Source organism: Pelobates fuscus, chromosome 6 (genome assembly GCF_036172605.1).
Source record: "Pelobates fuscus isolate aPelFus1 chromosome 6, aPelFus1.pri, whole genome shotgun sequence".
Classification (NCBI taxonomy): Eukaryota; Metazoa; Chordata; class Amphibia; order Anura; family Pelobatidae; genus Pelobates; species Pelobates fuscus.
In genome coordinates this window covers 13,036,840-13,108,928 of record NC_086322.1, presented here as the reverse complement: position 1 = coordinate 13,108,928, position 72,089 = coordinate 13,036,840, and the positions used below count along the sequence as shown (strand labels likewise).

General features: G+C 43.5%; 1 protein-coding gene across 5 annotated transcripts; it reads left to right on the top strand.

The window, feature by feature from the left end:
* Positions 1-13,637: 13,637 nt before the first annotated feature.
* Positions 13,638-56,585, top strand: LOC134614098 (PC-esterase domain-containing protein 1A-like). 5 transcript variants are annotated; one of them, XM_063457527.1, is made up of 12 exons: positions 13,638-13,702; positions 19,435-19,512; positions 24,025-24,120; positions 30,576-30,655; positions 30,930-31,162; positions 31,304-31,451; positions 32,491-32,731; positions 33,148-33,231; positions 33,470-33,544; positions 33,921-33,992; positions 34,916-35,002; positions 55,604-56,585. In XM_063457527.1, exons 3-12 carry the CDS (start codon positions 24,048-24,050, stop codon positions 55,828-55,830), a joined length of 1,320 nt encoding a protein of 439 aa, XP_063313597.1. In that variant the 5' UTR covers positions 13,638-13,702; positions 19,435-19,512; positions 24,025-24,047; the 3' UTR covers positions 55,831-56,585. The 5 variants fall into 5 exon arrangements, with proteins under 5 accessions (XP_063313597.1, XP_063313600.1, XP_063313598.1 ...); XM_063457528.1 differs by having other exon boundaries at positions 13,639-13,702; positions 31,304-31,445; XM_063457530.1 differs by lacking the exon at positions 34,916-35,002.
* The last annotated feature ends 15,504 nt before the right edge of the window (positions 56,586-72,089 follow it).

Here is a 72,089-nt window from a genome sequence, read left to right as displayed (position 1 = left end):
TGGGTGCAGGAGGGTAGGGGCTGGAGTGGGTGCAGGAGGGTAGGGGCTGGAGTGGGTGCCAGGGGGTAAGGGCTTTAATGGGTGCTAAGGGTAGGGGCTGTAGAGGGTGCAGGGGGTACAGGCTGTAGTGGATGCAGGGGTTTTAGTGGGTGCCAGGGGGTAAGGGTGTGCAGGGGGTACAGGCTGTAGTGAATGCAGGGGCTTTAGTGGGTGCAGGGGGTATAGGGGCTCTAGAAGGGGTCTGGGGGGGTAGAGGATGTAGTGGTTGCAGGGGGTAATATGGGTTATAGTGGTTGCAGGGGCTGTGGGTGCAGGGGGTACAGGCTGTTGTGCGTGCAGGGGCTGTAGTGGGTGCAGGGGGTATAGGGGCTCTAGAGGGTGTCTGGGGGTAGGGGTTGTAGTGGGTGTCTGGGGGTAAAAGGAGTTGTATTAAGAGCAGAGGTATAGGGAGTGTAGTGAGTTATAGGGGCTTTAGTTGTTAAAGGGGTTGGAGAGATAGGAGCTGTGAAAGGGCAGTATGGGTCTTACCTTTGGCCAGGGAGAGGGGGATTCTTATCCTTGGGATGTATGCTGGACATGCTGCCTGTAACACAGATCAGGGCTGCTCCGCAACATGATGTTACTTCCTGCAGAACCAGCCACACAGAGCTGCCCTGATCAGTGCTACAGGTAGTGCTACAGTGCTACATCTGCTGGCAGAGGCTCTGCTCCTTTCAGCCACACAGACAGGTACACTGAGCGGCAGCCTAGTGGTGTCTTTGGGAAGGCCCCTTAGCTGTCCCTCAATGTTCCCTACAAGGGAACGAAAATTAAACTAACAGCAGGGGCCCGCGGAAGTCAGTGCGGGCCTCTTACTGAGTGCAGGCTGGCCATTACTGCACTAAAGCAGGGGCGGGCCCCTCAGAGCTTCTGGCCCTCGGTCCATGACTGATTTGCCCCTGGGGAAGATTGTGTTTTAAGGTGTTGCACTATATATTTTAATTTTTTACGTGGGCATCTGAGCATCCAGAGGACGTTCTACGATCTGAAGTCTATGTCGTATATGATGGGTTTATAATGTCACCAAATATTGTGAGTTTAACCTTGAATTTAATACACTTATATGGCCCTATTTGGTTCTATTTCTTTTTGTAGATATACTGTTAGTTTATTCTGTTTTTGAGGACCTGAGGACTCCTTGTTGTATCTACTACAAACTCCTTGTGAAAGGGGTAATTAACGTTTCATTTAACTTTATTTCCCTTTGTATTACATTATTATGGTGAGTGTGCTGGTTATAATAGATATACACAGAGCTGCAGAAGAAGCCCCTTCCTCATACGAATAATACAAACAGCCTACACACACACACACACACACACACAGTCTCCACAAACAAAATACAGCTGACAATCCAAATACACACACACAACCCCACAGCCTCTCACATGCAATAACACAAGCAGCCCCCCTCACACACACCACCAAACACACAGCCCACACGCTTAGGTATCATATGCAATATAACAACCGACTCACGAACATATACAATATAACAGCACACATACGCAGAAATGCAAAGCTACAAAGTAACTGCAGCACCCGTAAATAACGCAAGCACAATACGGCAACACACACAACAAAATAGGACTGGCACACCAAGAGACTTCAAGGTCTTGTTTTGGCACAGTACTAATAAAAGGTTGTCTACCCCTGCTCCAGAATAATAAATCCCCCTGCTCCAGAATAATAAATCCCCCTGCTCCATAATAATAAATACCCCTGCTCCATAATAATAAATACCCCTGCTCCATAATAATAAATACCCCTGCTCATACTAACAAATTGTGTGACACTCAGGCGTTTCACTTTCATTTTCACTGCTTGCCCTCCCTCCTCACACTTAGCTCTTTGTGTGAATGTATTCTGTTCCATTTGTCTGGTCACTGTACTGCTGGAAACTTAGCACTCCCGATCTAAGGTGAGGTTTCTATGTCCATATGTAACAAAGCGATTTGTGTCTGTTTCTGAACTCTCTTTGTTTATTTGATAATGTTTTTGCTGGGAAGAAAGGATATTTTATTATCTCTGCAGACACACAGTCACAGTCAAAGTAAAATAACGTCAAGATTGAAAATATGTCCAATATAACTGTACAGAAACCTCTGGGAGAACGTGACATTGGAAATGGGTTAATGGAATTTACCGAAAAAATTTAAGCATGATTATTTTATGATTTTATAATAAATAACAATTGGAGTATAATGTATCCGATATACAAAACTATCTTCAGATAGATTTTTCCTAGAATGCATTTTGGTAAAACAAATCGTACATTTAAATAAACAAAAATCTGTTAGCATTTATAGAGTGCCAACATTTGTTTTGCAGTTCTTTATGTAACTGACATACAAATGCGTTACACACGTAATTGACATACAAAAAAGTATGGACAGAGACAAGCGGTGAAGCATGCTTTGCCCAAAGAAGCTTACAATCTATGAGATCATACTACTATAGTGCGTATCCCCCACTGGGATCCGTTATCACACTCTGAGTCCTGGGTGCTTTTCTGAAAAAGTAACCCTTAACTCTGGCTGTAAGAGAGAGAGAGATTGGGGTCAGCTGGACCTGCAATAAAGATGAAGAATGATGGGTTTATGCACAGATGAGGTCTGAGTTAGTGAAGCAAATAAAAACATTTGGGCATCAATAAAAGAAGGGAGGATTGGCTAGACATAACAGAGAAAATCATTAGTAGTATTCACACAAATTAATAAAAGAAAATAAGCAAGCCAAATATATAGAGTAAGACTGGTTACACTTTTCCCTTTATGTATGATATATCACACTGCTATACTGTAGTGTTATTCCCCTTTAAGATGATATATCGCACTGCTATAGTGTTATTCCCCTTTAAGATGAGATATCGCACTGCTATTGTCATCTGGGTATAGTTATCTGGGTAGTGAAGGGAGTGGTCTCTAATTATCTGGGTGACTGAGGGGGAGGTCTGAAATTAACTGGGTAGCTGTGGGGGGCTGTCTCTAATTATGTGGGTAGTTCAGGGGGTGGGCTCTAATAATCTGGGTAGTGGGGTGGGCTCTAATAATCTGGGTGGTTGAGGAGGTGGTCTCTAATAATCTAGGTAGTTGAGGGGGTGGTCTCTAATAATCTGGGTAGTTCAGGGGCTGGGCTCTAATAATCTGGGTAGTGGGGTGGGCTCTAATAATCTGGGTGGTTGAGGAGGTGGTCTCTAATAATCTGGGTGGTTGAGAGGGGGTGGTCTCTAATAATCTGGGTAGTTGAGGGGGTGGTCTCTAATAATCTGGGTAGTTGAGGGGGTGGTCTCTAATAATCTGGGTAGTTGAGGGGGTGGTCTCTAATAATCTGGGTGGGTAGTTGAGGGGGTGGTCTCTAATAATCTGGATAGTTCAGGGGGTGGTCTCTAATAATCTGGGTGGGTAGTCTCTAATAATCTGGGTAGTTATGGGGGTGGTCTCTAATAATCTGGGTGGGTAGTTGAGGGGGTAGTCTCTAATAATCTGGGTAGTTGAGGGGGTGGTCTCTAATAAACTGGGTGGGTAGTTAAAACAAGATATCACACTGCTATAGTGTTATTCCCCTTAAAGACGAGATATTGCACTGCTATAGTGTTATTCCCCTTTAAGATGATATATCACACTGCTATAGTGTTATTCCCCTTTAAGATGAGATATCACACTGCTATAGCGTTATTCCCCTTTAAGACGATATATCGCACTGCTATAGTGTTATTCCCCTTTAAGATGAGATATCACACTGCTATAGTGTTATTCCCCTTTAAGACGATATATCGCACTACTATAGCGTTATTCCCCTTTTAGATGATATATCGCACTGCTATAGCGTTATTCTCCTTTAAGATGATATATCACACTGCTATAGCGTTATTCCCCTTTAAGACGAGATATCACACTGCTATAGCGTTATATCCCTTTAAGATGAGATATCGCACTGCTATAGTGTTATTCCCCTTTAAGATGAGATATCACACTGCTATAGTGTTATTCCCCTTTAAGATGAGATATCACACTGCTATAGTGTTATTCCCCTTTAAGACGATATATCACACTGCTATAGTGTTATTCCCCTTTAAGACAAGATATCACACTGCTATAGTGTTATTCCCCTTTAAGACAAGATATCACACTGCTATAGTGTTATTCCCCTTTAAGACGAGATATCACACTGCTATAGCTTTATTCCCCTTTAAGACGATATATCACACTGCTATAGTGTTATTCCCCTTTAAGATGATATATCACACTGCTATAGTCATCTGGGTATAGTTATCTGGGTAGTGAAGGGAATGGTCTCTAACTATCTGGGTGACTGAGGGGGAGGTCTGAAATTAACTGGGTAGCTGTGGGGGGCTGGTCTCTAATAATCTGGATAGTTCAGGGGGTCATCTCTAATAATCTGGGTGGGTAGTTCAGGGGGTAGTCTCTAATAATATGGGTGGGTAGTTCAGGGGGTAGTCTCTAATAATCTGGATAGTTCAGGGGCTGGTCTCTAATAATCTGGGTAGTTGAGGGGGTGAGCTCTAATAATCTGGGTAGTTCAGGGGGTGGGCTATAATAATCTGGGTGGTTGAGGGGGGTGATCTCTAATAATCTGGGTGGTTGAGGGGGGTGGTCTCTAATAATCTGGGTAGTTGAGGGGGCGGTCTCTAATAATCTGGGTAGTTGAGGGGGGGCGATCTCTAATAATCTGGGTAGTTGAGGGGGTGGTCTCTAATAATCTGGGTGGTTGAGGGGGTGGTCTCTAATAATCTGGGTAGTTGAGGGGGTGGTCTCTAATAATCTGGGTGGGTAGTTAAAACAAGATTTCGCACTGCTATAGTGTTATTCCCCTTTAAGACGATATATCGCACTGCTATAGCTTTATTCCCCTTTAAGATGAGATATCACACTGCTATAGTCATCTGGGTATAGTTATCTGGGTAGTGAAGGGACTGGTCTCTAATTATCTGTGTGACTGAGGGGGAGGTCTGAAATTAACTGGGTAGCTGTGGGGGGCTGTCTCTAATTATGTGGGTAGTTCAGGGGGTGGGCTCTAATAATCTGGGTAGTGGGGTGGGCTCTAATAATCTGGGTGGTTGAGGAGGTGGTCTCTAATAATCTGGGTAGTTGAGGGGGTGATCTCTAATAATCTGGGTAGTTCAGGGGGTGGGCTCTAATAATCTGGGTAGTGGGGTGGGCTCTAATAATCTGGGTGGTTGAGGAGGTGGTCTCTAATAATCTGGGTGGTTGAAGGGGGGTGGTCTCTAATAATCTGGGTAGTTGAGGGGGTGGTCTCTAATAATCTGGGTAGTTGAGGGGGTGGTCTCTAATAATCTGGGTAGTTGAGGGGGTGGTCTCTAATAATCTGGGTGGGTAGTTGAGGGGGTGGTCTCTAATAATCTGGATAGTTCAGGGGGTGGTCTCTAATAATCTGGGTGGGTAGACTCTAATAATCTGGGTAGTTATGGGGGTGGTCTCTAATAATCTGGGTGGGTAGTTGAGGGGGTAGTCTCTAATAATCTGGGTAGTTGAGGGGGTGGTCTCTAATAAACTGGGTGGGTAGTTAAAACAAGATATCACACTGCTATAGTGTTATTCCCCTTAAAGACGAGATATTGCACTGCTATAGTGTTATTCCCCTTTAAGATGAGATATCACACTGCTATAGTCATCTGGGTATAGTTATCTGGGTAGTGAAGGGAGTGGTCTCTAATTACCTGGGTGACTGAGGGGGAGGTCTGAAATTAACTGGGTAGCTGTGGGGGGCTGTCTCTAATTATGTGGGTAGTTCAGGGGGTGGTCTCTAATAATCTGGATAGTTCAGGGGGTCGTCTCTAATAATCTGGGTGGGTAGTTCAGGGGGTGGGCTCTAATAATCAGGGTGGTTGAGGAGGTGGTCTCTAATAATCTGGGTAGTTGAGGGGGTGGTCTCTAATAATCTGGGTGGGTAGTTGAGGGGGTGATCTCTAATAATCTAGGTAGTTGAGGGGGTGGTCTCTAATAATCTGGGTGGGTAGTTGAGGGGGTGGTCTCTAATAATCTGGATAGTTGAGGGGTGTTACAAATTGCTATTTGTAACTGGCCCTTTAAATGGAAAATTGCCCTGCTTCCCTGGATTGTGGAGAAGCCTATTTGCCAGCCTCCTTCCTCATGACTATGGCCCCTGGATTGTGCCCCTGAAAACGTATGAACTTTTATTGGGTGTGTATGGCCCTTTAAAAACCGTCTGGGGACATATTGTGACTTTGCTGAACAATGCCCCTTTAAGACTATGTCCCCAGACCTGTAAAATAACTTGCCCCTGGCTCTCCCCCACTTGGTTCAGTAAATAGGGCTTACTGAACCAAGTATTACACAGGCGGACCACCCAGAAGTTAAAGTGTGCAGGCAATTTACCTCCCAGGCTGTGAGGTTACTGCAGGTTAATTGCACGTGGCGGCGGCCATCTTTGTTCAGTCGAACGCGGTCAGCGGTGTATGCTAAAGATTCTGTGGAACTGAACACCGCTGACCCTTACCTTCTCCTACACTTTGTTTTTCAGCTCCAGAGACTAAGTCCCGTTCGAAATGGTCGTTTTTTCGCATGAAATTGACCGACCGCACAGCCCAAATCTATGGAACTGTTTTGGGCAGGAAATTGTGCTTGCGGTCGGTCATAAAGGGATCTCCAGCTAACTTTTGATCCACTGGGGGGATTTGGCTGATTTTTGGAAGTGTTTATGTTTGATGTATGCTGAGTTCAAATATGTAATTTTGATGGAGATTGAATGTATAGTTTTAAAGTTACAGTGTGTGAAAACTGTATTTTTACTGTATGCTATAATTATGTTATATGTTTATCTGAGGGGAGGAGACGTGGGGGTGGTACCATGTAGGTGATTGGTTAATTTCAACCTCCCCCTGGGAGTGTCCTGTGTGTACCTTTTTGTAATAAAAAGCAGGCTGGGTGTTCCAGTCCTCAGTTCTTCTTGACCCTTCAAAACGTAGCCTCGTCTCGTTATTGGAGGGAATTGCTGTATCACACTGGGGATTGCTATGCTCTGCATATTCCCCTGAGCTTAATCACTATGCTCTTTTAAGAGCTTGTTCCGGATACGCTCTCCTGGAGGAGAGGTCTTCCCCACACGGTCCTGAATGCTGGAGGTTCATTCCAGGGTGGAAGGAAGACGGCGCGGCTCCAGTTAAGCTACGGCGGTTGTGGAGCGTGCGGTGGTTGTGGTGTCGTCTGCAGTGCTTGGAGTCCTCTGTAAGCGCTAGGAGCATCCATCAACGGAGGGTACTCGGTCGGAGTACACGGAGCTCCGTTACATTGGTGGCAGCAGTGGGATGGCGTCCTAGTGCGAGGAGAAGCAGCTCGGAGACACTGGTAACATTTGGAATTACAAATTGAGGGCAACGCTAGTATCCGTACAGCGCCCCTGGCTACAGCAGGATGGAATCAGCTAGTTTTCGGACAGCGTTCCATGATGAGGAGGCGGCCGCAGATTACAGGGATGCAGACAGAAAGGAACTCTGGTATGATGCCCTGGAAGACGCCCAGTGGCGGCGAGGTGAGAGTCTCCCCAGTGATGAGCAGCGGCTACAGAAGCGTGTGGCAATGCGGATGTATCTATTGGGAGAGCAGCCCCTGGATGAGTGGGTGACCAGACTAGAGACCCTGGTACGGCGAGAGATCTGGCTAGACAACGCATACCAGGCCCTCTGGTGGCATACCATGCGACTTACCCCCTGGACGGCCGAACACGACCTACCGGAGGGGGATGATTATGATGGCCCGGGTCTATTATGGGATAAATTGGAGGACAGCATTGATCTTGGCAGCACGGAGGGGTCTAGGTTTTGGGACATCTACGACTACCGGATGGGCATGTATGTCTGGGCTGACGAACGCGAGGTGAGAAAAGACATAACCCACCTGGTAACAAGGGAGTGGGAGCTGGAGCAGGACTACCAACACCTGCTCAGCTTCGTGCAGCCCCAACCTACCCGACAAGCAGAACCAGACCTCACTGACTGGTCCGGCAATGACCTCCAGATGGCAGGTAGAGATGGGACCGAGGTCTCTCTACCGGCCCTACAGGGATGCTGGGCAACCAACCCAGATCTCCAGCGGCAGTGTGTACCCCAGGGGGCCGAAGGTGTCGTCCTTCCCCCCAGCGGCAGTGTGAACCCCAGGGAGCTGAAGGTGTCGGCCTTCCTCCCCAGCGGCAGTGTGTGTTACAGGGGGCCGAAGGTGTCGTCCTTCCCCCCCCAGCAGCAGTGTGTACCCCAGGGGGCTGAAGGTGTCGTCCTTCCTCCCCAGCGGCAGTGTGTACCCCAGGGGGCCGAAGGTGTCGTCCTTCCCCCCCAGCAGCAGTGTGTCCTACAGAGAGCAGAGACAGTTGGTCCCTCTCTACAGCAGCAGGACAATGTTACGGGAGTGGAGACAGGCGGTCTCCCTCTCCAGCGGCAGCTTCCCCTAACAAGGGGAGACACCAATCCCTCAGACGGCGCAGATGGGACCGTGGTCTCTGTGCCTGACCTACAGGGATGCTGGACAACCTGTCCAGATCCCCAACTGCTCTCACCGGGACAACAGGAGGAGGGGGTAAGTACAAATTCCCCTCCCCAGCTAACTCCTAGAGTGGCACCAGGGTTAACAGAGGCGACATTAACCCTCACTGACTCCTATGTTTCCTTGGCCACTGAGCCAGACTATGTTACCAGCACCCCAGCAGAAGAGCTGGCAGCTGGGCAGAGTGCAGTCGGCCTCTGCCCTACCTTTGTCCCTGGTCCAGAGCCTGATGTCCCGCAGGCTACCCCAGCAGAAGAGCTGGCAGCTGGGCAGAGTGCAGTCGGCCTCTGCCCTACCTTTGTCCCTGGTCCAGAGCCTGATGTCCTGCAGGCTACCCCGGCAGAAGAGCTGGCAGCTGGGCAGAGTGCAGTCGGCCTCTGCCCTACCTTTGTCCCTGGTCCAGAGCCTGATGTCCTGCAGGCTATCCCAGCAGAAGAGCTGGCATCAGGGCAGAGCGCCGCTGGCCTCTGCCCTTCAAGTCCCCACAGCATGTTACCACATCACCACAGCAAAATACCCAGGTGCAGTAATTGTGTCTTGTGGGTGGGTCACCCTTGTACCTGTTTGTTGTGGGTGAGCTACTCTGGCATTTGGTTATTGTGGGTTGGTGGATCGACTAACGGAGGCACTGACCGACAGAAGGTCAGGTGCCTGGTTAGTCTTCCCCCCAAAGGGGAGATGTGTTACAAATCGCTGTTTGTAACTGGCCCTTTAAATGGAAAATTGCCCTGCTTCCCTGGATTGTGGAGAAGCCTATTTGCCAGCCTCCTTCCTCATGACTATGGCCCCTGGAAGATTGTGCCCCTGAAAACTTATTAACTTTTATTGGGTGTGTATGGCCCTTTAAGAACCATCTGGGGACATATTGGGACTTTGCTGAACAATACCCCTTTAAGACTATGTCCCCAGACCTGTAAAATAACTTGCCCCTGGCTCTCTCCCACTTGGTTCAGTAAATAGGGCTTACTGAACCAAGTACCACACAGGCGGACCACCCAGAAGTTAAAGTATGCAGGCAATTTACCTCCCAGGCTGTGAGGTTACTGCAGGTTGATTGCACGCGGTTGTGGAGCGTGCCGTGGTTGTGGTGTCGTCTGCAGTGCTTGGAGTCCTCTGTAAGCGCTAGGAGCATCCATCAACGGAGGGTACTCGGTCGGAGTACACCGAGCTCCGTTACAAGGGGGTGGTCTCTAATAATCTGGGTGGGTAGTTGAGAGGGTGGTCTCTAATAATCTGGGTGGGTAGTTAAAACAAGATTTTGCACTGCTATAGTGTTATTCCCCTTTAAGACGAGATATCACACTGCTATAGCTTTATTCCCCTTTAGGACGATATATCGCACTGCTATAGTGGTATTCCCCTTTAAGATGAGATATCGCACTGCTATAGTGTTATTCCCCTTTAAGATGAGATATCACACTGCTATAGTGTTATTCCCCTTTAAGATGAGATATCACACTGCTATAGTCATCTGGGTAAAGTTATCTGAGTAGTGAAGGGAATGGTCTCTAATTATCTTGGTGACTGAGGGGGAGGTCTGAAATTAACTGGGTAGCTGTGGGGGGCTGTCACTAAATATGTGGGTAGTTCAGGAGGTGGTCTCTAATAATCTGGATAGTTCAGGGGGTCGTCTCTAATAATCTGGGTGGGTAGTTCAGGGGGTAGTCTCTAATAATCTGGATAGTTCAGGGGGTGGTCTCTAATAATCTGGGTAGTTATGGGGGTGGTCTCTAATAATCTGGGTAGTTATGGGGGTGGTCTCTCATAATCTGGATAGTTCAGGGGGTGGTCTCTAATAATCTGGATAGTTCAGGGGGTGGGCTCTAATAATCTGGGTGCTTAGTCTCTAATAATCTGGGTAGTTGAGGGGTGGTCTCTAATAATCTGAGTGGGTAGTTGAGGGGGTGGTCTCTAATAATCTGGGTGGTTGAGGGGGTGGTTTCTAACAATCTGGGTGGTTGAGGGGGGTGGTTTCTAATAATCTGGGTGGTTGAGGGGGTGGTCTCTAATAATCTGGGTAGTTCAGGGGGTGGGCTCTAATAATCTGGGTCGTTAGTTGAGGGGGTGGGCTCTAATAATTTGGGTGGTTGAGGTGGGTGGTCTCTAATAATCTGGGTGGGTAGTTGAATGGGTGGGCTCTAATAATCTGGGTGGGTAGTTGAGGGGGTGGTCTCTAATAATCTGGGTGGGTAGTTGAGGGGGTGGGCTCTAATAATCTGGGTGGGTAGTTGAGGGGGTGGTCTCTAATAATCTGGGTGGGTAGTTCAGGGGGTGGTCTCTAATAATCTGGGTAGTTGAGGGGGGTGGGTAGCTCAGGGGTGGGTTCTAATAATCTGGGTGGTTGAGGGGGGTGGTCTCTAATAATCTGGGTGGGTAGTTGAGGGGTGGGCTCTAATAATCTGGGTAGTTCAGGGGGTGGGCTCTAATAATCTGGATGGGTAGTTGAGGGGGTGGGCTCTAATAATCTGGGTGGGTTGTTGAGGGGGTGGGCTCTAATAATCTGGGTGGTTGAGGGGGTGGTCTCTAATAATATGGGTGGGTAGTTGAGGGGGTGGTCTCTTATAATCTGGGTGGGTAGTTGAGGGGGTTGTCTATAATAATCTGGCTAGTTCAGGGGGTGGGCTCTAATAATCTGGGTGGGTAGTTGAGGGGGTGGTCTCTAATAATCTGGGTGGGTAGTTGAGGGGGTGGTCTCTAATAATCTGGGTGGTTGAGGTTGAGGGGGGTGGTATCTAATAATATGGGTGGGTAGTTGAGGGGGTGGTCTCTAATAATCTGGGTGGGTAGTTGAGGGGGTGGTCTATAATAATCTGGGTAGTTCAGGGGGTGGTCTCTAATAATCTGGGTGGGTAGTTGAGGGGGTGGTCTATAATAATCTGGGTAGTTCAGGGGGTGGTCTCTAATAATCTGGGTGGGTAGTTGAGGGGGTGGTCTCTAATAATCTGGGTGGGTAGTTCAGGGGGTGGGCTCTAATAATCTGGGTGGGTAGTTGAGAGGGTGGTCTCTAATAATCTGGGTGGGTAGTTGAGGGGGTGGTCTCTAATAAACTGGGTGGGTAGTTGAGGGGGTGGTCTCTAATAATCTGGGTGGGTAGTTCAGGGGGTGGGCTCTAATAATCTGGGTGGGTAGTTGAGAGGGTCGTCTCTAATAATCTGGGTGGGTAGTTGAGAGGGTGGTCTCTAATAATCTGGGTAGTTCAGGGGGTGGTCTCTAATAATCTGGGTGGGTAGTTGAGGGGGTGGTCTAATAAACTGGGTGGGTAGTTCAGGGGGTGATCTCTAATAAACTGGGTGGGTAGTTCAGGGGGTGATCTCTAATAAACTGGGTGGGTAGTCTCTAATAATTTGGGTGGGTAGTTGAGGGGGTGCCTTTTGCCCTAGGCAAAAGAAAGATTTGCCGCACCCCCCCCCCCCCCCCTCAGTGACATCACAATGCCCCACCCATTTGATCTGCCATATGAACTAACGCCAGTGCTCCACACAGTGTGTGTTTACATTAAAAAGCCTGCAGGGACCAGCTATAGACACCAGAACCACTTCATTAAGCTATAGTGTCCCTTTAATGTGAGGTAAATTATAGATTAGTGTCACTAATAATATACTAGATTGCCTACTTACAATTAGATGAGGATGGTGATGGGCTCTGGCTGCAGTCTGGCTCCACTGGTCTGGTGTAGAACAGGATCTCCGGAGGCTGTTTGCAACTGTGGTCACAAAATTCAATGTTCTGGGAGAATTAGAAGCAGCTCCATTTTTTGGGGGCCCCTTACACAGCTCAAGGTCTGGGCCCCAGGGCCTGACGGTGAGTATGCCCATGAGGCCCACCCATAAGTCCACCTACATGTTCCACCCATGAGTTTGCTCACAGGGAGTGGAGTGTGTAGGGGATGTGTTATGTGTTATTGTAGAGGATCTAATGTGTGTGCTTATGGAATGTAGTTTATAGGGATACCAGTTTGGGTTAGGTGATGCAGTGTGTTTGTGTGTAGTGGAAGCAGTGTGTTTTTGTGTAAGGGATAGAAAGCAGTGTGTGTTTGTGTAAGGGATAGAAAGCAGTGTGTGTTTGTGTAGCATTCTCCCCACCTCCCCTGTAGCGTGGCCGAGCTCCTCTCCAGTCCGCGACCAGGCCGGACTGACAGGAAGTGCACACTCATAGAGCGCTCAGGCGGCTGCAGCATTTAAAGGGCCGGCGATGGGGGCGCAGGGCGCCCCCTCCTATATGGCACCCTAGGCGGCTGCCTAGTTCGCCTTATAGGAAGCGCCGGCCCTGGGGGGTGGTCTCTAATAAACTGGGTGGGTAGTCTCTAATAATCTGGGTGGGTAGTCTCTAATAATCTGGATAGTTCAGGGGGTGGTCTCTACTAATCTGGGTGGGTAGTTCAGGGGGTGGTCTCTAATAATCTGGGTGGGTAGTCTAATAATCTGGGTAGTTGAGGGGGTGGTCTCTAATAAACTGGGTGGGTAGTGTAGGGGGTGGTCTCTAATAAACTGGGTGGGTAGTTGAGGGGGTGGTCTCTAAAAATCTGGGTGGGTAGTTCAGGGGGTGGTCTCTAATAATCTGGGTGGGTAGTCTCTAATAATCTGGGTGGGTAGTTCAGGGGGTGGTCTCTAATAATCTGGGTAGTTGAGGGGGTGGTCTTTAATAATCTGGGTGGGTAGTTCAGGGGGTGGTCTCTAATAAACTGGGTGGGTAGTTGAGGGGGTGGGCTCTAATAATCTGGGTGGGTAGTTGAGGGGGTGGTCTCTAATAATCTGGGTGGGTAGTTGAGGGGGTGGTCTCTAATAAACTGGGTGGGTAGTTGATAATCTGGGTGGGTAGTTCAGGGGGTGGTCTCTAATAATCTGGGTGGGTAGTTCAGGGGGTGGTCTCTAATAATCTGGGTGGGTAGTTCAGGGGGTGGTCTCTAATAATCTGGGTGGGTAGTTCAGGGGGTGGTCTCTAATAAACTGGGTGGGTAGTTGAGGGGGTGGGCTCTAATAATCTGTGTGGGTAGTTCAGGGGGTGGTCTCTAATAATCTGTGTGGGTAGTTCAGGGGGTGGTCTCCTGTTCACTCTCTCCATGTGTCTGTAATTACCGGTATTTTAATGAAGGCAGAATCTCTGGCTGTGCTGAGCTCTGGCACTAGGTATGGGGGTAGGGGTTGGTCAGGTTCCCATATTGGGGTGTCATTAGATGGGGTGGGGGTTTCCATTCTCAACCTGGGATAAAAAGTTTTGCCTGAAAGTAAAGCTGCTGTTATATAATACCCCCCCCTGTACTCTGCACTCTGCACATTAACCCTGTAACACACCCTGCTGTGTGTCAATGTATCCAGATAGGGGGAGTGAGTGAGAGGGGGCAAATGTAATGGGGAGGGGGGAGTATTGGGGGGCTAATGTAACTGTGTAATCCCCCTTATGGCTGGAGGCTTTATTCACTAACCCAGGGATTGTGCTGGGTTAATTAGCTGCCTTAATATAAACCAGATTAACTCATTAATTCATTGTTAGATTCTTTATTACTTCCATGCAGGTAAAGCTGAACTGACTGCAATTACCCCAAATGGGAATGTGACAAGTGTGTGTGTGTGTACATATTATATTAAACTGTCAATCCCCCCATTGTAATATTGTACAGCGCTGTGGAATATGTTGGCTCCATGTATTCCAGTAATAATCATACACAAGCTGCTGCTGCTGCTGCTGCTGTAATTGTAACAAAATATATGGCACCTGCTTCTGGGAGCCATCTTGGAGGAGTTACATGTGATAATTCAGTTAAAGGATAATTGTCATCAAAAATGTTTAATATGTTAAAGTAATATTTTATTACAATATGCAATCTCCTAATTTCATTTTAATAAATACTGACCCTTTAGAAGTAATCACTTGCCCACTCCCCCATTCTGACCACCGTCTTTATGCCCTCAGGTGCAGTGCCCACAATAATGCACAGTCTCTGTCTGCGGCATTTTCTACCATTTTTAAAAGCAATGGATGACAGTAGATTAGTGGGCAATGGGTGGGCAAACAGACGATGTTTAAAGGAGACGCTCAGAAAAGGGGAGTGGGAAAGGGGGCACGTCCACAATTTCAATATAGATCCCTGTCGTGAGTTGTTTCTACCCAGGCACACAGCACATTACACTAGGGTGTGCACTCAGAAAATGTTAAACGTTGCTTTAAAAAAATACAGATTTAGCTAAGAGGTGTACAAAATACACGTTTGCTGTGATATCTACATGTTATACAGAGGCTCTCTTCAAAAACATGATAAACTAACCCCAATTCACACAAAGGACCGAGCTAAACAGACGGCAGAAAGGGCAGTTTGCCGCTAGGAACACCCACTGCGCACGGCTATAGGAAGAGGCAGTGCGTTGTGAGTCACACAATAGCATGTATTCGTGCAAAGTTGACTTGAAATTGCCCGAGAATGGGCTGACCGGAGACGCTTATCAGGATGTCAAGATAACCGTGTGGTCAAATAACTTTCATAAGAACAGGGGTGTCACGTTAATCTATAACAGCGGAAATGTATCGTAAACATCACATGACTTTTATCACATACAAACACAAATAGTTTAACTATCCATTAAAAACAAATGAAGATATCGTATTTTATGATATAACAATTACAGTTTAATAAATTGTAATGACAGTCCATTAGATCGTAAGCTTGTCGGGCCAGGGTCCTATTTAACAGTCTTATTCCTGTCAACATTTGTAATAGTTTCTAGTTTGCTGTTAAATTCTCCCTTCCATTTTTTAAAAAAAAATTTATCTAAAAAAAAAAAAAAAAAAATGTAAATTGTACAGCGATTATAGAATAGGTTAGCACTGTATAAATGCCGATAATAATAAGTGTAGGTTATCGATGTGTGTGTGTGTGTGTAGGTGAGTATCAAGATCTTGATAAAAGTCCTGGTGGTAGATCTGAAACATTGTCCATGTATAGCTTGGAGGAAAGACGAGACGGGGGGATATGATAGAAACATTTAAATACATAAAGGGAATCAACACAGTAAAGGAGGAGACTATATTTAAAAGAAGAAAAACTACCACAACAAGAGGACAGTCTTAAATTAGAGGGACAAAGGTTTAAAAATAATATCAGGAAGTATTACTTTACTGAGAGGGTAGTGGATGCATGGAATAGCCTTCCAGCTGAAGTGGTAGAGGTTAACACAGTAAAGGAGTTTAAGCATGCCTGGGATAGGCATAAGGCTATCCTAACTATAAGATAAGGCCAGGGACTAATTAAAGTATTTAGAAAACTGGGCAGACTAGATGGGCCGAATGGTTCTTATCTGCCGTCACATTCTCGGTTTCTATGTTTTTTTTTATAAAGAGGTGAATCTATTTATTTATTTTTCTGACAAAGTCCCTTGAGTGTACTCTGTTTGAAGAAATATATTAGACGGTTGGAGATTGCACCAGAGCATCCAGACCAGAATCCATGAGAATCATATCACGGTTTAGTAGATATACCCCCAATGTAAACATGCATGCATTTAATTAAGCATTTTAAATTTTTTTTCAATCTAGGTATATCTAAAAAACGCTTGTGAAACCTGCAGAACTCTTGTCTGCAGCCTTTGCAAGTCGCCCGCTTCTAATCCTGACCTGACTTTCTGTGCTAAATCACAGATTTCTCAAGACAGCTCAATGAGAAGTCTTTACAAGGCAGGTACTGCCTTCAGCTAACCAAAGCAGCCCCCCCCCCCTCCACACACACACGTAGACACACACACACACACACACACACACATGCAGACAAACAGACACACAGGTAGGCACATATACACACACACGTGCAAAATGTTTCCCTCTGTTTCCTACCTTTTAAGAGCAGGAGGGTGACTTTCCCTGGGGTCCAGTGGCTCAGGCTGATGGGAGTCAGAGTTCCCACTCTAATTCCCTCTTCGCTTCTTCCCGCACAGGCTCTGTGATTGAAGGGAGAAAGTGACCGGGGCAGTCACTTCCTCCCTGCACTCTGGTGTCATCAAAGGGGGCCCAGTCGCACTGTTAAAGCACCGCAGCGCTGACCAGGCCCCCTGCAATTTCATTTCAATTAGGTGGGCCACCCGATGGGCCCCTTAACTTTTTTTCTCAGGGGAAACATTGGTGTTCTTTCAGCCACTAGAGGTGCTTCCTGTGCTATAACCAAGTTAAACTCTGTTATAGTTGAAATGCAGGATTTGATTAGCACTGCACATGCGCACTAGTGTCCCAAGGCTCTCCTATGGGGAAACGTGCTTTAGTGAGATCATCAACATTGGTGATCTCAGCCAAAGGCGTTGGGCGTCAGCGAGGAAAGCAGCACAGTGACGGCAGTAAGGTAAGTCGTACTCCCCTAGATAAGCAGAAGGACATTATAGCGTTGGGAATACTTGTTTCTATTCCTAATAATATAGTGTTCCTTTAAATCAACAATCAGAATATCGAACATTTACAGGGAGTACGTGCCCCCGTGACTGTCAGCTGCTAGAGGTTTGAGGCACAATGTAAGGATCGCCATTTCTGGGAAATGACCATGTTTTATTTTACCTGGTTAAAGGGGCAGGATCTTTGCACCAAAACCACTTCATTAAAAAGTAGTGATTTTGGTGCATAAAGCGTTCAATTAGTGGCAATCTTGTAGAACGCTGGATGCAGTGGGATTATTTAGTGTGATTGTGCTGTCTTCTCTTGTAAATGTCTGCGATTTGCATATCATGGTTTATTTACTTCCTGCCCTCTAGACTTGGGTTTGAGAGTTGGTGACAGATTTCAGAAACGGTAAGCAGTGTATTACGGGGAAAGTATCCTATTCTGTATCTTTATATTAGGGTGTTTTGTAGGTACTACTTTGGAGTGCAACTCCCACTAATCTCAGGCAGACCAAGACACGTATGTCCCAGTTCTGCTCAGCTATGGGCCCCCCAAACTGCACAGGGAAGACCGGTGTATCATTGATGATGTCACCATGTACCGTGCAGTATTGGATTCTAAACTTGATTTCCCCATTGAAATGATGACAATAGAGAGAGGTTTGGTGTGTCCTGGTCTCTATGCTTTGATTAGAATTGATGTCCCTGTTGAGTATGGAGATTATCCGATTCCTTGTACCAGATTACAGCATGCTGTTTGCGTCCTCTGACTCTCGTTTTACAGCCCTGGCTGTGTATTTGTTTATGTGTAATAATGTCTTCAGCCTGCATTCCTGTGGCTACTTTGGTTTCTCTGTTTAACAGAATCCTCTATTCTGGCAGCTGGTGATGTTTATTTCCCTATCATGCATGCTGTCACCATGTGCTAGTGGAGGTATAATAAGAGAAAGTCTCTTTGCTGCCTATTGTTTGAGCAGAAATCGGATCATATTCTTAATTTAATGCAATACTGGCTGCGTGTACTGCGCGCTTCCCTTACTAACATGCTGGACAGGGGGGGCCGAGAGGAGACTGACTATATTGGTCACTTCTAAATATGGTGCTAACATGGAAAAGGGCGGGGTCACCAATGCAACTGGTTTCCATGGTGATCGCCCCACCTTGGGCACTTTAGACCACTTTTCAGAACACGACCCTTTTTATGTATAATCCCCCATGTCCGTCTCTCCAGCAAACTCTAATGCAGATTGCTGAGGGGTGTGAGATAAAATCTTTATGAAATGCTTATATTGACGATGTTTGAATTTCACTGAAATCCCGACCCAGTCTAGACATATAGTGAAACAAAGTAAGGGCCACATTGTCTCTGTATCTTTCCTACGACGGATTACCGCCGTCTAGAAGTGTCAATCCCTCAGCTGTCACCAGTGACGGGTGCAGGATATTGGCTCGTGTGAGAGTACAGCAGTGACGTTGGCTCCTGTCGCTGAAGCACCATGAGCTGAAAATGTCCCGCCGGAAGATGGTGGCGCCCGCGAGGGACAAGTGCAGGTAAGTAGAACTCCCACGGCCACCGACAGTGATGTCACTGTCGGGGGTCTTTGCAAATTCTGCAATTCAGAGCAGCACTCCGAAGGCAGCCTGTGTGAGGGATTATATGTGTGTTTGGGATTTATTGACGGAATTGCAAAACTGAGGCGAGCTCTGAGTTGCTGGAGAGCATCTTCAGACCAGCTATGTATGCCTTACACTTTGCAATTAGCGTAACTGCTAAGATTAGACAACAGACCCCTCTGTGTCCTATTCACCAGCTGGAATGACAAGTGCAAATCTGATGTTCTAGCTGCAGTGGAACAAAATGCATGTGTTCTATTTCTAGTATCATGTTTACATATAATAAAGTTCTGCCTACACGTCTTTTGGAAATGTTTTAGACCAGGGGTAGTCAACCTTTTAATACCTACCGCCCATTTTTGTGTCTTTGTTGATGGTAAAATTTCTTTACCGCCCACTGGTGCTGCAGTAACTCTATATATTCTTTTATTTTTTTTTGTGCAAATATATATATATATATATATATTTTTACATTTTAGCTTTTTATTTCTACTTTATGCATGAAATGGTAAACGTTATAATGTTTTTAACTTTTTATAAAGTTAAATGTGAAAACAATAAAGTAAATTGAAATGACCTTCTAACTGATGATTGATAAGATGCTTGAGGCTGATGCTGCGAGACTAAATATTTGATATCTGGTTTTATTTTCATCAGCAACAAACAAAGGTCTCCCCTTTCCTATCCCCCCCCCCCCTATTTGTGTGTGTGAGGGGGCAGTGTATTTGTGAAAGAGATGGGGGGGAGGAGAGTTAGGAAGGCGTTTCTCAATGTCTTAGTTTTATGCGAGAAAACATTGTTTGTTGTTTTAATATGAACATTTCGATCCATTAAAGCAGTCCCCGTGGCACACCAACAATCCGGGATTGATATATTTCCCTTTTTTATTCCAGTGGAGATTCTGACAAAACCTGGACTGTTGGTGGTACGTGAAGGCAGATTTGAGAACCACTGCATTAACACGGGTGATGGTGAGTTTGTGCTACGTTCATTGTGATCAGTAAAGCTGGTTTCTGACCTACGAGGGTCTGACGCTGGACGTACAGGTCCAGATTACGACTAAACACTGCTGGGATGGGCCCCTTCTATGGATGTTCATGGAGCAGAGGCCAGGTTCAGATTGTGCTGAAAAAGTGATTTATTAAAAAAATGTAACACCCCTTTTTCCCTCGCCATTTCTGGCCTCATCTCCATTGCTGAGGTCATCAATCTTGATCTCGGCAATACCATACTTTCGCACAGGAAAGCAATGGGGGGGGGGGCTATTGCACAGGTACCATTCAGGATCTCCTCCTACAGATACATTGAATCAATGTATCTCTATGGAGAATGTTCCTCGCCTCCATGAAGAGCGTGGAGACGCTGAACGTAGGGACCACACACTGTGCAGCACTGACCCAGGAAGCATCTCTAGTGGCCGTCTGAGTGCCTTTTCTCTGACAAAAAGGGACACCTTTATTTTTATTAGGTTGTGGCCATGAGCAGGACTATTCTGTGACATTTTAGGTGTTTTACTAATAATTTAGAAGAAGTACAATGTTTATTATTTACACAGACTGATTCCTAAACACATTTATTGTAGTTTAAAGACACATTACTGGGAGTATTATTGCTGTGGAGCTCTGTTATACACTCAGACACATTACTGGGAGTATTATTGCTATGGAGCTCTGTTATACACTCACATTACTGGGAGTATTATTGCTATGGAGCTCTGTTATACACTCACATTACTGGGAGTATTATTGCTGGGGAGCTCTGTTATACACTCACATTAGTGGGAGTATTATTGCTGTGGGGCTCTGTTATACACTTAGACACATTACTGGGAGTATTATTGCTGTGGAGCTCTGTTATACATTCAGACACATTACTGTGAGTATTATTGCTGTGGAGCTCGGTTATACACTTAGACACATTACTGGGAGTATTATTGCTGTGGGGCTCTGTTATACACTCAGACACATTACTGGGAGTATTATTGCTGTGGAGCTCTGTTATACACTCAGACACATTACTGTGAGTATTATTGCTGTGGGGCTCTGTTATACACTCAGACGCATTACTGTGAGTATTATTGCTGTGGAGCTCTGTTATACACTCAGACACATTACTGTGAGTATTATTGCTGTGGAGCTCGGTTATACACTCAGTCACATTACTGGGAGTATTATTGCTGTGGAGCTCTGTTATACACTCAGACACATTACTGTGAGTATTATTGCTGTGGAGCTCTGTTATACACTCAGACACATTACTGGGAGTATTATTGCTGTGGAGCTCTGTTATACACTCAGACACATTACTGGGAGTGTTATTGCTGTGGAGCTCTGTTATACACTCAGACACATTACTGTGAGTATTATTGCTGTGGAGCTCTGTGATACACTCAGACACATTACTGTGAGTATTATTGCTGTGGAGCTCTGTGATACACTCAGACACATTACTGGGAGTATTATTGCTGTGGGGCTCTGTTATACACTCAGACACATTACTGGGAGTATTATTGCTGTGGAGCTCTGTTATACACCCAGACACATTACTGGGAGTATTATTGCTGTGGAGCTCTGTTATACACCAATGACACATTACTGGGAGTATTATTACTGTGGGGCTCTGTTATACACTCACACACACCAACAATATGGAGTTCCTAGAAAAGAGGGATTTGGGCCCAAAAATAAGGACTGCCCCTCTTAAATAGGGAAACTTGGGAGGTATGCTAATTCTCCCCTCAAACCCACACTCTACAGACCTAATTCCCTGACCCACAACACACATACACACTACAACCCTAATCACCCCTACACTACAGCTCCAGTCCCCCCCCCACACAAACTACATCTATACGCCCCCAGCCACACACACACAGTACATCTATATCCTTCTTACACACACACTATTGATTCCCCAACAAATGATGTCCCTTTTTCTCCCCACACTACAGCCCTTAACCCCCCCCAAACACACACACACACACACACTATTGCTCCAACCCCATACACAATATAGCTCTACGCCACCATCAACCACCTACCCCACACACACACACACACAATGCAGTAAACAGTCCCATCTACTCACAGCAAGCAGCCTAGTGAGAGGTGCAGTTAGGAAAGTGGGTTTGAGGAGCTAGGAGGATATATCCGGCTCTGGGTACACTGGGTTACTGCTGGTCGCCTGCTGATAACGGTCTCAGTGTGAGGAGAGGAGCAGTCAGTAAGAGATAACAGTCTGATCTTGTTACAGAGTTGGTACAATATCGAGAGTTAGTACTACATTGCTCATAACGTTGTATGGGGAGGGTTAGTACTAAGTTGCTCATACTGTTGTATGGGGTAGGGTTAGTATTACGTTGCTCATATCGTTGTATGGGGGAGGGTTAGTACTACGTTGCTCATATCGTTGTATGGGGAGGGTTAGTACTACATTGCTCATAACGTTGTATGGGGGAGGGTTAGTACTACGTTGCTCATATCGTTGTATGGGGAGGGTTAGTACTACATTGCTCATAACGTTGTATGGGGAGGGTTAGTACTAAGTTGCTCATATCGTTGTATGGGGGAGGGTTAGTACTACGTTGCTCATAACGTTGTATTTGGGAGGGTTAGTACTACGTTGCTCATATCGTTGTATGGGGGAGGGTTAGTACTACGTTGCTCATATCGTTGTATGGGGAGGGTTAGTACTAAGTTGCCCATATCGTTGTATGGGGAGGGTTAGTACTACGTTGCTCATATCATTGTATGGGGGAGGGTTAGTACTACATTGCTCATATCGTTGTATGGGGAGAGTGAGTGTTACGTTGCTCATATCGTTGTATGGGGGAGGGTTAGTACTACGTTGCTCATATCGTTGTATGGGGGAGGGTTAGTACTACGTTGCTCATATCGTTGTATGGGGAGCGTTAGTACTACGTTGCTCATATCGTTGTATGGGGAGGGTTAGTACTACGTGGCTCATATCGTTGTATGGGGAGGGTTAGTACTACGTTGCTCATAACGTTGTATGGGGAGGGTTAGTACTACGTTGCTCATATCGTTGTATGAGGGAGGGTTAGTACTACTTTGCTCATATCGTTGTATGGGGGAGGGTTAGTACTACGTGGCTCATATCGTTGTATGGGGGAGGGTTAATACTACGTTGCTCATATCGTTGTATGGGGAGGGTTAGTACTACGTTGCTCATATCGTTGTATGAGGGAGGGTTAGTACTACGTTGCTCATATCATTGTATGGGGAGGGTTAGTACTACGTGGCTCATATCGTTGTATGGGGGAGGGTTAATACTACGTTGCTCATATCGTTGTATGGGGAGGGTTAGTACTACGTTGCTCATATCGTTGTATGAGGGAGGGTTAGTACTACGTTGCTCATATCATTGTATGGGGAGGGTTAGTACTACGTTGCTCATATCGTTGTATGGGGGAGGGTTAGTACTACTTTGCTCATATCGTTGTATGGGGAGAGTGAGTGTTACGTTGCTCATATCGTTGTATGGGGAGGGTTAGTACTACGTGGCTCATATCGTTGTATGGGGGAGGGTTAGTACTACGTTGCTCATATCGTTGTATGGGGGAGGGTTAGTACTACGTTGCTCATATCGTTGTATGGGGAGCGTTAGTACTACGTTGCTCATATCGTTGTATGGGGAGGGTTAGTACTACGTGGCTCATATCGTTGTATGGGGAGGGTTAGTACTACGTGGCTCATATCGTTGTATGGGGAGGGTTAGTACTACGTTGCTCATAACGTTGTATGGGGAGGGTTAGTACTACGTTGCTCATATCGTTGTATGAGGGAGGGTTAGTACTACTTTGCTCATATCGTTGTATGGGGGAGGGTTAGTACTACGTGGCTCATATCGTTGTATGGGGGAGGGTTAATACTACGTTGCTCATATCGTTGTATGGGGAGGGTTAGTACTACGTTGCTCATATCGTTGTATGAGGGAGGGTTAGTACTACGTTGCTCATATCATTGTATGGGGAGGGTTAGTACTACTTTGCTCATATCGTTGTATGGGGGAGGGTTAGTACTACTTTGCTCATATCGTTGTATGGGGGAGGGTTAGTACTACTTTGCTCATATCGTTGTATGGGGGAGGGTTAGTACTACATTGCTCATAACGTTGTATGGGGAGGGTTAGTACTACGTTGCTCATATCATTGTATGGGGAGGGTTAGTACTACGTTGCTCATATCGTTGTATGGGGGAGAGTTAAAGACTGATTTTAAAATGTAGCATTTGACTTTTTCTTAATTATTTTGTCCCTGTGGGTTGACAATTATATACATGACCTTTTTTACCCACACTATGGCTGTCACTAGCCCCACTTACTGCTGCGTGGATGCCAAACACTCTCCTTAGAGAGCTACAGCACATTTTTATTCCTAACACTCTGTTTTTTTTACCATTGTGACCCAAAGTCTTCTAATTTAGATATGCCAAAGATTATCAATTATTTTTATTTCCCCACAGTTTTGAAACACAATTAAGGAGCCATGACTGTGTTCACTACTGAGGAAGTACAACAGCTGCTTCACAACAAGTTTGTGGTGATTTTGGGAGACTCCAGTAAGTAGCTCATCCTAGAACTGAAAACTCCACATTGTATGCTAAGTAATCATAGTTTGCGGACTGTGTCGGTGTCTGTTTGCGGACTGTGTCGGTGTCTGTTTGCGGACTGTGTCAGTGTCTGTTTGCGGACGGTGTCTGTTTGCGGACGGTGTCTGTTTGCGGACGGTGTCTGTTTGCGGACGGTGTCGGTGTCTGTTTGCGGACGGTGTCGGTGTCTGTTTGCGGACTGTGTCGGTGTCTGTTTGCGGACTGTGTCGGTGTCTGTTTGCGGACTGTGTCGGTGTCTGTTTGCGGACGGTGTCGGTGGATGGTGTCTGTCTGCTGACAGTGTCTGTGGATGGTGTCTGTTTGCTGACAGTGTTGTGGACGATGTCGGTTTGTGACTGGTATTGATGATAGAATGAGACTGCATTGAGTAAGTTAGACTATGAGGTAAAGTGGCTGCTACTGGGACTGATGGTGTAACGAGTCTGAGTGTTTGTGAAAGGCAGCTTATATTTCGCAATGATTAATCTCACGATATCATTGATATGCTTGCATTTTTATATTTGACATCCGTAATGATAGGCAGAGGACAGCCTTTCATTAAAGGAACAATAATGCCTTAGGAATACAAACCTGTATTCCCAGCGTTATAGTGTCTCTGGTTATATCGGTGCACCCTGCCCCCCCAATTTGTGAGTCTTTGTCAGCTGAATAAAAATAACCATGTTTGTTACTGTGTCCTACAATGAACAGACTCCTATGTGTTCACATGAATTCCTCCCACTCTCGTGCTTCCTTCTTTATCATAGCTAGGCAGATAGACCGTGTGTGCTCCAGGCTCAAGATGTTCTTGGAAGATTTCCTCCTGCTTTCTAGGACTGGTGTCGACCTTGCAGTTATCGTGTTTGTTTTTTGCTGACACATGACTTATCTGTGACTCTGCTTTGTTTGGTTTATGTGAATTTCTCTCTCTCCCTGACGTTCTATGCTGTGTTTCCTTAAAGGGACACTATAGGCACCAGAACCAGCACCGCTTGATGAAGTGGCTCTGATGCCTATAGCCTGTCTCGGCAGGCTTTTGGCTGTGAATGCTGTCTCGGCAGGCTGTTGGCTGTGAATGCTGTCTCGGCAGGCTGTTGGCTGTGAATGCTGTCTCGGCAGGCTTTTGGCTGTGGATGCTGTCTCGGCAGGCTTTTGGCTGTGAATGCTGTGTTGGCAGGCTTTTGGCTGTGAATGCTGTCTCGGCAGGCTTTTGGCTGTGAATGCTGTCTCGGCAGGCTTTTGGCTGTGAATGCTGTCTCGGCAGGCTTTTGGCTGTGAATGCTGTCTCGGCAGGCTTTTGGCTGTGAATGCTGTCTCGGCAGGCTTTTGACTGTGAATGCTGTCTCGGCAGGCTTTTGGCTGTGAATGCTGTCTCGGCAGGCTTTTGGCTGTGAATGCTGTCTCGGCAGGCTTTTGACTGTGAATGCTGTCTCGGCAGGCTTTTGGCTGTGAATGCTGTCTCGGCAGGCTTTTGGCTGTGAATGCTGTCTCGGCAGGCTTTTGGCTGTGAATGCTGTCTCGGCAGGCTTTTGGCTGTGAATGCTGTCTCGGCAGGCTTTTGGCTGTGAATGCTGTCTTTTCAGATAAAACGCAGTGTTTTACATTGCTGCCTAGAAACACCTCTAGCTGCAGTCACTCAGATGGCCACTAAAGGTGGTTCCTAGTTCAATGCTGCACTTAACCTGCGCCATAACCTCCCAATGCTTTCCTATGGGAAAGTATTGGATTGGCAGAGATCATCAAGGCCGTCTTAGCAACTGAGAAAAGGAAAGTTTTAAATACCTTTTCACTGCAATCTGAGGGGGGCAGGGGGCTAAACAGCCACTCCAGCACTATAGTGTTAGGAATACATCTTTGTGTTTGTAGTGTTCCTTTTAAAAGCTGGAACAGATCATTAAGGAGCTATAGAAGCTCCTCTGGCACTTTTTGTTTTGTCTGCGTCCTGTCTGTGTCCTTCAAAGATTTTGTTTTGTTTTTACCACTTGTAGTTATGAGAAAAAAGGCTAATACTAACTAAACCGTTAATACAAGGGAGGTGGAATAGACAGGCAATAAACGTCTAGGCCAGAGAATACCAGATCCAATACATTATGAATTTGCAATTAAAAGACTTTGATTAACGAGCCTTAGTTTTAGAATAATTTTTGCTTCGTTTTCCCCAAAAGTCTAAACGTAAAGGAAATGCTTAATATTTACTGCAGCTATGACCTGACTAACGAGCTGAGGGGAACGGAAAAGAGGGCAGAAAGGGGGTGGGAGTGGTCACTTGGCAAATGGGGGGACAGTCACAAGAGAGGGCCTAAACAGGAGGTAAAAAAACAATGACAGGAGGATGAAAAGAAGGAGAGCAGATAAAAAAACACAAAGGGAGACTAGTCAACACCTTTGTAACGGACCGTTTCACTTACAAGAGGATAAAACCCAGTTTAGTCGATAATCCCCTTTCCAGATGCCCAGGCAGCTACTGCAAACACCATTCTCCCGACTGGAACCACACGAACACTGGATCCGAGAAACCTTTTAAATTCTCCCAAGCATATGAATGCTGTAGACCAGTGGTAGTCAACCTTTTTCTAACTACCGCCCACTAATGCATCTTTTTGGTTGAAAAATTTCCCTTACCGCCCACCAGTTTTCACGCAAGTGCGGAATGTTTTTCGAAAGGAGCGTGTACGTTCATTTATCTTTTTATTTCCAATTAATGCATGTTTATAATGTTTTTAACTTTATAAAGTTTAATGAGAAAACAATAAAGTAAATTGAAATTACCTTTACTAGTGATTAATGAGATCCTTGAGGTTGATGATGCAAGACTAAATATTTGATATCTGGTTCGATTTTCTTAAGGAACAAACAAAGGTCTCCTCTTTCGGTGATATTCAGACGACTTCTCTGTTTGCGCATAATAGGATTTCTCATCTGTGCGTCATCTCCCCTCTTATCCCTCCTCAATTCCCCTCCCCACCTTTTTTTCCCCCCCCTTTTTTAACCTTCCTTATAGAAATGCCCAGAAGGAAGGCTGAGCTAGGTATCCCAGTATAACAGATTGGCACACAGGGCCGCCATCAGGGCATGACAACCGTGACAATTGTCACGGGCCTGGCGGCCCTGGGGGCCCCACGTGTATCAGCGGAACTGCCGCCGGTGCATCTGCACCGGGGCCCACACGCTTATGGGGCCCATCAGGTGTCCCAAGCATTTAGGGCCACCAAATGGGCCCTATTATCTTCAGGGGCCCGGTCAGCGCGACCGGGCCCCTTTAAAAAAAAAAATGCAGCCGGAAGCAAGTGCTGCTGGGAGGAAGTGACGTCCGGTCACTTCCTCCCAGTTTACTCCGCGCGGGAAGGAGGAGAGAAAGGCCGCGAGGAGAGGCAGCCGACTCGCATCATCCCCAGCCTCCCTCCTGCGACGATAAGGGGAGAGGAGGGTGGCTGAAAATGAGGTGTATGTGTGTATGCCAGTGTGTGTGTATGCCAGTGTGTGTGTGTGCCAGTGTGTGTGTATGCCAGTGTATGTGTATGCCAGTGTGTGTATGTATGTATGCCAGTGTATGTGTATGCCAGTGTATGTGTGTGTGTATGTATGCCAGTGTATGTGTGTGTGTATGTATGCCAGTGTATGTGTATATGCCAGTGTATGTCAGTGTATGCGTATGCACTGTGTGTATGCCAGTGTGTATGCATGTGTGTATGTCTGTTTCAGTATTTGTATCTGTTAGTGTGTGTGTGTGTATTCGGAGGCGGGCTTGAAGGGGGGCCAAGAACATGAGCTGTGTTAGGGGCCCCAAAATTTCTGATGGCGGCCCTGCTGGCATACATACATACATACATACATACAGACAGGCACACATACATACAGACAGGCACACATACATACAGACAGGCACACACACATACAGACAGACACAAGAAACATATACATACAAAGACAAGACACACATACATACACACATATATACAGACAGACACACGACACATACACAGACACACACACAAGACATACATACAAAAACAAGACACACACACAGACACACACACAAGACATACATACAAAAACAAGACACATATATACAGACACACACACACAAGACATACATACAAACACAAGACATACATACAAAAACAAGACACATATATACAGACACATACAAAGACACATACACACACAAGACATACATACAAAAACAAGACACACATACAGACACACACAAGACATACATACAAAGACACATACACAAACAAACACACATTATATTTAAGTCACCCTCCTGTTTCCTACCTTTAAGGTGCAGGAGGGTGACTTTCCCTGGGGTCCAGTGGTGGCTCAGGTGGATGGGAGTCAGAGTTCCCACTCTGACTCCCTCCTCTTCCTTCCTCCCGCGCGGGCTCTCAGTATGCTGGGAGGAGTGACCGGGGAATCACTTCCTCCCAGCAGAGATGATGTCATCACAGGGGGCCGGTCGCGCTGTTAAAGCGCCCAGCGCTGACCGGGCCCCCTCACAATCCACATCCATCGGGTGGCCCTGACAGCATGGGCCACCCGATGGACCCCTCTATATGCGGCCCCGGCGGATTGCCGCCGGGGCCGCAAGTGGTGATGGCGGTACCCGATCGCAGGGGTACCGCCGGCTCACACCCGCCCGCCCGCTCACCCAATCCATAAAAAAATGTGAAAATCCCTACCGCCCACCTGGAATCCCGAAACGCCCACTAGTGGGCGGTAGGGACCAGGTTGACGACCCATGCTGTAGACCATTGAATAGGAACCATACGAATAGGCTTGTACTCCTAGCAGTCAACTGGAACAGCATGCAATAAATCCTTCCCCCCAATAATGAGACGACACATCACTTCGAGGGTAAAACAGGAACTCTGGACTGGTACACCCAGCCTGGCTTTTATTACCATTGTACACGTACAGGCCACACCCAGGGGGAGGCATAAAATAACCAGTCAGATACATGGTACAACCCACACATCCCCTCCCCTCAGATAACCAGTTAACATAATTATACAGCCAGGAAAACTACAGTTTTTATACATGTGCTATAACTTTAAATCCATACATCCAATCTTCCTAAAAACTGCATATTTAGAATCAGCACACTTTAAACATACACCCTTCCAAAAACCAGACAGTGGATCAAAAGTTAGCTGGAGGTCCCTTTATGACCGACCGCAAGCACAATTTCCTGCCCAAAACAGTTCCATAGATTTGGGCTGTGCGGTCAGTCAATTTCATGCGGAAAAACGACCAAGTCCCATTTCGAACGGGACTTAGTCTCTGGAGCTGAAAAACGAAGTGTAGGAGAAGGTAAGGGTCAGCGGTGTTCGGCAAAATGTGTAGCCGATTTCAGTTCCACAGAATCTTTAGCATACACCGCTGACCGCATTCGAATGACCTAAGATGGCCGCCGCCACGTGTTCGGCTGTCGAATGGCGGCCACCCAGCGCTCGGCAATTAACCTGCAGTAACCTCACAGCCTGGGAGGTAAATTGCCTGCACACTTTAACTTCTGGGTGGTCCACCTGTGTGGTACTTGGTTCAGTAAGCCCTATTTACTGAACCAAGTGGGAGAAAGCCAGGAACAAGTTATTTTACAGGTCTGGGGACATAGTCTTAAAGGAGCATTGTTCACCACAGTTATAAGATGTCCCCAGACGGTTCTTAAAGGGCCATACACACCCAATAAAAGTCCATACGTTTTCAGGGGCCATAGTCTTAAAGGGTATTGTTACCCAAAGTCTCAATATGTCCCCAGACAGTTCTTAAAGGGCCAGCAGCGGTACAATAAAATACCATTCCCTGTGCTTAAAGGGCCAGCAGTCGCACAATAAAATACAATATGCCCCAAATAACCCAGGGGCCATAGTCAGCAGGTAAGAGGCTAGCAAACAGGCTTCTCCAGGGCCCAGTGGCGAGGTTGGTTTCGCCACAACCTTCAAAGTCCAACACCTTCAAAGCTGGAGGTAATCTTTGGTAGTGTTCGTATTTTCATCTTTCTGTTTGAGGGTCTGTACTGTTCATTAAAACTATAGGTTAAACAAGACTACCAGATAATTAAATACCACGTATTAGGTATAACTGCAGAATTCATTTTAAATCAGTTTTTTATTTATTTATTTTTCAAAACGATTTGGTGACTTTCCTTTAAAACTGCTGCATGAGTCCCTGAGAAGCTTGTTCGTGATTGTGATTATGAAACGCGTGGGTCCTAAAGAACATCTGTGGATGCGTTCCTCGTGGCCCACTGTAGGCTATACAAAATTAGCCTCTACGTTTTCATTTGCTCAGAAATTGTGCGTGACCAAGCAGCCTACATATAGACATTGACCATGGCATTGTCTTGTTGTCAAAATGTGCATTTTTATAATTCTAACAAACATTGAACTTGGCCCGATTTCACTTATTCCTTCTTCTTACAGTTCAAAGGTCCGTGTACAAAGATCTGGTGACCTTTCTGCAGCATGAGAAGTATCTCACCGAGTCGCAGCTAAAACGCAAGGTGAGAACTTTGTTTCCTTCCTAGGGCTTTTTCTGATTATGGAAACCTCAAATTAGTTTGTATCATGCATATTTAGTTTTCTAATAAAAGCTTGTTGTTTTTAGAGTGTTTTAAAATCCGGTGCATGTATCTGAATTACATTGTGTAATTATGCAGATACAAAATGACAATTGTTGGACACGGACCAATCTTTTAGCAGGATCAGAATCTTTATGGCTCTTGAGCATGAGGTGGAAATGTATCCCGTGTGAAATTGTAAACCTTTTCTCTTTAGGGCGAGATGACCTTTGAAAATGATGCATTGATAGAAGGGGGTAATTTGAATGAGATGCACAATGGTGTAGACTACCGGGAAGTTCGTCAATACCGCACAGGGCACCATCTTGTACGTTTCTACTTCTTAACTCGGGTTTACTCAACATACTTGGAGAGCATCCTGTCTGACTTTAAGGCTGGACCTCAGCCGGATGTGGTCATTATTAACTCCTGCTTCTGGGATCTCACCAGGTGAGACCTCTTCATTGTATATTCAAGTTGGCTTTTTTTCTTTTAAGAAAACACGCCATAGTTTGTAAAACCAGCAATATGGTTTGTAAAATCAATGGTCATGTGTGTGTTGTGGTGTTTTTGTTGTTTTTTTTTCCGCAGGTACAACTTTGCACAGATGGAAGACTATAAGTCCAATCTACAGATGCTCTTCTGTCGGCTGAATGAAGTTCTGAGTCCAGAGTGTCTCATCCTGTGGAATATGACCATGCCTGTGGGATATAAAGCCAATGATATACCAGAGGTGATGGTGAGTTTTTATTTTTATTTTTTTAACCTTGTTTTTATTCATGTGGGGTTCTCAACTTTTGAGTTGCACCACAACATTTCATTGTCTAATCTACCTATGTTTAGAACTGTATTAGAATGTAATAGAAGGGGAATACACATACAAGGCAGTTTCACATAAAATGGAGGTCCCTGGTGCTGGCTCGCCCATTAAGCCCCGAAGTCTGTGATCCAGCGCTGAATCTCTCTGCCCGCTGTCCTTCCATTAGCTGAAAAGTGCTGCTGATTGACTGAGAGCGGTCAGCTGTGGCTCCAGTTACAAAAACAGCTTGAGAAAATGTGTTGTTATGGTGCCTAAACTGTCCTTTTTTACAACTTTTATTGTGTGTGTGTGTGTGTGTGTGTGCGGCTTTAACTCTCAGATAAATGCCTTTATGGATCTGCTTTGCTAAGCACACATTGACCATGATCAATATTAGTAGGGTGGCCTTCACTAACTGTTTCAGACAAACCAGTACGTGGGGTCATCTGCCGTAACCATGCTCCAGCCATCGTCATGGGTGGGTGGTGCTTTCTAACCATCCCTGCAAGGGTTCAATATATGATCCACACTAAGCACACTGTCACCGTTTGAGGGATTAATAGGTGGTCTTCCCTAGCCACATATATCTGGATCCGTTTAAAGGGACACTGCAGACATCTAACGTGCTTCCTTCTCCCCCCTTTCTGCTATATCCTGGTTGTTTTGCTCTGCGACATTACACAATTGCCCCGGGCGCCTATCCTGCGAATACTTGTCATTGATCTTTATTGGGAAGGCTGTAATTGGTTATAAGGGGAGAGCTTGCAAAGGCTGCTTACAACAAATCTGCAGCATTATTAACTTTACTTTTTTATTGTATTAAATGCATTTATTGGGGGCAGAACACACACACACACTTTAGTATATGTGTATGTATATCATTTATATTTTTTAATATGGCAGTGGAGTGTCTCTTTAATGTTCCTGAATTCCCTTGTGCTTGATCTGTAATCCAGCTGGTTACTCCGTTTTATTGCAGTATGGGAAGCATAATCTGAGGTGGGATGTTGTTGAAGGCAACTTCTACAGTGCCAGCCTGGCCAATTTTCACCAGATCGACGTACTGGACATGCACTATCATTTCCGGCTTGACCTGCCGTCGCGATGCAGAGACGCCATTCACTGGAACCAGCTAGCACATCGTAAATACACCCAGATTCTGCTCTCTCACATTGCACACGCCTGGGGGGTGGAGATTTCCACGAAGAAACACATTGCAGGTAAGGATCTGTGAAGTGTCCATCCACATCGCTCCTTGGGCATCGTGTTCACTCATATTTTCCTAGTAGTCACATGAAGAGCCGACACTGCTGCCCCTCGTCTTGCCCTTTCTGAGTAATAGCATGACTATTACATCTCAAGGTTAATGGAATTGCATGTTGGAGGCATTCCTGTTCAATTTAGATGAGGACTTTTGTATATTTAATCCTCCAAGCTGCTCATTCGATTAAAAAGGATTCACAGTGTGACACAAAAGTGTCTTTCGGTTGCGAGCCAAACACTTTAAATTCTGCTCCTACGGCCTGACCTTTTGACACATTTGATTTATGCTTTCTGCAAGTAGACTTTGGGGAGCTAATTTCACTAGTTCATACCTTGATAAGCTCAACACCTTCCACCCAACATTTCATCCTAGGTTACAACAACCAGACTGTCCCAGCTCGTGTGGTCAAATGGCGAGGAAACCATGCGTGTCCTTTCAGGCAGCATCAAATCCAGGGTGACTATCGCTGTGTGCCAATTTCACCCAGTATGAGGCTTTCCATGTCTGGTGCAGGGTTTTGTGACACGTTGGCAGAGGGATCAGGCCTCACTTTTTGGTGTTTACTAGCGTTTTATATAAAGACGGATTCTGATTCTCAGCTTCGTTCAAACCCTGAAATTGAGGAGGGGTTTCTGGAAAAGGGAGAACCTGGTTCTGATGGTTTTTATATTTTCCTATGCACTTCCTTTTACAGAGATGCAGCACCCATGGGAAGCACCTTGCCCAAGCTATCAGGATTTTGGAGGAGGATCGAATTACTTTGAATGTGGTGAGTGGTGTCCTTTTAATACTGCTCAGTACAGCGAAATTATGTTTTAGTTCTCAACTGATAAATATAAAAGGGAATAGCAGTTCTTGAAGCTGCAGCTTTATTTGTTTGTCTAGCTTAGTGTTTAATGCTTGGGGGGAGTGGGGGGGACAAAACACGTAGCTTGAAGCTTTGATAAGATTAGTGTGATGCATTACTTGGCACCCAGAATGCCGTGACGTGTTGCTGCAGTACAACAATCAATATAAGGTTTAGTATCTTTACTTTTATCTTATTATCCACCAAATGTGCCATAGGCTACATTTGTGTAAAAAAAAAAAAGGAATCAAAGGTCAATAAAATAAAAGAAATGACCCAATGGGGTTTTGTATTGTAGAAAACGGCCCCCAGTCAGGAGTATTTCACCCTGGATATGCCGGTTTTGAAGATCAGCTGAGTGATGCTCATTGTAAGTAATAAAACATCCAGTCCTTTGTTAATTCCCAGGTAAGACTGACTCCCATGAACATGCAGTAGAGAATGTTCCAGGTTATTATTTTATTTATTTTAACATTACTTTTGTTCTTTCAAACCTTTATCCTGGACTTACACACACAAATAAGTCCTGCGCTCAGACTCCCACTACTCCTGTGCGGCAGCAATGGCCATAGCTCACAGCCCTAATACAAACAATAAAAAACAAATAAAAGAGTTAACTGTGCGCTACCACAAATCCCTGTGCATTTTTAAACAAATGGAGTTTTTTTTGTTTCACTCCAATGGCCACGTCAAGGCAAATGGGCAAGCTTTATCCTGGACTCATTTTTTTTTCTTCACAGTCTTCGTGGTGCTGTTTAGATATGTCCTCTAACAAACTCCGAGGACAAGAACAGATGTATTTACTTTTGAGACCATGTGACGCTTTAATTGCACAATAGCACCAGAGTGCTTATAGCAGGTGTGCAGCAACTGGGGGAAATCCTTATTCAACCATTAATTGTTTGTGTTTTGAGTTTTTCTTTGTGAGTTTTACGTTTTACTGTGACAAAATAAAACCTATATTTGCACCTTGCAATTGTTAGGTATGTTGTGTACCAATTAAATCCATACCAATTCTAGGTTATAACAGAGGGTAGGAAAGCTTCCATGGAGGGTAAATGCTTATGCAAGATACTGCACCTGGAATATCCCATAAATCTCATGGTTTGCGTATGTCAGCATGTAGGTAATCTCTTATTAGGGTGTCTTCCTTTTCTAAAGTCATGGAGACCAACATTGTAATAGACCATGTAGTTGGGAGGCGCTCTTAAAACATTGAAGTAGAAAGCGTTCCTTCGATTGTGTGTTCCTCTGTGCCAACATGTGTTATGTGAAATTTTCATTTCTTTACAGATTCCTTTATTTCCGATAATGTCCTGCTCAATGGCAGAGCGATGCCTGGATACCTAAGGTTTGATGGGGAAAGTCGTGATGGACCTGGTGGGTTCTCTTTGAATTGTGCCAGGAACCATAGGTCTTCCTGGTGAAATGCTTTATGGGTTGTATGAACCCTTCACCATGCCTAGCTTTTTGAGAGTTGCCCCAACAAATTATTGATGTGGACCTATTTGCTTTTTTTAGATATCTGTAGTGCTTTCACCTTGGCTTCACTAGGTTTGTAATTTGTTTGATGTTTAAATTAAGGAACCCTAGGTTGGATTTTTGGATGTGAATGCGTTACTCCCTCCTTTATTTGTTCTATATTTTTGTATCTAGCAGCTTTTGGCTACAACTTGATAGTTAAACGTTTCTATCTATATGCTAGGTATGTCATTTCAATTTGGCTTTCACTCTGAGTACTTTTTAGTAAGCCAAATGGATTTAAATTGTGTTCACCTGCATCTCAGGCAAGGTCCTGTAGCACCTAAAGCATCAGATGGTGGTCCTGGTTTCCTTTATTTAATCCCCCCCCCCCCCCCCCCCATTGTGTTTACTATTTGTACCTTAAAATCTTAGTCAACAAAAGATTAAAAAAAAAATATTTATCGATTTTCTTTTTTTATTATTATTATTTTTCTATTATTGGGATTAGAGGCTGTCTCTCTTGTTTCGTTCCCCAACACAATCAGTTTATTACACTCCGTGTTACTGGGAGGTGGAACCTCATGCCTCAGCCTTTCCTGAATTGTGCCAGGAAAAATTGGCGCAATAATTGGCTGAAATGCTTTGATTCCCAAACGCCTCAATTCAGAGGTGGCTTGTTTTATGTGCTTTACATGTATATTCATATTAACCCAGTGTTTTTTTTTTGTTTGTTTTTTTTGTTTGTTGTGTATTTGAATGTCCAAGCATTCACTCTGTCAGTGTTTTGAATCCAAAGTGGGCTCCATTTGCATTTTCCATTTTTCTTTTTTTCTTTTTTTAATTGCTGAATAGGGGGGAAAAAATTGTCAGCAATTATTTTTTTGGGCCTAAGATTTGAAATTGACTTTAAGTTGTAAATCACACATTGGGTAAATACTCTGTAAAATGATTACATTGTAGCTAAACCCCTAAAGGACGGAATTAATTGTCCAAGTTCTGAACCAGGACATTACTAGAAAGTGTTTTTCACCTTAATTTAATTGTTTCCCTTTAAGTGCCCACATACTTGTATAATTGTTTTTTTAAATCACGGAGAGGGATTTCATTTAACATCTTGTATCTGTACCTAACTCACCATTACTTGTGAATACAATGATTAAAGGATCACTATAGGGTCAGGAACACAAACATGTATTCCTGACCCTATAGTGTTAAAACCACCATCTAGCCCCCCTGGACCCCTCATGCCTCCATCAATATAGAAAAATCTTACTGTATTCAAGCTTGAAGCTGTAGCTCTGCATGCTGTTAGACTCAGAAAAACAAGCAGTCTGCTGACATGTGGTAGCATGATCCAATCACTGTGCTTCCCCATAGGATTGGCTGAGACTGACAAGGAGGCGGATCAGGGGCAGAGCCAGCATAATTCAAACACAGCCCTGGCCAATCAGCATCTCCTCATAGAGATGAATTGAATCAATGAATCTCTATGAGGAAAGTTCAGTGTCTGCATGCAGAGGGTGGAGATACTGAATGTTTGGATGCATTTTAGGCAGCCATGACCCAGGAAGGATCTCTAGCAGCCATCTGAGGAGTGGCCAGTGACGTTATCACTAGGCTGTAATGTAAACACTGCATTTTCTCTGAAAAGACAGTGTTTACTGCAAAAAGCCTGAAGGGAATGATTCTACTCACCAGAACAAATTCAATAAGCTGTAGGTGTTCTGGTGACTATAGTGTCCTTTAAAATAGGACCAAAAACTGTACATTGTTGCTTAGAAATTTTACACATAAATAAAAGGAACTCAAAATAGGTTCATATATCATTCCTGATTGTTCTAGGCCAAGCATGTCTAGTTATCACTAAACCCCACACTATCATTATCCCTCCCCACGATAATTACACTAACTTCACCCGTTGCTACCCTTAATCCTAACCCAGTATTAACCTTAATCTTACTCCAACACTAAACTAACCTTACTGGAACATGAACTCTAACCCTATCCTTACCCTCAATCTAACCCTAAGGTAACCCTCTGCAAATATCCTTTCTGATGGCTTTTCTAGTTAAAACCGTAGTGGTCTGTAACCGCCATCCACCGACTGTTTTCATCATTGCCTTCTATGTAATGGTTTCCCAGCCAATTACACTGTGGTTGGTGCTGGGCAGCTGGCAAAGTCCAGCATCATTCACAATCTGCTTGGGGACAGACAGGAAGACCCTGCCTGGAGTTAGAGCTCAGAAAGCAGAGGGTGGAGGGTCAGCCACCCCCTAAACAAAGTGCAACACTTCAGCTCTATGGAGCATGATTAAGGCCGAAACATTACACTTTGTTTAGGGGGTGGCTGACTCTTCAATGAACACCCCATCGATACCTGTGAGTGTCACCTGTGTTTTCTGCTTTCTTAGTTTGCTGGGCAGAATTGCGGTGTCTACACCACACAGAGCACCTCTCCGGTGGATGGCCGGTTAGCCTTGCAGAACCTGAGTGCAGGGGGAGTTGTTTCTTGTAGAGTTAGAGTACATCTGTCAGTCTGGAGCCACTAAAAATGTCCACAGCTGAAATAGGGGAGCCTGGGTTTTCCGGTGTGATTAAAGATTTAACCCTGATTGCACCAAAACTGCAGGGCGCTCCAAGCTGTCCTAAAGTCGTTAAATGCCACTCTGTGTAGGACAGCATCGAACACCCTAACGTCGGGAACAGGTGATGAGACTGTAGTAAGGAGTAAGCAAGTGAATATACAGTAGTAAAATACGTGTGGTAGCCAAGAAATGGCTACAGACCACCAAGTGGGAACCCCTTATACCACTTATACAGAAAATATTGGAAATACATACAATTGGTGGAACACACGTCTGATGATTCTAGAAAATAAGACAGAATGGCATAGTATAATACTGTTTAGTATAGATATATATGAAAAAAATAAAGCAATATTACTCACAAGCCCAGAGCCAAATTAGCATATGGCTCTCATGGGAAGCGTGATGGGACGCTTAATAGGATGTCCCCATCCTTCTTCTTGTTGTTCCTTAAATAGTAGTTGGTGAAGGATGCAATATTCAGATGTCTTTCAAATTGCAGATGTGTCTTTATTTGATGAATAAAAGTTGTACAAAGGTAAAGGATAAAATTCCAATTGACAATTAAAAGGTGATATAAATAAAAGTCCTGTATATACAGTCTGATCCAAAACGCGTTTCGCCCTGTGGTGGGGGCTTCCTCAGTTGGTGTCAGTCAGTATCTTCTGGGTAGGCTTCCTCGGCGTTCTTTTATAGCACTTCTGTGTTCTACTTCTGGGTTTGCATTACTTATCCGCATTTGGAACGCATACTGCGTTCCACCGCCGTCTACATGCGTTCCACTTCCGGGTCGCGTATTGTGTGTCAATCGGGCACACAATAGACGTCACTGGAACGCATGGTAGTCGGTTTATGCGTTCCACTTCGGGATATTTTACAATTAGAGTCATAACAGAATGTATATTTTCAAAATATCGGAATGTTTTACAATTAAAGACTTTGCAAAGTGTATATTCTCAAAGTGTGGTGATTACTATGTGATATATTAATTTGTATATTCCAAACTCAATTTTATATACATATATAAAACTTGTATGGTAGCTAATAACCAGGAATAAATAAGAGTACAGAGCAATCTTCAAGGAAATCATAATGCTGTGAGGTTTAAGTTAATATATGGCATTAAAATACATGATATACATATTGATATTGGGTTTTCATATATCTGTTATATATAAATTAGTTATAAAAAAGACATATGTGTAATAATATATACATATAGAGCTTATATGACGTATAGTGATATTGTACGTAATTGTAGCTAAAATCTATTATGGTAATTATTGCTAAAAATGAGGAAAAATTCATACTTTAAAAGGAGTGGATAGGAAAAATTATGTATATATTTTAAATGAAGTGACAAATCTCGAAATCCGAATTTAGACCATAAGGGATAAGGGTATTAAAATTGAAAATAAATTTCATCTCTTCTGAGCCTATCTTTTTGGTGTAATCTCCCCCTCTCCAATTTTTCTTAACTATTTTGAGGGGGCAGAAAAAAAGGTGATCCGGGTTAAGGTTATGATGTGTTTTAAAATGGTTGGATACGCTGTGGGTTTCCAAACCTTTTTTAATATTTCTCACGTGTTCTGATATTCGTACATGTAGGCACCTAATTGTCCTGCCAATATATATTAAATTACACGGACATTTTAATAGGTAAATGACTCCTTTTGAGTAGCATGTTAATTGGTCTTTAATAACAAAATCGATATTGGTGTGTTCTCTAAGGTCTGTTATATGTCTTTTTGGATTTTTTGTTGACCTACATGCTAAACATGTTCCGCACCCATAAAAACCTTTGCTTTGGTTTAGAAAGTGTCTGATGCTTTTTGGTGGCCCTTCGCTGCTGTGGACTAATGCTTTCTTTAGATTCGCTGCACCTCTATAGACGATTCGAGGTCTGGATGGTAAAACATTTTTTAAAATTGGATCTCTTTGGAGGATGTGCCAGTGTTTTTTAATAGTCCTATTTATTTTGTTATTGTTTCCGTTGTAATTGCATATAAAATGTGCCTCATTTGTGTTTAAAATTTTGGGGTTTTTCTGTTGTTTGTAAATTAAAAGTTGCTCTCTGGGAGTATCTCGGATTTCTTCCATAGCTTTAGTTAGTTTTATCTCTTCGTAACCTCTTTCTAGGAATTGTTGTTTTATTATGCTTGCTTGATCCATGTAGTCCTGTTCAGTCGTAAAATTGCGTCTTATTCTTAAGAACTGGCTCTTGGGAGCGTTGTCCAGCCAGGGTTTGTGGTGGCAGCTCTTTTTTTCTATAAATCCGTTAGCGTCCACTGGCTTAAAAAAGTTTTTAGTTTTAATCTGTTGAGCTTCGATAAAAATATGGAGGTCCAAAAAGTTAATTTCTGTAGTGCTATGTATGGTAGTGAGTACGATTCCCCATTCATTGGATGTGAGGAAGGCTAGAAACATATTTAAAAGATCATGAGAACCATTCCAAATTAAAAATATGTCATCTATGTATCGGCGATAGGTCACCAAATTCGACACCCAGGGATGCTCTGAAAAAATAAAAATCTCCTCCCAGTATGCCATAAACAAGTTGGCATAACTGGGTGCGAATTTGGTGCCCATCGCCGTACCTCTAATTTGCAGATAAAAAGTGTTCTCGAACCAAAAAAAATTATGGGTTAAAATAAGATGGATGCCTTCCAATATAAAATTCATCTGTTCTTCCTTAAAATTTGCTTTTCTTAAAAAATGTTTTACTGCCTCTATGCCAATTTCGTGTGGAATTATGCTGTATAGAGATGTGACATCACTAGTGACTAATATATTGCCATTTTCCCATTTACTTGTTTCTAAAAGTTGTAATATGTGTATAGTATCTTTTAGATATGCAGGATTTTTAACTACTATGGGTTGTAAAAGCAAATCAATGTATTCCGAGACTCTGGAGGAGATGGAGTCTATCCCGGAAATAATTGGGCGTCCTGGGGGATTTTTTATGTCTTTGTGAATTTTAGGAAGGTAGTAAAATACTGGTATTTTTGGATGTGTAATTGACAGATATTTACTTTCTTTTTCCGTTAGTATACCCTTATCTAGACCTTTTTGTATGTAATTGTCAAATAGATCTTTGACTTTACTGTAGTGTTCTGGAATCTGCTCATAGCCTATTCTGAAAAATGAAGACTCTGGTCTCTGAATCATTTTAAATAAAGCCACAATGTGAAAATTATCGCTTTGTGAATGCCAACTCTTCTTCTAGCCAGTCTAAAGCTTGTTCTACAGAAAGCATGTCAAACTTGTGGCCCTTAATGAATATATTGAATATATAATGAATATATTTGCGGCCCGCCTGCCCTGGGGCCGCTTTCTGCTGTGGCTGCAACCAGCCACAAGACAGGAAACATCTTTCATGTCTGATCCTTGACTCCCCTCCCATGGCCACAAGAAGACAGAGTGTCTGTCTGCAGACCAGGCCAGCCACTCTCCCTTCCCTCCTGCTCGCAGTGCCAGCCACTCTCCCTTCCCTCCTGCTCGCGGTGCCAGTCACTCCCCCTTCCCTCCTGCTCGCGGTGCCAGTCACTCCCCCTTCCCTCCTGCTCGCGGTGCCAGTCACTCTCCCTTCCCTCCTGCTCGCAGTGCCAGCCACTCTCCCTTCCCTCCTGCTCGCAGTGCCAGCCACTCTCCCTTCCCTCCTGCTCGCAGTGCCAGCCACTCTCCCTTCCCTCCTGCTCGCGGTGCCAGCCACTCTCCCTTCTCTCCTGCTCGCGGTGCCAGCCACTCTCCTTTGCCTCCTGCTTGCAGTACAAGAGGAAAATCTGATCTGCTTGATCAGAGAAAGCTGAGCTGGAACTGGAGGATGGGCGGCTCATCTTAACCCCTTAAGGACACATGACGTGTGACATGTCATGATTCCCTTTTATTCCAGAAGTTTGGTCCTTAAGGGGTTAAAGGGACACTATAGTAACCTGAACAACTTTAGCTTAATGAAGCAGTTTTGGTGTATAGAACATGCCCCTGCAGCCTCACTGCTCAATCATTTAGGAGTTAAATCCATTTGTTTATGAACCCTAGTCACACCTCCCTGCATGTGACTTGCACAGCCTTCCATAAACACTTCCTGTAAAGAAAGCCCAATTTAGGCTTTCTTTATTGCAAGTTCTATTTAATTAAGATTTTCTTATCCCCTGCTACGTGAATAGCTTGCTAGACCCTGCAAGAGCCTCCTGTATGTGATTAAAGTTCAATTTAGAGATTGAGATACAATTATTTAAGGTAAATTACATCTGTTTGAACTGCATAAACAGAAACAAAGTGATTTAACTCCTAAATGACAGTGAATTGAGCAGTGAAATTGCAGGGGAATGATCTATACACTAAAACTGCTTTATTTAGCTAAAGTAATTTAGGTTACTATAGTGTTCCATTAAGGTAGGAGAAGAGGGGCTTGGAGGATCTTCCTTTGTAGTTTGTTAAATTGGAGATGGGGGGGCAGTGTGTTAATTTGAGGGAGGGGGCAGTGTGTTAATTTGAGGGAGGAAAGGTGCCAGTTCATTAAATTTGGGGAGGGTGTGAGCAGTGTATTAATTTGGGGAGGTAGGTGTCAGTGTGTTAAATTAGGGGAAGGAGGGGCAGTGTATGAGAGTGGTGAGGAGCAGTGTATGAAAATTGGGGGGACATTGTATTAGATTTGGTAGATGGGGCAGTATATTTGATTGGGTAGAGGAGGCAGTATATTTGATTGGGTAGAGGAGGCAGTATATTAGATTGGGTAGATGGGGCAGTATATTTGATTGGGTAGATGGGGCAGTATATTAGATTGGGTAGAGGAGGCAGTATATTAGATTGGGTAGATGGGGCAGTATATTAGATTGGGTAGATGGGGCAGTATATTTGATTGGGTAGATGGGGCAGTATATTTGATTGGGTAGATGGGGCAGTATATTTGATTGGGTAGATGGGGCAGTATATTTGATTGGGTAGATGGGGCAGTATATTTGATTGGGTAGATGGGGCAGTATATTTGATTGGGTAGATGGGACAGTATATTTGATTGGGTAGATGGGGCAGTATATTTGATTGGGTAGATGGGGCAGTATATTTGATTGGGTAGATGGGGCAGTATATTTGATTGGGTAGATGGGGCAGTATATTTGATTGGGTAGAGGGGGCAGTATATTAGATTGGGTAGATGGGGCAGTATATTTGATTGGGTAGATGGGGCAGTATATTTGATTGGGTAGAGGGGGCAGTATATTTGATTGGGTAGAGGGGGCAGTATATTTGATTGGGTAGAGGGGGCAGTATATTTGATTGGGTAGAGGAGGCAGTATATTTGATTGGGTAGATGGGGCAGTATATTTGATTGGGTAGATGGGGCAGTATATTTGATTGGGTAGATGGGGCAGTATATTTGATTGGGTAGATGGGGCAGTATATTTGATTGGGTAGATGGGGCAGTATATTTGATTGGGTAGATGGGGCAGTATATTTGATTGGGTAGATGGGGCAGTATATTTGATTGGGTAGATGGGGCAGTATATTTGATTGGGTAGATGGGGCAGTATATTTGATTGGGTAGATGGGGCAGTATATTTGATTGGGTAGATGGGGCAGTATATTTGATTGGGTAGATGGGGCAGTATATTTGATTGGGTAGAGGGGGCAGTATATTTGATTGGGTAGAGGGGGCAGTATATTTGATTGGGTAGAGGGGGCAGTATATTTGATTGGGTAGAGGGGGCAGTATATTTGATTGGGTAGAGGAGGCAGTGTATTAGATTGGATTTGGGGAAATGTATTCGATTTGAGGGCAGTGTGTTAGAATGGGGGAGGGGCAGTGTGTTAGTTTGGGTCTTCATTGAGGCGCTGAACGTTCCTTATGGAGGTGCCGATTGGCCGCGCAGCTTTTTGCCGCACATGCACAATAGCCTCCCAATGCTTTCCTATGGAAAGCATTGGATTGGCTGAGATCATCACATTCGATGATCTCAGCCAGTGAAGAACACACTCATAGGGCTTCAAAATAAACAAGAAAACGTCATTTGTTTTTACAGCCGTGTAACAGCAAACATTCACCATTTCAGTCCCATTACCAAACTTTTCTCAATATGTCAAGGTAGTTGGACTGAAACGTTGGTGATATGCAAATGCCGTCTCCTTAAAATAAATTTGCTCTTCTGTTTACTTTGAAGCCCTAGGAGCGTGAGGGCTTTCAGTGTCTTCTAGGCAACTTTTTTATACTGTACTTTTCGAAATAAACCTATGTTTCTCTGAAAACTGAAGTTTTGTTTTTTTTTGCGGCCCACATAAATTTAAACCTTATTTGGTCTGTGTTGGCCTTGGAGTTTGAGATGCTTATTCCACGGTGTTTGGCTGAGTAATCACTAAGATAACATGTTCACATTGATGCATAGTTGCTTGTATTGTGGTTGAACATAGTGTCTGTTTTAACCTTGTCAGGCATCTCACAGATGTTTTATGAAGAGTGTAAAGCGGCACTGTCATGGCCGAATCCTTTTTTTTTTTTTTTTTTTTAAATCCTCTCTCCCGACTACACAAAATCTAATTGTCTCTCTAGTCACCCCCAAATGCCCCTAAGCCTCCCATTTTACCTATTTTATAATCTTTATTTTGTGCCCGGACCTAGGTCCTGAGCGCTGCCATCTTTGTGTGGGTAGATGAAGTCCCTGTGGGACGCGCTGCTCCCTTCTTGTAACGTGCTGCTCCTTCCCCGCCACTTCCTAAGCCCCCCATGTCCTCCCTCACTCTATGGTGGTCAATATGGTCCCCATAATAGCATAAGAGAGATTAAAACCTCCCGAATGCCCTTACTCGCAATGCCATGAGTAGGGGCATGTCTACTAAACCGTGAGCAGCCAGTGGCTGCTCACTGTTGTAAAAAAACAAAAGCCCCCTTCTAACATATGGCCCCCTGGTGGGGCATCTATTAATTAGCGGGGAGGACATAGTGTCCCCCCACCCATGCCCCTCGAGTGGGGACCGTGTAACTAAACTGGGGGCATAGGGTCCCCTTTGGTCCCCACCCATGAGTGGCAGATGGGGGCCCTAAATGTAAATGGGGGGGGGGGATTTTTGTTCTCCCCCACCCATGTGCGATAGGTGGGGGCTGAATGTGAATCCCCCCAGGTGACTAGGGGTCCCCAAGCCCCTAGTCATCCCCACCCAAAAAAAATTAGATAAACCACTACCTACCCCCCTAATCCTGAAAATAATGAGGAGGGCAACAAGAAAACTAAATACCTGTAAATAAAACTTACCATTTAATGTCTTTTTTTCAGCCCCAAAAAAGGCCAAATAAAAATCCCTGCCGCAAAAAAAATATGATGAAAACAAACCAGACGCTAAAAAAATTATCCGTCTTCACCCAGCGAAGGCACCACGCAGACTGAGCTCCGCAGGGCGGGGGATGCCTTATATAGGCTACCCACGCCCTGCAATTTGGCTTAGAGAACTCTGATTGGCTGATTCCAAGCCAACCAATCAGAGTGCTCTGACAGGTAAGACTCATAACAATGTGATTTTTATTTGGCCTTTTTGGGGGCCAAAAAAAAAGGATTAAAAAAAAAAAATGGCAAGTTATTATTTATTTACAGGTATTTAGTTTTTTGGTTCCCCCCTCACTATTTTTAGGGGGATAGGTAGGTCTTTCTTTAAAAAAAAATTTGGGGTGGGGGGGGGGGGTGACTAGGGGCTTGGACGCCAAGGCAGCTGGGGGGGGTTACATTAAGCCCCATCCGTTGCCCGTGGGGGGGGGGGGGGGGGGCAGGACAATAAGTCATCTAGGGGCCCCACCCGCTGCTCATGGGTTGGGGCAGGGAGATCAATAGGTCCCCACCCCCATTCTCATTTAGGGCCTGCACCCGCGGTTAATTTAAGCCCCTACCCACCACTCATGGATGGGGGACAGGGGGGTCAATAAGTACCCCTTTCCCCCATTTTCATTAAGGGCCCCCACCCGTCGCTCATGGGTAGGGGCGGGGGGGGGGGGGGGGGGGGGCAATAGGAGCAGGCAGGAAGAAATGACAAACAGATGCTGAAAGAGGCAGAGAAGAGGAATTGATTGTGGGAATGTAAATTCGTCATGACAGTGCCGCTTTAAACACAAGTCTGTATGTCTGTCCCAGGCTATGTCTCCTAAAAGAGTTTGTAGTCTTAACCTTGACACCACATTTTTTTTAAATAATTTGGTTATAAGACAATAGGGATTGCTATAAAAAAAAAAAATCCAACAATTGTACTCCGTAATAGAGTGCATTTAATCAAACATTTATTATCTCAATTTAAAATTCCGGACAATAATTATTGTTTAATTAAACCACTATTTGCAGATTGTGAGATTGTTTGTGGACACCAGGCTCAATGGCCACATTTAAATAATGTGATTTTACCAATCCTCACTCTTTTATTCCTAATAATCCTGCATCTACTATTCCCCTTATTTGTATCATCTTGTATCTTAATGACAATCGAATTTGTTTCTTAAACCGTTTAATTCTCTGATTCTTTATATCAGGTTCAGTGACAGTCGTAGGTTAATAGACAATCTAAGCACCAAGTGAACTTAGCTTAATGAAGCAGTTTTGGTGTATATATCATGTCCTGCAGTCTCACTGCTCAATCCTCTGCCATTTAGAAGTTAAATCACGTTGTTTATACAGCCCTAGGCACACCTCCTCTGGCTGAGACCCACTGGTCTCCCTATACAGTTCATGAAAAAGAATCGAAATCATTTAGCTTCCTTTATTGCAAAGTCATTTTAATTTAGAATCTCATATATCCCACAGTGCAAAGCAGCCTTCTGCGTGGCTTTTAACTTCAATTAGCAGAGCAGGAGATGTTAACTTCTTAAGTAAACATTTTGTGCTGTAAGAGCTGGATGAAAATATTTTTTTCATGCAAGCTGTACGAGTCACAGCAAGGGTAGGTCTGGCTAGGGCTGCATAAATAGAAATACATGTAATTTAACAAAATGGCAGAAAACTGAGCAGTGAGACTGTAGGGATATGATCTATACACCAAAACTACTTTCTTTAAAGGGATGTTCTAATTAAATCAACAACTTAAGCTTAATAATTATCTTGGAGTAACTCCTTTCTTTCTGTCATTTGAACTCGGATTCACCTCCTTTAAATGCATTATCTAACATGTCTTGGAAACCAGTTATTTCTCAACCATTACTGTGTGTTGTTCTGTAGTACTTGGCAGACTGTCATTTGTTCTGTGCAGACACAGTGAGGTTTCCTTTGTAGCTACAGATTGTAAGACGGTCTGCTGAAACAGGATATTTCGCCAGGCCGATTCGTTATTATTGGCCAATTTAGAAAGATTTTGTTTTCTCTTTGTAGGACACAGAAATCTCTTTTTAGGGTGGGTTTTTCACCTTATTATGGATAGGTGGTGGCCAAAAGGCAGATCTCTAGCTGTAGTACAGCTGCAACCCTTCCATGATGCTTTGACGGTCTTGTGACACCCCTGTTTTTAGGTCAACAACTGTAACCGAAATGTATTTTTGTTTGTAGCAAGATGTATGCAAAATAAATGGTGACAAAACACATATGTGCTCAGTGACATAGTGACATTGTGACATTACAGAATCTCCCCACAATCCGAATCTTACAGTCTTTAAAAGTGAGCCCTTTGTGGTGCCTACAACATGTGCTGTTTTCTATGAGCTTTACACTTCATCTATTCTGTACATAAATTGGGAGAAAACCTATGAAATACAGGTCTTTACACCATCTGTCAGTCAATTTGTCGGCATAGTATGACTAACTCCCACAGGCGGTCCTTCTGCTCTCTAAGAAACAGCTACAAAACATGCACTCTAGTTGTAACTCCCTAGCTGATACTGTTTGCGCTGGCTAGGCAGTGTAGGAACGGAGTGACGTCACTTCGTTCAGATTCCGGCAACAAAGCCAGTGTGTCCGCTTTACAAGGGACGTTTGGCCAGACTGGAAGTGTCCTCAGGCAGGGCAAATGAAAGAAGAGGAGAGAAGGGCAGACTGAGGTGGGTGCTTTATAGAAGAGCAACACACAAAAGATATTGTGGCCTGACTCACTTCATGAGATAATCGAGCTTTGTTTGGCTTCGCAGGTCCCTGGTTACCGAGAAATTAATGATGAGTTTATTGGATGTGGGGCACCCAAATGCAAAGTTACCTTGCAGTGTTGCTTATTTTGGACAGGAAAGTTCTGTTACCGATCGACAGCCATGTCGCCTCCTTACTCCTCTCCTCGTCTGCTTGATATTCGGTTGGCGACCAGTGGTAGGCTGAGAACATCTTAGCCAATCTCTGGTAGCCCGTTGCAAGTAATATGTACGCTCATTCGGCAATTCATTGCAAGTAATGATACGTACAGTCACTAGCTAACCAATGGCCGCCCAGTAATATGTACAATCATTAGGTAACCAAAGGCCGCCCAGTAATATGTACAATCATTAGGTAATCAATGGCCGCCCAGTAATATGTACAATCATTAGGTAATCAATGGCCGCCTAGTAATATGTACAATCATTAGGTATTCAATGGCCGCCCAGTAATATGTACAATCATTAGGTAACCAATGGCCGACCAGTAATATGTACAATCATTAGGTAACCAATGGCCGTCCAGTAATATGTACAATCATTAGGTAACCAATGGCTGCCCAGTAATACGTACAATCATTAGGTAATCAATGGCCGCCCAGTAATATGTACAATCATTAGGTAACCAATGGCCGCCCAGTAATACGTACAATCATTAGGTAACCAATGGCCGCCCAGTAATATGTACAATCATTAGGTAAGCAATGGCCGCCCAGTAATATGTACAATCATTAGGTAACCAATGGCCGCCCAGTAATATGTACAATCATTAGGTAAGCAATGGCCGCCCAGTAATATGTACAATCATTAGGTAACCAATGGCCGCCCAGTAATATGTACAATCATTAGGTAACCAATGGCCGCCCAGTAATATGTACAATCATTAGGTAACCAATGGCCGCCCAGTAATATGTACAATCATTAGGTAACCAATGGCCGCCCAGTAATATGTACAATCATTAGGTAACCAATGGCCGCCCAGTAATATGTACAATCATTAGGTAACCAATGGCCGCCCAGTAATATGTACAATCATTAGGTAACCAATGGCCGCCCAGTAATATGTACAATCATTAGGTAACCAATGGCCGCCCAGTAATATGTACAATCATTAGGTAACCAATGGCCGCCCAGTAATATGTACAATCATTAGGTAACCAATGGCCGCCCAGTAATATGTACAATCATTAGGTAACCAACCCCAGTAATACGTACAATCATTAGGTAACCAATGGCCGCCCAGTAATATGTACAATCATTAGGTAACCAATGGCCGCCCAGTAATATGTACAATCATTAGGTATTCAATGGCCGCCCAGTAATACGTACAATCATTAGGTAACCAATGGCCGCCCAGTAATATGTACAATCATTAGGTAACCAATGGCCGCCCAGTAATATGTACAATCATTAGGTATTCAATGGCCGCCCAGTAATATGTACAATCATTAGGTAACCAATGGCCGCCCAGTAATATGTACAATCATTAGGTAACCAATGGCCGCCCAGTAATATGTACAATTATTAGGTAACCAATGGCTGCCCAGTAATATGTAAAATCATTAGGTAATCAATGGCTGCCCAGTAATATGTACAATCATTAGGTAATCAATGGCTGCCCAGTAATATGTGCAATCATTAGGTAACCAATGGCCGCCCAGTAATACGTACAATCATTAGGTAACCAATGGCCGCCCAGTAATATGTACAATCATTAGGTAACCAATGGCCGCCCAGTAATATGTACAATCATTAGGTAATCAATGGCCGCCCAGTAATATGTACAATCATTAGGTAACCAATGGCTGCCCAGTAATACGTACAATCATTAGGTAACCAATGGCCGCCCAGTAATATGTAAAATCATTAGGTAATCAATGGCCGCCCAGTAATATGTACAATCATTAGGTAACCAATGGCCGCCCAGTAATATGTACAATCATTAGGTAATCAATGGCCGCCCAGTAATATGTACAATCATTAGGTAACCAATGGCTGCCCAGTAATACGTACAATCATTAGGTAACCAATGGCCGCCCAGTAATATGTACAATCATTAGGTATTCAATGGCTGCCCAGTAATATGTACAATCATTAGGTAACCAATGGCTGCCCAGTAATACGTACAATCATTAGGTAACCAATGGCCGCCCAGTAATATGTACAATCATTAGGTATTCAATGGCCGCCCAGTAATATGTACAATCATTAGGTATTCAATGGCCGCCCAGTAATATGTACAATCATTAGGTAACCAATGGCCGCCCAGTAATATGTACAATCATTAGGTAACCAATGGCCGCCCAGTAATATGTACAATCATTAGGTAACCAATGGCCGCCCAGTAATATGTACAATCATTAGGTAATCAATGGCCGCCCAGTAATATGTACAAGCATTAGGTAACCAATGGCCGCCCAGTAATATGTACAATCATTAGGTATTCAATGGCCGCCCAGTAATATGTACAATCATTAGGTAATCAATGGCCGCCCAGTAATATGTACAAGCATTAGGTAACCAATGGCCGCCCAGTAATATGTACAATCATTAGGTATTCAATGGCTGCCCAGTAATATGTACAATCATTAGGTAACCAATGGCTGCCCAGTAATATGTACAATCATTAGGTAACCAATGGCCGCCCAGTAATATGTACAATCATTAGGTAACCAATGGCCGCCCAGTAATATGTACAATCATTAGGTAACCAATGGCTGCCCAGTAATATGTACAATCATTAGGTAACCAATGGCCGCCCAGTAATATGTACAATCATTAGGTAATCAATGGCCGCCCAGTAATATGTACAATCATTAGGTAACCAATGGCCGCCCAGTAATATGTACAAGCATTAGGTAACCAATGGCCGCCCAGTAATATGTACAATCATTAGGTATTCAATGGCCGCCCAGTAATATGTACAATCATTAGGTAATCAATGGCCGCCCAGTAATATGTACAAGCATTAGGTAACCAATGGCCGCCCAGTAATATGTACAATCATTAGGTATTCAATGGCTGCCCAGTAATATGTACAATCATTAGGTAACCAATGGCTGCCCAGTAATATGTACAATCATTAGGTAACCAATGGCCGCCCAGTAATATGTACAATCATTAGGTAACCAATGGCCGCCCAGTAATATGTACAATCATTAGGTAACCAATGGCCGCCCAGTAATATGTACAATCATTAGGTAATCAATGGCCGCCCAGTAATATGTACAATCATTAGGTAATCAATGGCTGCCCAGTAATATGTGCAATCATTAGGTAATCAATGGCTGCCCAGTAATATGTACAATCATTAGGTAATCAATGGCTGCCCAGTAATATGTGCAATCATTAGGTAACCAATGGCCGCCCAGTAATACGTACAATCATTAGGTAACCAATGGCCGCCCAGTAATATGTACAATCATTAGGTAACCAATGGCCGCCCAGTAATATGTACAATCATTAGGTAATCAATGGCCGCCCAGTAATATGTACAATCATTAGGTAACCAATGGCTGCCCAGTAATACGTACAATCATTAGGTAACCAATGGCCGCCCAGTAATATGTAAAATCATTAGGTAATCAATGGCCGCCCAGTAATATGTACAATCATTAGGTAACCAATGGCCGCCCAGTAATATGTACAATCATTAGGTAATCAATGGCCGCCCAGTAATATGTACAATCATTAGGTAACCAATGGCTGCCCAGTAATACGTACAATCATTAGGTAACCAATGGCCGCCCAGTAATATGTACAATCATTAGGTATTCAATGGCTGCCCAGTAATATGTACAATCATTAGGTAACCAATGGCTGCCCAGTAATACGTACAATCATTAGGTAACCAATGGCCGCCCAGTAATATGTACAATCATTAGGTATTCAATGGCCGCCCAGTAATATGTACAATCATTAGGTATTCAATGGCCGCCCAGTAATATGTACAATCATTAGGTAACCAATGGCCGCCCAGTAATATGTACAATCATTAGGTAACCAATGGCCGCCCAGTAATATGTACAATCATTAGGTAACCAATGGCCGCCCAGTAATATGTACAATCATTAGGTAATCAATGGCCGCCCAGTAATATGTACAAGCATTAGGTAACCAATGGCCGCCCAGTAATATGTACAATCATTAGGTATTCAATGGCCGCCCAGTAATATGTACAATCATTAGGTAATCAATGGCCGCCCAGTAATATGTACAAGCATTAGGTAACCAATGGCCGCCCAGTAATATGTACAATCATTAGGTATTCAATGGCTGCCCAGTAATATGTACAATCATTAGGTAACCAATGGCTGCCCAGTAATATGTACAATCATTAGGTAACCAATGGCCGCCCAGTAATATGTACAATCATTAGGTAACCAATGGCCGCCCAGTAATATGTACAATCATTAGGTAACCAATGGCTGCCCAGTAATATGTACAATCATTAGGTAACCAATGGCCGCCCAGTAATATGTACAATCATTAGGTAATCAATGGCCGCCCAGTAATATGTACAATCATTAGGTAACCAATGGCCGCCCAGTAATATGTACAAGCATTAGGTAACCAATGGCCGCCCAGTAATATGTACAATCATTAGGTATTCAATGGCCGCCCAGTAATATGTACAATCATTAGGTAATCAATGGCCGCCCAGTAATATGTACAAGCATTAGGTAACCAATGGCCGCCCAGTAATATGTACAATCATTAGGTATTCAATGGCTGCCCAGTAATATGTACAATCATTAGGTAACCAATGGCTGCCCAGTAATATGTACAATCATTAGGTAACCAATGGCCGCCCAGTAATATGTACAATCATTAGGTAACCAATGGCCGCCCAGTAATATGTACAATCATTAGGTAACCAATGGCCGCCCAGTAATATGTACAATCATTAGGTAATCAATGGCCGCCCAGTAATATGTACAATCATTAGGTAACCAATGGCTGCCCAGTAATACGTACAATCATTAGGTAACCAATGGCCGCCCAGTAATATGTAAAATCATTAGGTAATCAATGGCCGCCCAGTAATATGTACAATCATTAGGTAACCAATGGCCGCCCAGTAATATGTACAATCATTAGGTAATCAATGGCCGCCCAGTAATATGTACAATCATTAGGTAACCAATGGCTGCCCAGTAATACGTACAATCATTAGGTAACCAATGGCCGCCCAGTAATATGTACAATCATTAGGTATTCAATGGCTGCCCAGTAATATGTACAATCATTAGGTAACCAATGGCTGCCCAGTAATACGTACAATCATTAGGTAACCAATGGCCGCCCAGTAATATGTACAATCATTAGGTATTCAATGGCCGCCCAGTAATATGTACAATCATTAGGTATTCAATGGCCGCCCAGTAATATGTACAATCATTAGGTAACCAATGGCCGCCCAGTAATATGTACAATCATTAGGTAACCAATGGCCGCCCAGTAATATGTACAATCATTAGGTAACCAATGGCCGCCCAGTAATATGTACAATCATTAGGTAATCAATGGCCGCCCAGTAATATGTACAAGCATTAGGTAACCAATGGCCGCCCAGTAATATGTACAATCATTAGGTATTCAATGGCCGCCCAGTAATATGTACAATCATTAGGTAATCAATGGCCGCCCAGTAATATGTACAAGCATTAGGTAACCAATGGCCGCCCAGTAATATGTACAATCATTAGGTATTCAATGGCTGCCCAGTAATATGTACAATCATTAGGTAACCAATGGCTGCCCAGTAATATGTACAATCATTAGGTAACCAATGGCCGCCCAGTAATATGTACAATCATTAGGTAACCAATGGCCGCCCAGTAATATGTACAATCATTAGGTAACCAATGGCTGCCCAGTAATATGTACAATCATTAGGTAACCAATGGCCGCCCAGTAATATGTACAATCATTAGGTAATCAATGGCCGCCCAGTAATATGTACAATCATTAGGTAACCAATGGCCGCCCAGTAATATGTACAAGCATTAGGTAACCAATGGCCGCCCAGTAATATGTACAATCATTAGGTATTCAATGGCCGCCCAGTAATATGTACAATCATTAGGTAATCAATGGCCGCCCAGTAATATGTACAAGCATTAGGTAACCAATGGCCGCCCAGTAATATGTACAATCATTAGGTATTCAATGGCTGCCCAGTAATATGTACAATCATTAGGTAACCAATGGCTGCCCAGTAATATGTACAATCATTAGGTAACCAATGGCCGCCCAGTAATATGTACAATCATTAGGTAACCAATGGCTGCCCAGTAATATGTACAATCATTAGGTAACCAATGGCCGCCCAGTAATATGTACAATCATTAGGTAATCAATGGCCGCCCAGTAATATGTACAATCATTAGGTAATCAATGGCCGCCCAGTAATATGTACAATCATTAGGTAATCAATGGCCGCCCAGTAATATGTACAATCATTAGGTAACCAATGGCCGCCCAGTAATATGTACAATCATTAGGTAACCAATGGCCGCCCAGTAATATGTACAATCATTAGGTAACCAATGGCTGCCCAGTAATATGTACAATCATTAGGTAACCAATGGCCGCCCAGTAATATGTACAATCATTAGGAAACCAATGGCTGCCCAGTAATATGTACAATCATTAGGTAACCAATGGCCGCCCAGTAATATGTACAATCATTAGGTAACCAATGGCTGCCCAGTAATATGTACAATCATTAGGTAACCAATGGCTGCCCAGTAATATGTACAATCATTAGGTAATCAATGGCTGCCCAGTAATACGTACAATCATTAGGTAACCAATGGCCGCCCAGTAATATGTACAATCATTAGGTAATCAATGGCCGCCCAGTAATATGTCCAATCATTAGGTAATCAATGGCAGCTCATTGGGAGTAATATTCTGTTCAGTCATTGTGTACACATTACAAACCATCATTGGGTGGTGACTAGACATGGAAACATACCTACACTTAGAGATGTGTGCAAACCGCTCCTCACTAACCTCCTCCTAACTAATACCTTCATGCACTAATTCTTATTCCACCATTTGTGTGTGTGTGTGTTGTGTTGTCAAGGCAGCATGTGTTGATAGATATGAATGTGTATTTATAAAAGCGTGTGCGTGTGTGCCTGTGTGTGTGTGTGCGTGTGTGTGTGTAAATTGTAAAATCATTGCAGGTCTCTGGGAAGGCGTGATTTTAATGTGTTCAAAAAGTAACTTATTTAAAAGTATAAGTAATTATTTGTATAATGTTTCTAAGTATTATATATAACTATATATTGCAATTCAATGGCTATTGATAAGATGTTATCAATTATTGTAGAATTTGTTAATCATTATAATGTGTTCTGGTGCTATATAAGAATTAATTCCCCTCCCTTCAGCGACTGTTCAGCGTTCCTAGCCTGAGAGTAATACACTCACGTGTCTTTCTGTAATGTAGTGTCATGGACCCTCCACGCTTGTAGTGGCAGTAACTGTCTAGTATGCTGGGACTTGAGCATTTTTTGTTGATTTATTTTTATTAAGGTGTGTGTGTGTGTGTTACATTTAACAAAATGTTTTATTTATTTATTTTACTAAAAGGTACTCTATCAAAGACTTGGATTACAAACCTCTCATTCTGACCATTACACCATCAGGAAGCTTTAAACAAGATGTATCTACGTCTTTGGCAAAGTGCCATTTATTTACCATTTTTATTTGATGTATTTTTTTGGCTTTTCTCTGGAACACCATCATTTTTGGTCTTCTCTAGGTTACAGCCATTGCCTTTGTTTATTTATCTCTTGCTGTATATATGTATATTTGAACTTGCCTATTTTTCTATTCACACAGGTTCTAATGGAAGGAATCATCCCTTTAATGCAGTTGACATGTCCATGAATGGAACTCCTCACCAACACTTGCCCCATGTGAATTTCGGCAGCTTTCCAGAGCACAGGCCGCAGCCTCCTGGATTTAGAGACCAACATAGATTTGCAATGAAGCAACATTTTAGGCCAAGATCTGGCTGGCTTCATCCCTATCACCGTCCACCACCTCAACCAGCAAGGAACTACTGAGTCCCACCTAAATCTGCTGTATACGAGAACGTATCGATGTGTTGCTATGCACACTGGTACGTTACAACGGGCACTTTAACATTGCTATTCTTGTCCTACCTCCGGTCACCGTCATGGCCTTTAACACTTTTGCCATATTTATTAGGCACTTTCTAAGTCACTGTTCTGAGTATTTGGTTGTTTATTTTTGAAATCTATCCTTCATATTATTAGTTGTCAGAATTACAGAAAAAAATAAATTAAAGAGATTCTTTCTGAAGCTAATCTGTTTATAAATGTTCCTTTTCTCCCAGCTTGCCTAAGAAGCATGATTAATGTCCTTCTTTGCAGGATTTTTCACCAAGTTGTATTTAGTTTTTACTTGTGGATAGTATTATGTTGTGTACCCCTTGACAATTAAGCTGCTAATTAGGGGGCGCAAACAAATGTCTGTGTTTTTGCTTTTGTGTTTGTTTACGTTTGTTACATTTTAAATGTTTTGCACATTAAGTCTCTGGTTTATTGGCCAGTTTGAAGATCCTGTGATTGGCAGGATTCTAGTAATGTTATTTAATTGAAGCTGCAATGTTTGCGGTCTATTATGTTACGTGTTATAGTTAATTAATGATGCCTCCAATTACTGTCCGTGTTCTGTATATAATACTCACACGCAGTTGGAGCTGTTTGATTTTGTTTTGGGTTTTTTCTGTAAAGACTTATTTTCGTGTTCAATTTATACTGAAAATGTTTGCAATAAAACCAGTCAACGTGTATCACCACCTTTTTTTTATTCATTTTTGAAAATTGTACTTTTAAATCCAAGTGGGATAAATAGCACTTTGGGCTGAGAACTTTTTTGCCTTTAAGCGGTTATTAATATTTTTGGCAGTTGCATAGCGCCAACATATTCCGCAGCATGCTACAATATTATAGGAGGAGGAAATGTAACAATACATGAGACAAGTACAAAATGTTACAGGGACAATAGGTTAAGGACCCTGCTCAAAACAGTGTTAATTTTATCGACTAAAACCAAAACAATTCAGATGACTAAAATACGAGTAAAACTAAAATGTTTTTTTTTTTTGTGAAAAGACTATGACTAAAACGAAATTGAAATTTGCCACCAAAGTTATCACTGGCTCAAACCAGCTTACAGTCTAGAGCAGTGATGGTGAACCCAAACCGCAATACATGGCAACTTTTTTTTTTTTTCCTCAAAGTGCAAACACTGCAATTAAACCTGAATACTGAGGTTTAAGTTTAGAAAAAACAACTCGTACAAATGTCCGAACTAATTAACATACTTTGTTTTAAAAGAACACAACAGAGAGTTCAATTATACAAATTATAAATAATTATATAAATTATAGATCAAATTAAGCTTGTATTTATAAGTATTTCCATCAAATGCAATACAGTCACACACACTGCTGAATACACACAGACTGCTAGATACATACACATACAGACTGCTGAATACATGCACACAGTCCGCAGAATACATACAGACTGCTGAATACACACACTGCTACACACACACACACACAGAATGCCGAGTACACACAGTCTGCTGAATACATACATACACACATACAGACTGCTGAATACACATACACAGACTGAGGGGGGAGTGCTGTGTGTTGGGTTTGGTGCTGTGTGTGGGGGGGGAGTGCTGTGTGTGGGAAGGATGAGTGCTGTGTGTGGGGGGGTGCTGCAGGTAGCAAATGTTGTTGTTTTTTTTTTTATCCTGACCTATACATAAAATCCAACGTGCGGCAACGCTCCACACAGCCTGCTCGCGGGAGGACAGGAGAGCTGCTTTCCAGATCCCTCCCCCTGCCTCCAGGTCCTCTCGATACGAAAGCAGAGTAGGCGCCTGCTATATTTGGCAGGCAGGTGCCTACTCTTCATTGCTGCCAACCGGCGCCAGTGGGCCCCCACTCCCTTGGCAACCTATGGCTGTGTGCCCACAGAGGGCTCGGCGTGCCACCTGTGGTACGTGTGCCATAGGTTTGCCATCACTGGTCTAGAGAAAGTTGGCAGGCCAGTGAGAGCGGGCAGTCTGGCACCAGAGAGGGCTGATTGCTCCGTTAATGCATTAGCTTTAGAAATGCACTAAAAATCGGCATCACAGGTTGCACACTGCCTTATATTATTCCAGGGTGCCATTATAACAGATTATTTCCTTTCACTGCTGAGTTTTGTTTTTATTAAATTCTGTAAACACAGTTTAAAAAGAATATGAAAATCCAAATATTCCACCTTTTGTGGGTTAACTCCACCGCTACTAGAGGGACTTCGGGGTCGACTTTTGGTTGCCTGACATTGTATGTTCGCACTATGCAAGAGGACATCCAGCGTCACCCGCAAGTCCCTAAGAAAGCAATGTATAATGCTTTCCTATGGGGGAAAGTACTAATGCGAGCGTGTTGCGTCTCTAGTGATGTCATACTTCGGGAAAATCATTTCATTGTAAATTATGTATAACTTTAATTTAACCCTTACGCTGAGGGTTGGGGTTAGAATAAGTTGTGAGAGAGGTTAAAATAATTTAGCCAACTCCAATTTTAACCCTTACTTAATCCCTAAATGTCCCGTGTGCCTGTGCATTGTGACTGCACGAACTATAATGAAAGTGAAAACTAGCTTTTGTCACGGCAAGGGTGCATAATGTATTATTGCACTATGGAATATTGCTATTTAATATAACTTGTGCAGAGGACAAATGGCAGAGAGAAATTGCTCTTTTGATCAAAAGGGGCTTCTGCAAAGTGTGAAACTGATTGCCCTTTTTGATCTATCAAAGGCCCTGCAAGGTGAGACATTTTACACTTAAGCCGCCTGTATGTCTAGTTTCAATGTAAACTAACTGACTTTGACCATATGGCTTGCAACTAACAATGGATAGTGAAATACTTTGATATGGTAATGGTATTAGTTTCATGAAGACCAATATGTTCTAGTATCACATCCAAGAGAAATATTAATACTTATCCACAGATTAATAATTACGCATTATTTTTATTATATTTAGACTGGGACAAGCACAGCCTTTTAATCAAGTCTAAACACCACTTATACAACTTAAACCGGGTGGCAGGGGTTGTGATGTCTGCTTTATTAGGTCACGCGTAAGTCATGTGATATATCCCTGGAATGGGAAACTGCTAAAAAAAATCATAGAGGCAATTATTATTTCTGTAGCAAGTACAGTAGAGGAGATAAACCCAAAAGCTTCTATTTGGCTTGTTGTTTTCTGGAACACAAGGGAGTGGCTTCTTATTTTGTCTATAGGTAGGCCTTATCTCCGTCTCTGGGAGATAAGGCCTACCTATAGACAAAATAATCTGAAGGGTATATAACAAGTGATATTGAAAGGTCTTGGTGTACTTGCTTGGGGGTCAGAATCTAATTCTAAGTGAGTCACCATCTTTCCTTGCCAGAGACCCCCTGGACAGAAGTTGTACTTTGAAAACCAGTGAGTAATTAGGACTTCTGTATTTTATCCTTTTTGTTTTCATCTGTTGTTGGTGTAAACAATTTGTTAATCATATATTTTTGTATGCACTTTGACTATTTTTTTGCTCATAATAAACATTAACTTATTCAGTTCTGCCTTTTGGTTAAGAATCACGTTACCTGAAGAGACTAGTTAGTGTTTTTGCAATTCCATAAATATTGTGCTAAGTAATATTTGTTGGGTTTTATTATTGATTTACCTGGGGGACCAAGGCACCCCATTTATAAATTGTCTTGGTGGTGGCAGCATTAAAATAGTAATAGTTCTATTATTATGTTTAAGTGTGAGTGGTGTTAAAATAGGGATTTTGACATTATTTCCGGTCTAGTGCAGACAAATAGTGAACTTTAACCCTTTCATCACCACAACTACGTCACGCACACTCTTGGAGTAGGATGCGCTCGTGACAGCTTTGCTTACCTTTCAGGACCTTGCTGAGGATGAGTTCCCAGGACAGCTGCTGGGTCCTCAGATTTCCCATTGGACTTGCTGATGATCTTAGCCAATGAGGCAAGGCAGGGAGCTGAGCCAAACGCCACGCTGCCCATTCTGCATCTCCTCATAGAGATGCGTTGAATCAAAATTTAAAGCAGCACTGTCATGCCGAACATTTTTTTAATTGATTCCTCTTCTCTCCCTCTCTCAGGATCTGTTCTTCATTTCTTCCTGTCGGCTCTAGTTTTCTTTAAAACATAAGACAAATTAGGGACTATTTGTCTTATGGAGGTTTCCCACGTCTGACCATCTCTGACCAGCGGAGGAGCAAAGTGTGCTCTGTTTCCGGTGGTCAGAGAAATTTTCCCCCAATTCTCACCTTTCCTACATGTTCCCGCAAAGCCTCCTTTCACTTTTCCCGAACATCCTGTCACTTAAACAGAACGCTGGCGAAACTCCTGAACAGTTTCCCCATTCGTGTTAGGACGCAATTCGGGACTTTGTTCGGATCGGAATTTCATTTGAATGAATGAAACTCCGATCCTAGTCGTGCCGCGGCTGCATCTTGCAGCCGCATAGTAGATAACTCCCTAATTCCCACAGTATCAGGGAGCTATCTATCAAAAGGCTGAAAGACCTCAATTGGTCTTTCAGCCAAATTTACTAATATGAAGTAAAAATTACTTGGTATTCGTAAATTCTGCCCCCTCGCCCCAATTCTGCCTCTACTTAAGCCAACTAATCAGAGTGCTCTGACAGGTAAATGAAGAGACTGACAGGTAAGTCTCTACATTTACCTGTCACAGCACTCTGATTGGTTGGTTTGAAATCCACCAATCAGAGTGCTCTGTGTCATTTTACACAGCGTGGGTTCTTTGGAACTTTTACATAGCATGGGAAAGTTCCAAAGAACTTTCCCATGCTGTGTAAAATGACTCATAACACTCTGGTTGCTTTCTATTTGAAATCCAAACAAACAGAGTGCTCTGAATCATTCAGATGTTCATTGGCAAACTTCAGACGGGGCCTGTACATGTGCTTTCTTGAGCAGGGAGACCTTGCGGGCGTTGCAGGATTTCAGTCCTTTTCCAGCATAGTGTGTTACCAATTGTTTTCTTGGTGACTATGGTCCCAGCTGCTTTGAGATCATTAACAAGATCCTCCTGTGTAGTTCTGGGCTGATTCCTCAACGTTCTCATGATCATTGAAACTCCACGAGGTGAGATCTGGCATGGAGCACCAGACCAAGGGAGACTGACAGTTATTTTGTGTTTCTTCCATTTGCGAATAATCGCACCAACTGTTGTCACCTTCTCAACAAGCTGCTTGGCGATGGTCTTGTAGCCCATTCCAGTCTTGTGTAGGTCTACAATCTTGTCCCTGACATTCTTGGACAGCTCTTTGGTCTTGGCCAAGGTGGAGAATTTGGAATCAAATTGATTGATTGCTTCTGTTGACAGGTGTCTTTTATACAGGTAATGAACTGAGATTAGGAGCACTCTTTTTAAGAGGGTGCTCCTAATCTCAGCTCCTTACCTGTATAAAAGACACCTGGGAGCCAGAAATCTTGCTGATTGATAGGAGATCAAATACTTATGTCACTCATTGACATGCAAATCAATGTATAACTTTTTTGACATGCATTTTTTTTTTTTATTCTTTTTTTTGTTATTCTGACTCTCACTGTTAAAATACACCTACCATTATAATTATAGACTGATAATTTCTTTGTCAGTGGGCAAACGTTCATAATCAGCAGGGGATTAAATACTTTTTTTTCTCCTCACTGTACATAAATTTCTGCTGTATACGCTTACACAATAACTCCGGTGTTGTTTTATATGTACTTGTAAAATCAAAATTAAGATGTAGATATTTAAAAAAAAAAAAAAAATTACATTAATGTGGCAATGTTCCTCCTTTTAGACTTCTGTGTGGGGTCTCGTTTGTTTTGTTTTTTGTCCCGTCCCCCCTTCTTCCTTGTATTTTTTTTTTTCTTTTTCCCATATCCTCTGCCAACTTTTCTCTACTTTCTACACCATATTTTCATGCCATTGGCCTTCACTTGGGACCCGTACCTACAATGTTGTGTTTCCATCTCAGTAGGTCTGGGCCTTTCCAGCTGTTTAAAGGGACACGTTACTGCCCGAACACAAGGAAATCCTTCCTTTAATTACTATTTCATAGATATACACCCAGTGAAACAAATGCTTAATTAAATACAAGAGCAAAAAGGAGAACGGAGCGTTTTGAAAACAGGATATTAGGTAGTGAAAGTAAATGGGTAATATTTGAAACTTGACTATGATTAGGTATGTCCTAAAACAATTAAATAAATAACACTCGAAAGATAGAGAGAACACAATGTAAATAGAAATAAAAATAGTAAAGGAAAGGAAGAGGGAGATAAGTCTCCTTAACCTGGTGTCTCGAGAGCAATAGTATTAAACAGAGAAAGGTCTCTATATATGAATGAAAATGATTTCTTAATAAATGCCTTGAAAGTAATAGCCATAATGAAAAGTCTCCATAACACTACCTCTGTAGTCTAAGCCCTTTCTGTGCCTCGAAAGTCCCAGTATAAGAGCTAAATCTAATAGACTCCCTTCCTCCTACAGTTTAAAATGCTATCGGTGAAAGGAAAATATCTGCTAAAGTCTACTAGCGTGATTCATTGAAAGTTACTGATCGAATATATAGATGAGTCCTAGAGCCCCTGGCCCACGCGTTTCGTTAGTACCTGGCTCATCCCTTCGTTTGAATTAAATACATGTTTTCATTGAGGTGATGTGCAGAGATCTCCCATCTTTAGCCTTTGCAAGCCCTCCTAGTCTAACCCAGCAAGACTTTCTGTGCAGCTCAAGGAGTAGTCTTTACAAGGCAGGTGCTCTGGGCAATTGCTGCCACTTTACTTTCTCCACTGAGCTAACCAAACCAGGAAGTAGCAGGTTGTATGATTGACAGCCATGGGGGGCGTAACCAGGCTAATTTATATTAATGCCAATTGCTATTGAAATCTGCACTTTATATAAAATGAAAAAAGAGGACACACTCAAACTGCCTTATGGGTCTGGATTGTGTGTTTTTCATATTGCTTTACTCTCCTTTATCTGACAATGTATGATTCCAATATGTTATCTTGAAACCCCCTAAACAATACCTGTTGGGAATTTGACTATTGTGCAATTTGGGCATTTTTCCCTCCGTCATTGCTTCCTATGTTGAGGGGACCGGATACTTGCTCAGTCCTGGCACTACATGGGTTCATCACCTGCTGATTCAGCTCAATGTGAGCTAAAGTGCTGTGTGATCCTCTGGGTGAAAACCGTCTATAAATCTATTCTGATGCAATGTGTAGGAATGCTTCCTGTTATTGTGATAATCGTTAGAAAAGCAGAAACTATTTTATTTCTTTCCGTTTTCCATCGGACTCGTTCTTTAAATGGGTTGATATGTCATTCTATATATCGGATTGCAAGCAATGATATCACACCGGTATCATTTTTATGCCTACAAACAATATGTGGCTTTTCCATTGTATTGAATACATATGTCATAAACGTTTAAACATATATATATATATATATTTTTTTTCTTCTGCTTCCATATCATTATCAGGAGAGAAGATGAAATTCAAAGAGCGGCCGCTGCCTGCACAGTTCACACTAAAATCTGGCAAAAAAATGTCCCCTCACTGCTTGACAGTAAGGGCTCCATTTACATCCTGCATATGAAATGTCCATCAACCGTGTGCAGACCAGGACATGTATGTCCTAGAACTGATCTGATTAATAATGTGGAATCCATACAAAGGATGCAAAATGGTCTAAATGCGTATTGTGGGACATTATTGACATTTTGGCTTTTGATTAAATGAACACTATAGGGTCAGGAACACAAACATGTATTCCTGACCCTATAATGTTAAAAACACCAATCTTACACCTGTAGGAAAGCATTAGATTGACTGAGATTGCGAAGGAGGTGGGGCAGGATGTGGAGCCAAATGCCACCCTGGCCAGTCAGCATCTCCTCATATAGATATATTAAATCAATGCATCTCTATGAGAAAAATTCAGTGTCTGCATGCAGAGGGTGGAGACACTGAATATCAGTCACACTGTGCAGAACTGCCCCAGGAAGCACCTCTAGCAGCCATCTGAGGAGTGGCCAGTGAAGGTATCCCTAGGCTGTAATGTAAACACTGCATTATCTCTGAGAAGACAGTGTTTACAGCAAAAAGCCCGACGGTAATGATTCTACTCACCAGAACAAATTCAATAAGCTGTAGGTGTTCTGGTGACTATAGTGTCCCTTTAATTATTAACAAACCATTCAAGGACACGATGGTCTCCCACATGTATGATTGTCATAACTATATCTGTATATCTTAGAAGAGATGAAGTGGCTGTTTGAGTTGCTTAATGGAATTGGTCCTCAGGAATAGAGAGTTATTTGAAGGAATTCACGGCAGTGTGGGGGAGGGGGGCAAAGCAGATTTTTCTTTTATACATATCCGCCAAAATATTAATAACTACATGCAAGTATAATATATTGCAGTGGTGAACCATAGGTAAAAATGGCAGCATTGTTATAGTAAATATTGTGGTAAAAAGTTAAATAAATCAGTTTTTAGTTTCTTACAAATTTCAATCCGTACCTTAAAGCTGCAGGGACAAGTAGGCATGAAGTGGCCTTTTGCGGAATTCCCGAATAACCTTATAATAATAGATTATGGACTTCTTTTTATTATTATCATAACTTTTTAGTTATTAATAGACTCAAAATCTTTGGTGATCCAAACCACTTCGATTTATCTCCTTGCAAAAATGTAAAGACAAATCACAGCTCCACCTTGCTGACCCATTACTGTTATCACATTCATGGATGAATAACTTGTCTAATAATTGGGCCAAATGTTACAGAAGCTGTAAATCCGTCCATTCTTCAACAACACCAACGGAAGTATTTAGATATTCTCTTTAACTGTAACTCCTGTGACTTGATTGTCCATTATTTGTACCAGAGTTGATAATTACTCAAAAAATGTACAAGACCCTGTACACCATGTATGGAAATCCCCAGTGAATCATATCCTATGATGACACGGAGGAGAATACCTGGACTTTTCACTCTTTTTAGGTTTTGGAGAGTCACATCTTGGTATCACAGAAGATAAAGTTACACTTTTAGAGTTTAAAAGAAAGCTACATGTGTCTCCTCTATATTAATAGAAAATTATCAATGCTTTTAGACAATAAACCAACAAATCAACCCAATTGGGGTGACCAAAGGAAGGGGGATCAATAATCTCCCTCTAAGTAAAATACTTGAAAAGAGACATGCGTCCATTGAGTTCAGCCTTTCTCATATCTGTGAGGGATCCAATTTTGCAACAAACTAGGAACATGCAGGGATCTAATGCCAAGCAGGGCTGCCAGCAGGGGGGTAATAAAACCCCTAGAGATGTAAGGTACCTGTGCACTAAGGGGCTCAGCCAGCCAGGCCCTCTATCCACGATATATATCGATTTATATACACACAACCCAGGTAAAAGAGATCAACGATCTCCCTCCACGGGTCTATGCCAGCTTGCACAGCATGGGGGGAAGGCTGGGCAGGAGACTTTCTTCACATCCAGCAGCTGATCCTCACATTTTTGCGAAACCTGACTGTATTAGCATTGCCATGGTTACCACAGCAATGCTCCAATTCCACATGGTGCCAGGGCTTGAGAGAAGTGCCTTCAACTACCGAACCACCAGGTAATGCTCTATGTTCTGTCCCCCTCCCTGGATACAGCCAAGAAGCAGGGAGGGACGAATAAACTTTACAAAAAGCAAACATGGCCCTGAGTGTGATGTCAGGGGCTCGCCTTGTGGGTCAACTTGATGGTGGACCCGTGGGAACCAGGCCTTGAGCTGTGTAAGATTTTCCAAAATTTCTGATGGCAGCCCTGATGCCAAGCATGGTACAGGTGCGTCTAATGATGTGCTAGTGCTATTCTTGTTGGGGAAAGAAGGAATATCGGGACAGGACGCGAAAACTGGGACAATCCCACCGAAATCTGGAGGGTTAGGAGGTCTGCCTCTCACATGTTGTTATTCCTCTTGTGTTCATTTGCTACAGAAAATTATAAATGCCAGCAGTGAAGGGCATGGCAGTGAAAAGGGTAAGAAGAATGTGCCTTAATGGGATGGCATGTTGGCTCTGGGGGAACTAAATGGTGAAGAAAGAGAATTGTGTGTTTAAACGCTAAACACCAGACTGTCGTCAATTGAAAACTACATTGCAAATTTTTGGCTATAATATGCAAGCTGGGATTCCATCAGAATTGGACAGTGTTTCCAGAATCACACTTTTTGCCTAAATTCTGCCATTTGTTTTCATTTCACTACAGTTAGGTGTTTGATGGATAAAATCCCATTGAACTGAAAAACAGGTTTTCAAATGGGAGAGAGAGAAGGTAATAATGAGAGTAGGAATATACAGCTGGTGTTCTGGGCTCAGGGAATAAAGAGAAACCGGTTTTAAGAAACAAAAGAGAGAAGGACACCTTGGGCACCAGATGGTGCGGACTACATCTCCCCTGGTGCATTTCCAGCATTATTACTGTACGAGCATAGTGAAAGTTGTAGTCCACTGCTATTTCTATTTATGGCTGCTCACTTCCTAAATGGAACCTGTCCAAAACAGAGCTTCTGGTTTTCCTCCCTCACGTGTTGCTACTCCTGTGTCTGTCTCCCTCCAAGTCAATGGAGCTAGTATCAGATCTACCACGCAGGCTCCAGTTGATTGCCAAATCCTGCCGCTTCCATCTCAAAAACATAGTGAGCATCTGCCACTACTTAATGACAGATGCGTTGGCATTGGCTTCCAGTTAGATATAGGACTTAAAATATTCCGTCATGATTCCCTTTTATTTCTGAAATTGTGTCCTTAAGGGGTTAAGATCCTTATGCTTGCTTACAAGTCCCTACATAATGCTGCTCCAACCTACTTATCCTCCTTAATACTAAAGTATGTCCAGTCTAGGCCCCTACGCTCTGCTGAAGACCTTCTGTTCGTACTCCCACCTCTGATACTCGCCTTAAAGGGCTGCACCGTTCCTGTGGAACTCCTTACCCTTCTCCATTAGACTTTCACCCAGTCTCCATTTCTTCAAAAAATCTGTGGAAATTCACTTCTTTAGGAAAGCATATCAATTAAACTGTTAATAGCTGTCCATCCCTGCACCCTGATTCCTCTCCTGCAACTGTCATAAAACAAAACACAAAGCCCTCTGTGAATTCTATCCTAGCAAACTACTTTTCTAACCCTACCCTTACCCTTTGCGTCACTTTACCCCACTCCCTCTAGCATGTAAGCTCACTGAGTACGGCGCTCGACCCCTCTCTTTCTGTGCCTCCAACTTGTCTGGTTACAATCATGTGTTTGTTTGTCCACCCATTGTACAGCGCAGCGGAATTTGTTGGCACTTTATAAATAGTAATAATATATATTCCAGACACACTCACGGATACAGATATGCATTCACAGACACACACACACAACAAAACTCAATGCCAGACACGCACACACGCAGATATCGATACACGCTGCCAGAAACACTCCATCAGAAAAACATCCATCCAGATACCCACTGTCAGACACACACACTGTGACTGTGTCTGTATCTCGCAGTAGGTGTGTGTGTGTGTCTGTCAGAGCGTGTATATGTGTGTGTGTGTCAGTCCAAAGAGGTAACATGGGTGGTGACACAGACAATACATATTATGTGTGAATACTTATGGAATGATTTATTTGTGAGAAGACATGTGTGAGAAATGTCTGTATTATTTACAGCCGTTTTCTTATATGTAACTTCATTTGTTTGTGTTTCTATTGAATAACGTGTTACTAAAAAATAAATGTCACCATGAATTACCATGACTCCCATGTACTCAGATTCTGTATTTTCATACACAGCTCTTGGTGGTGAAAGGGTTAATGCAGAAGGATAATGTCTAATAGCGTCAGCGTAGTCCAGCGTTAGAAGTCGTGTGATTATGGGTTTCCTTTTTTGTCACTCCTTGTTAAATTCCTGTACCAAGGTTATACCAAGGTCACCTCAGCTGTTTAACTTTAACAGTTAAAAAATATCACAGGGAAACTCCAGACTGGAAATGACTCATTCCTTTTTTCCCCCAAAACATTACCTTGATAATGCTTTGATTAGATAAATAACTCTTTACAAACCAGGACGTGAATCAACCAATCCTGATTCTCATTTAACTTTTTCCCTATAGCAAGTTTGAGCTTACACCGTAAGCAGTGCTTTATAAGTACAAATGCAAAAACTCAAAATAGTGTTAAAAGTGAAGAAAATGGAGCAGCTCTAACCACCCGTGAAGGAACACCTCTTATCCCACACCTTCAATAGCAAACAAAACCCCAGTGTCTTATAAGTGATACACTTAGCAAACAATTGTGGAGCAATTAAAAGTGATTTAACATGCAATGGTTCATACCCCTAAAAGATACAGTGGAAGTCTGGATATTAGTTTAGAACGTGTAAAACAAGATGGTACAATACAAAGTGCAGCGTGCAAGACACTGTAGGCACCCAGATCACGTCAGCTAATTGAAGTGGTCTAGGTGCAGTGTCCCTTTTGCACTTAGTGCTGCAATGTAAAACATCATTCCAGAGAACGGCAATTGTTTACATTGCAGCTCTAAGTCTCCTTCCAGTGGCTGTCTACGAGACAGCCACTGGGGGCACTTCTGGATTCGTAACGGACGTTTGTTTTTTTATGTGATGCTGGACGTCCTAATGGACCGCCAGCATTAGATTTTCCCCATAGGACAGCATTGAATAATGCTTTCCTATGGGGAGGTCTAATGCCCACGCGGCCATTGCCGTGCATGCGCATTAAGTCTCCCTCGTCGACTGACGTCGGCAGGGGAGGAGCGTGGGCAGAGCCTGACCCAGCGCCAAGGGACCTCGCCGCTGGATTCAGGTAAGTGTCTGGAGAGGTTTTAACCCCTTCAGCAACATGGGATGGGGGGGCGGGAGAGAGGGGGGCAATACAGGATTCTCTAGTGCCAGGAAAACGGGTTTGTTTTCCTGGCACGGGAGAGTCCCTTTAATCATCTGAATAAACTCACATTGATTAGAGCCTGATTGTAAAAGGCACAATAATTACACAGTAGTGCCTTTATCAGGTAGAACGCCACCTTCTTCCAACATAGATAACTCTCAAAGCAAACAGAAAATACACACAGGAAATGATAGCGTAGTATAACAGCACACACTTTTTCTTCAATATACCACAATTTGTATAAAGATCCTATTGTCCTTGGATCTAAGGTGGCAGCACTTGGTGTCAACTTGTGGAGTGACACTTTTAAAACACTGATCTGGAGATCTGGAGTGGGCAGACTGCCAAATAGTTCTAAAATATGTGTGCTGTTATACTACACTATCATTTCATACGGTATGTGTATTTTCTGTTTGTTGTTGAGAGTTATCTACGTTAGAAGAAGTTGAGTGCCACCTGATAAAGGCACTACTGTGTAATTATTGAGCCTTATGCAGGCCGGCTCTAATCAATGTGAGTTTAATCAGCTGATTAAGTCTTGCACGCTGCACTTTGTATCGTATCATCTGCACTATTCTTTTGTTATGAGACCAGTCTAGGTTTCTTGGGTTTGTGGGATCTGTGGCTCCAAGTTCAGGAGGATGTGGCTGGGACAAAAACAAATGCGGAATAGTTTCTAGTAGTTACTGCTTCCGAGATAGGAGAAAAGTACAAACTGTTCACAATGTGGAAAAATATCAGAGAGTAGTCTGTGAATTCAGTATTTCTACAGACCTGCTCTACTTTGTGTGTAGGAAGTCTACAGACATGGTAAGAATATACAGTTTGAATGGTCACCGAAGGATGGAGAAGAAGAGTCTGTAAGTATCTCAGCATCCAGGGTCAGGATGTCCATTCCTACTGCATAGGGACAATAACTGCTGCTATGGCATTAAATAGCCCTGTGCTCCTCAACACTCTCCTCAAAGCACACCTAACAGGCCAGGATTTAGGAATTACTCCAGGGTGTCTAAGGTGTTTCTAACACCTTCATTATAAAAGTGCTAATTTTGACTGGAACTGGTATTTTTTTTTTTTTGACATTCTTTATTTATAATAGTTTTCAAAATATGGAGGGAGACAGAAAAAAGAAAAGGGAGGGAGGGGGGGGGGAAGCAAGGTATACTTTACATAAAACATTACATTTATGGACAGCTTGATTGGCTACCTAAAGTCAAAAGCGATTACCGTAATACCTGTACGATTAATACCTAGCCAGCCTGAACAGTTTGAGTGGCTATGCCAAGTACACCAGCTAAATCTGTAATATCTGAACGATGGACATCGAGCCTGCCTGTACCTTTCTTGAGGAGGCGGAGTCCCGCCAAGGAGCGGGCAAATGGCACGGAAAGCAGGCCGATCTGGGGTAATAGAGGAGTGTGTACCCAGTTCTGGGTCGGGAGGTGGAGGTCACCCGTCCTGGGAGAATACCTGGCTCGTAGTGAGGGCTGGGCTCTAGTCGCTGAAAACCGTGTCCTGGGTCGGGCACAGGGAAGGGGGGGGGAGGGAGGGGGGGGGAAGGGGGGGGGCGGGAGGGGGGGGAAGGAGAGAGGGGGAAAGGCTGAGTCCAGGGCTATCCCCTGGGGGTGCGGAACACAACTGCAAGTTCAATCGCCTATGTTATATTAATGGCAGAGTAGGCCGGTCAGGCCTGTCCACGGGCTATGTAGGACGTCCATGGAAACCACAGGAGTGCACATTTGTCCGAGCGATCCTGCAGGGAAGCGGTCAACATTTCCATGTTATGTATTTCTTCTACCTTATCCACCCATTGTCTATATGTGGGCACTGCCTGGCTTTTCCAGAGCAGAGGAATGAGACTTTTCGCGGCAGAGAGCAGGTGTATCGTGAGCGTTTTCTTATACCTTTGAACCGACATGGCTGTGTGGTGCAGAAGCATTGGTAGCGGTTGCAGTGGGAGGTCCGGGTCTGCAATTTCGGTGATCTTAGAGTGTATCAACTGCCAGAACGGGACAATGCGGGGGCAGTTCCACCAGATGTGAAGGGTAGTGCCCGGGGCAGAGCCACATCTCCAGCATTCGCCAGAGGAAGTGCCAAACATACGTTGAAGCATGTCTGGGGTTCTGTACCATTGCGTGAGCAGTTTATAGCTCATTTCCTGATACTTAGAACTAATAGAGCACTTGTGGGTTAGGAGGAAGATTTTGTCCCACTCCTGGGCCGTCAGGTGCGTCCCTGTCTCCCTTTCCCATTTTTCCGTGTATCCTAGAAGGCTTTCGTTACCCAGAGCTTGTAGCATAGTGTAAAGATGCGATACGGCATGATCTAGGTGTTTCCTGTCTGTGCATAGGCGCTCGAAGTCCGTCAATGGTCTGTGTATGTGATCTAAACCTTGGAGGCTCATGTAATAGGTCTTCACCTGGTGATAACGGAACCTGTCCAGTGTAGTCGGTCTCTGTGCCGTCGCCACGTCAGTCAGCGGTTTAAGGGCTCTGTCTCCCGTCCATTGTCGAAGATAGATCCAGTCCGTCTGTGTGAAATTTCGAAAAGCCGCGGGGGGGAGACCTCCTGCTAGTTGTGGGTTGTAGGTTAGAGGCGTAAGTGGGTTCGGGGATGTGGTGAGTCGGTGTGCGTAACGCAGTGTGCACCAAACCTTAAGGGTAGCATCGATAAGTGGGTTGTGTGTCCGGAGTTCCGCGAACGTGAGGGATCCAAGCCACAGCCTGGCTGGGATCGTCCCCCCGGCCTGGTGCACCTCCATGGGTACCCATCGTTTGGCCCCAGGGCGTGCATGCCAGTCCACAACCCGTTGAAGATGTGTAGCGCGGTAGTATTGCTGCATGGAGGGCAGCCCGGCACCCCCTGCCGATTTTGGCCTCTCTAATCTGGCTCTACGGATGCGGGAAGCGGAGCGATTCCAGATGAAGTTGCGTATTTCCCTCGTAAGAGTGCGGAAAAACGCTTGGGGTATCGCGACAGGTAGGGCCGCGAAAAGGTACAACAGTCTAGGGAGGACGTTCATTTTAAGTGCCTGGATGCGGCCAAACCAGGTGAGATATTGTGGTGTCCAGCGAAGAAGATCCTTTTGAATGGTCGTTAGGAGGGGCGGAAAGTTAGCTGTGTACAATTGGGTCAGATCGCGTGTTAGCCAGGTGCCTAGGTATTTTAGTTTGGTGGGTTGCCAGGAAAAGGAGAACAGGCTTTTCAGGCGGTCGGCGAAACCGGTGTCATTAAGCAGTGGC

Coding starts and splice junctions, on each gene's coding strand:
- LOC134614098 (XM_063457527.1), top strand. CDS start 24,048: ATGACTGTGTTCACTACTGAGGAAGTACAACAGCTGCTTCACAACAAG. Junction 24,121..30,575: donor GGTGATTTTGGGAGACTCCA/GTAAGTAGCTCA, acceptor TTCTTCTTACAG/TTCAAAGGTCCGTGTACAAA. Junction 31,452..32,490: donor ATGATATACCAGAGGTGATG/GTGAGTTTTTAT, acceptor GTTTTATTGCAG/TATGGGAAGCATAATCTGAG.